At 34.3% G+C, this 60948-nt stretch overlaps 1 protein-coding gene across 6 annotated transcripts; it reads left to right on the top strand.

Moving 5' to 3' along the window:
• The first annotated feature begins 13813 nt into the window (after positions 1-13813).
• LOC131046863 (uncharacterized) lies at positions 13814-55830 on the top strand. 6 transcript variants are annotated; one of them, XM_057980660.2, is made up of 18 exons: positions 13814-14112; positions 27944-28057; positions 32834-32916; positions 33051-33135; positions 33236-33322; positions 36039-36100; positions 36283-36488; positions 36579-36639; positions 36927-37104; positions 38794-38832; positions 38947-39008; positions 39567-39603; positions 42415-42464; positions 49350-49419; positions 52278-52353; positions 54681-54760; positions 54909-54977; positions 55161-55830. In XM_057980660.2, exons 1-18 carry the CDS (start codon positions 14062-14064, stop codon positions 55218-55220), a joined length of 1470 nt encoding a protein of 489 aa, XP_057836643.2. In that variant the 5' UTR covers positions 13814-14061; the 3' UTR covers positions 55221-55830. The 6 variants fall into 6 exon arrangements, with proteins under 6 accessions (XP_057836643.2, XP_057836646.2, XP_057836640.2 ...); XM_057980663.2 differs by having other exon boundaries at positions 13815-14112; positions 27944-28045; XM_057980657.2 differs by lacking the exon at positions 13814-14112 and adding an exon at positions 27308-27690.
• The last annotated feature ends 5118 nt before the right edge of the window (positions 55831-60948 follow it).

Below are 60948 nucleotides of genomic sequence, written 5' to 3'. Positions count from 1 at the left end.
TGATGGAGATTGATCTCTCGATAGATTGCAGGAGAAAAGATTGGATGATTGCTATTGCGCATGTGATTAAGTTGAGATGCACATTTGATGGAAATGCACAGTTGATGAGGCATAACTGAACAATTGATGGAAAAGATCAGTATAGCCAGGGTGATAAGTTGATTAAGCTGATTGAGATTGATTAAGAGTGATGCTAGCGCAAGATAAGGTGATCCAATGATTGATTGATCCAAGGGATTTGAGATTGCAAGAGGCAAGTGGGTTGGTTTGATAAAGTGATTAAAGATTCAGAGACATGCATCAGTTGCATAAAGCATTTGATTGAGCACGCGACAATGAGAAGAATGAAGAAGATGATGAAAGAGAGAGATGAAAGGGGTGATGAAAAGATCAAAGTAATGAGAAGAAGAATGATACGAAAGATGATATGAAAAATGATGAGAATTCTTGTACTTATTAAGTGCTTATATCATCATCGGTCTTATTATAGCAAAAGGATAAAACTCATCTAGATATAAATAAGGTTGAAATGCATCATCATATCAATTATATGAAAGAAAACACATCAAACAAGAAAGGATTGCCTCAGTTTGCATCAGACCATTATGTCCTCAATGATCTTAGATGATCATGTCCTACGACGAGTCGTCATATTACTAAGGAACAATCCACAAGTAACAAATAGGTGAGCAAGCCCCATCCTCGCCTTTCTAGTCAAAGACATCCCGATGATAAAATCTCTAGTTAGAGACATCCCGGAAAAGCTCAAAGACATGTCACCAAAGATAAAATCAAAACAATCAGAAGACATAAGCAAACAAACAAATAGTATGTTTTAAGCCACAGTGATTCTTGTTCAGTTATCGTGTTGACTGGATATATCGATAGTGTGTTGTTATGTTTTCTCAATCGTAATCTTGTCACGTCATGACCGTGGTGAAGTTCAAAGCTGCATGTTCATCCAAAGTGTTTGTGTCTCCACAATGTTTATTACATGTTTTTGGATTTTTATGATTTTTAGGGTTTTATAAATGTTTTAATTTTTAGGGTTATTTTAGGACTTTTTATGATTTTTATGATTTCTTCAAGACTTTTTTATGATTTTTATGATTTTTTTAGGATATTTTATGATTTTTTATGATTTTTCAAGTCATTTTATGATTTTTTAATGTTTACCCCTAGTGTCTAGCAAGGCAAAAGGGATTTTAAGCGGGTGAATGAATGAATGGGATAGAAATGGATAATTGAATGATGGAATAAGCTTATGTGATTTTCAAGGACTATCTCACAATAGGTTAACATGTTAATCCAAGGACAGGGACCGAATATAGCAATATAAAGAAAGAATATGGTGTAACGAATGTCATATGGTCCAAAGAAATAGACATGTCAAGAGGTTTTTTGAAAACATGTTTTGCATTTTGTCCTTATTTTGATCAAGATCAAGAGATGGATTTGGAGAGGAGGTTGTTAGGATAAGAAAGATCAAAGGTGGTAATGAAGGATGGAAGCAAGAAATGGAAAAAATAATGGATAAGAGCTCAAGGGTGTGAATCAAGTGTAATAAATAGGACACACGGAACCTGGAAAGATCCTTAACCTTGTCAAGATCAAAGGTGGAAAAGGGATATGTATGGATATAGGGTGAATGAGGGATAGTGGAGGATGAAGGATAATGGAGGCTAAGGGATAATAGATGGATGTGGTAGATAAGATAACATGGATGGAACTTGGCCCTAGTGAATAGTGCAAGAAGATAATGAATTATGCATGACGCTTGTTTGCTAGGTTTTCATCATGGTACTTGCCCAAGGCACCTGTTTGTCAGGTTTTCATCAGTGGATGAATTTATTTTTGTTCCTTTTTTTCACTATTTTTTTTTTGTGTCACAAGGCACCTGTTTGTCAGGTTTTCACCAAAGCGATGATTTTTTCAGGTCTTTTTTTTTCATTTTTTTCTATTTTTTTCAAGATCTTTTTTTCTTTTTTTTCTCACTTTTTAGAAGATAATGAATACATGATAGGAGATGGAAAAAGGACTCAATCATCTCGCTTCTTTGGAAGGTACCCTTGAAATATGTGTTGCAATAGACCATGGCTATGAAGGTATGCTCAAAGACGTTGATAGGGTAATGGTGAAGGGGGGTGAAATGGATGATTGGATGGAACTAGAGTAAGGATTTATGCAAAGAATTGGATAAGAGGGATGAAAGGGTGAAAGGGAGGTGTTGGATAATGGATGGGATGTTGGAAGAATTGCACATGGATGAATGGAAATTGGAGCAAGATCAACATTGCCACACACCTTGAAGGATGGTGGACTGGTGGAGGAAAAGTAGATCTTAGATTTTGAGATTTGGATGGAGGAATAACTAGGGATTTTGGGACACAAGGATCCAAAATGGATGAAGGAGGTGATGGAGGAATAGATTTGGAAGGTTGGGATGGAGGAACAACAATTTTGGATGCCAATTTGGATTTTTCTTTAGATTGTTGTGCTTCAAGGAGCCGCTTAGTGATCCACTTGGTTTTTTATTTTTCATGCTTTTGTAGTTCTTTAGAACACATTTCTTCTACAAGTGCCTTAGGAACCCATATAACTTTTGACTTGTCTTTCTTTTGCTTAGTGGGCCTTCATGGCCTTTTGGATTTTTCTTTTTCTTTTTGGATCATATTTTTCTTTGTTTCAACATGTCAATTAGATGGGACATGTTGATCCTTGAATACATGTGGATTGCTTGACTTATGAATTTTATGCTTGGCATACAAATTGCTTGGAGAAGGAAAAGAACGTGTGGATGGATAGGAATGATATGGGGGTATTTTGGATGGATGGAAGGTGCTCAAAGATGTGTGGCTTTGTTGATCCTGTATAAGGGATGGAGGGATATATGGACCTAAAATGGATGGAAGGGATGAAGGGGAAGGTGTGTATTTAACCATAGATGGAAGGATCTGGGATTTAGCAGGGATACCAATGTCTTGAAAGTTAGCTTTGTTGTTGGGACCATGACCATCAAAATTTGCTTTGATATGGAGGGATTTTGATGTACCATGTTCATGGAGGCCTGATTGCTTGCCTTGATTAATCCTTTGACTAATGGCATACTCATTGCTTTTGGAAGAAGACGTTATTCCATTTTGGGTGGATATGGAATGGAAGAAATGATAGGGTCACAAAGTAGACTAGACCCAATGGAATTAGGAGAATCCATTTGACCTATAAGAGGTTAATTGACAACTTGCACATAGATATTGGGGTCATTGGGGGGACTAAGAGAAATGATGGGATCTTGAGGTGGATATGGAGGCATGATATTCTCATCTTGCGAGATGGAATTTTGTGGAGGAAATGGAGGATTATGACAGGGAAATGAAGGGATACTTTGATCTTGACATGAAAGAGGACCATTGGATAAAGTGGAAAGGGTGTTTGGCTCTTCATTTTGAATAGGATCATTTGAAAAGGTGGAAGAGGCATCATGATCTTGCTTAGGAAGTGGATTAGGAATAGTATTTGGAAGGATGCTTGTCTCTTAAGACGGAAGGGGATCATCTTGGAAGAAATGGAAAGGTATAAGAGGATCATCATTCTAGGGAGATAGGATCTTGGTCAACTATTGGATGGGATTGGGGAGTTTTGGTGTCTTGATCTTGATTTATGATAGGAATTGTTTCTTCATTCTTCAAATTATTCTCCTGACATGGAGCCACTTCTAACGAAGGGAGATAATTTTGAATATCATTCTCTCCTCTCTCCCCAATATCCAAACCTATCTCTCTCACCCTTCTACTTTGTATCCCCCTCTCTTCTCTACCTACCTCGCACACATTCTCTCCTCTCTATCTCACCTCTCTCTCCCTCTCTCTCTCTCTCTCTCTCTCTCTCTCTCTCTCTCTCTCATGCTCCCTCTCTACTTATATCACTCTCAACATTTCCCTCTATACCAACCTCTATCTCCCCTCTCCCTCTCTCTACATACCTCTAGATCCCTCCCTGCCTACCTGCTCCCTCCCTCCCTCCTTCCCTCTCTATTTCTCTTTATCTCACTTTCTTTGTCTCCCCTCTCTCTACCTCTCTCTATCTCACTCTCTTCTCCACCCCAATATATATATAGACACACACACACACAAATATGTGTGTGTGTATGTATGTATATGTATATGAATATATATGTGTGTGTATGTGTATGTGTATGTGTATGTGTATGTGTGTGTGTATGTGTATGTGTATATATGTAAATATGTGTGTGTGTATATATATATGTGTGTGTGTGTATGTATATATGTGTGTATATGCATATATATGTGTGTGTATATCTATATATATGTGTGTGTGTGTGTATGTGTATGTGTATATGTATGTATATATACCTCTCCATCCCTCCCTTGCTCCAACTCTCCCCTCCACTTTTGTCTATGTCACCTCTCTCTATCTCTCTCCTTCCCTCTCCATCTCTCTCTATCTATTTCCTCCCTCTACTCTCCCCCTCTTTCTTTCTCTATATATATCTCCCTCCCTAAAAGACCTCTATTTATGTTTTTCCCTCTATCTCTTGAACCTTCCCTTGCCACTTCTATCAATCTCACCTCTCTCCCAAATCCCCCTCTCTATTACCTCTTTCTCAACCTACATTTATCTACCTCTCTATCTTTCCTTTTTCTCTCTATGTATCTATATCTACCTACTTCTCCTACACTCCCCCCATTACTTTATTTATCTAAATACCTAGATAGATAGAGAGGGGTGGAGATGGAAGGAGAGAGATAGAGAGAGGTGAGATAGACAAAAGTGGAGGGGAGAGTTGGAGTGAGGGAGGGAGGGAAGGAGAGGTATTCAAATAGAGGGATGGTAGATAGAGACAAATAGTTAGAGAGAGAGTATGGAGAGGGAAGGAGGGAGGGAGTGAGAGAAATGGATGGAGAGGTACGGGGAGAGGGAGAGAGAGAGAGAGAGAGAGAGAGAGAGAGAGAGAGAGAGAGAGAGAGAGAGAGAGAGAGAGAGAGAGAGAGAGAGAGAGAGGTGAGATAAATAGTAGTATGGAGGGAAGGAGGTAGAGAGTTAAGGGAGATAAAAGTAGAGATGGATGGAAAGAGAGGTAGGTAGAGAGAGAGAGGGGAGATAAAGAGAAATAGAGAGGGAAGGAGGGAGGGAGGGAGTGAGAGAGAGGGAGAGTGAGATTTATGAGATGAATAGAGATAGTGAGGGAGGGAGGTAGAGGTATGTGGAGAGAGGGAGAGGGGAGATAGAAGTAAGTAGAGAGGGAAAGGGTGAGAGTGAGATAAGTATAGAGGGAGAGAGGGAGAGAGGGAGAGAGAGAGAGAGAGAGAGAGGGGTAAGGATGAAGTGAGGGGATGTATGTAGGGAGAGGGGGAGATGAGCATCCTCAAGAAGATAAAGAAAAGGTTTGAGAGGAGGATCTTTTAGAGGATGATGAGGATTGGATTGAAGGAGAAAAAAATATTTTAGAGAAAATAATAGTTAGTTTGATCAACTTTAGTATTGGAAAAATGAAGAGTTGGTGAAAAAAAGGCTTGGGGAAGGAAGCCTAATAGAGTGAGATTAGAGATTGCAGGTTGTGTTAAAGGGCAGTGCAAGCTTTTTCACGAGAAGGGAGAAACCCTTCTCAAGGAATCATGAAGTTCCAAACATGGAATGTCAGGGGCAACAACGCCCATGACAAGAAGCGTTTGATCAAGAGGTGTCTTGATCAAACACGTCTAGATCTAGTATTGCTCCAAGAAACAAAATTGGAAAGTAAGGATTTTGAGACTTTCCTTAAATGTTTGGGAAAATGGCAAGGTTGCTTTGTTAGTGCAGTTGGAGCAGTAGGTGGTTTGGTCATTTTATGGAACCCCTCTTCTATATCGGTGGTTGAAATCTCTTAGGCAATGCAGTGACAATTGGTCAAAGTTAAGGCTTACAATGTTAAGGAAGAGTTCTTTTTGTTGAACTGTTATGATCCTCCTGGCATTTCTCAAAAAAGGGATTTCCGGAATCAAGTCTCAGACATTCTCAGTCAATTGGGCATGACAACAGTAATTTTGGGAGGATATTTTAATACTACACTAGGGTTTGTAGACAAAAAAGGAGGCAAAAATTGCATGGGGGTTGTGCAAAAAGATTTTTAGAAATTCGTCGCTGAAAATGGCCTGATGGAAATCACTCAAAAAAATGGATCTCTTACGTGGACAAACAAAAGGAGAGAGAAAGATCACATTGTTGAGAAGTTGGAAATATTTATTATGGGTGACAGATGGGCTAATATGCCTCTCGATTTTGAATCTACAATAATCCCTTTCACAGGCTCGACCACTACTTAATGCTAATTCAAAATGATGCAATTCCAATTAGAAGCCCTTTTAAATTTGAGAAAATGTGGCTCCATGATCCTCAATTGGGCTTGCTTGTCCCACAATGGTGGAAGGAAGCACCATTTGTGGAGGGAAAGAATGGTTTCAGGTTTGCTAAAAATTTGCAATTCATCAAATCCAAATTAAAAGAGTGGAACATACTACATTTCAAAAATAGTTTTGAGAAGGAAGAAGTGGAAGTACAATTGGAGATTTTACATAATAGAATCATTTCTCAAGATATGGATGATGAGGATTTTAGAAGAGAGAAAGATCTAAGTAGGGTAAGTTCACCAAGATGGTGGATAGAAAAGTGGCCACATGCAAAAAAAAAAAACCAGAATTTTTCATAACCCGTGCGTGTTCTGGAAACCAAGCCTAGCAAAAAATAATTAAAAAAACAAAACGTTCCTCAAAACTATGGGTTTTGAGGAACATTATATTTTATAATAAAAAATCAAAAGTTTCTCAAAACCCATACGGTTTTTGAGGAACGTTATATTTTTTAGAAACTCGTACAGGTTTTAAGGAAGTTTTGGCTTTAGTTATGCATAACCCGTACAGGTTATGCAGAACTAGGAACCAAATAGGAAGTGGGGAGAGAGAGAGAGAGAGAGAGAGAGAGAGAGAGAGAGAGAGAGAGAGAGAGAGAGAGAGAGAGAGAGAGAGAGAGAATAGGATAAGATAACGAGAGGGGGAGGGAGAGGGGGGGAGAGAGAGAGAGAAGGGGGAGAGGGTGAGAATGAGATAGGATATAAGAGAGAGAGAGAGAGAGAGAGAGAGAGAGAGAGAGAGAGATGAGGTAGAGAGAACGAGAAGGAGAAACAGTTGAGAGACTCGGCAAAGAGAGAAGTGTGAGGGGAGAGAGATGAGATAGAACTCAATGTGGGTAATTAGGGCTCAGAATAGATAGAGATGGTGATGGGGGAAGGAAGACAAGAGAGAGAGGAAAATAAGAGAGACATGCATGTATACAAACATATATACATATATCTATATAAATATATGTATATATAACTATAGATATGCATATATACGTACATACATAAACACATATTATATATGTATGTCTATACATATGTGTAGTAAATTCTAAGTTTACAAGCATACATTATTATGTCTTCATAACCCGTACGGGTTTTGTGAAACACAAAATAATGGTTTTAGTTCTACATAACCCGTACGGGTTATGTAGAACTGTGAATAATGGCTTTAGTTCTATATAACCTGTACGGGTTATGTCAAACTTTGTATAGTAATTTTTGTTTTTCAAAACCCGTGTGGGTTTTGGCTTGGTAAGAGGGTTGGAAAATGACCCTAAGCTTGCAAGCCCATTTCCCCCCCATTTTTGTCCCTTTACACATTTTTTCGTCTTCCAACATGATTTCTCAACTTCATCATCATTCGGTTTACAAATGATCAAGTGGGTATCTCTAAAATTACCATCATAATCTCACACATCTTCTCAGTTTTCTGACCATATAAATTTTTCTATTTTTGGACAACATTAGCATAGTAAACTTTAATTTTATTTACCAGTGCATTGACAGTCCTCACAGACATATGTCTACCATTTTTTTTATTAACTTTTGATATACTTGACCAAATTCAAAATAAATTACATATTATTGTTCTAGACTAGATTTTATACACTTTTAAAAAAAATAAGTTTGCATTTTCGATTATTTTGATGCAAGTTATTCCCAGCGCACAAACATGTACCAAATTTTCAGGATGCGGTCACTTCAAAAAGTTATTAAAAAAAAATACTCAACGGAAATTTACAGAAAAATACACAAATTCTAGATCTCACTCTTACCTATCATCCTACCAAAGGGTTTTGCAAAATGCTAAATCTAACTATATATTTTGTGCAACGCACAAAAACAACTATGTTATGTTTTTCTGAAAAAATGAAGAACAGTTTTTCATGCGCGAGTGGTTTGACCCTGTTAATCTTATTCAATTTTTAAAAAAACTTTAGTAGTTTAGAAACTAGATTCAGAGTACTACAATTCTTATTCTTTTCTCAACTCCTAGTTTTGAGTGCATGACCTTCAAATATATCTTTGAAGTTCAGGTTTACCTGTTTTCAAAAAAAAAGTGGCCACTTATACCCCCCTTTTTGTTCATCATCTTGGTGCACTTACCTAGTAGCAAATATTCTAAAATATTGGTTACAGAATTCTTTTGGTGACAAAAATCTAGGGAATGCTAGCTGAAAGAGGGAGACTGAAATGCAAAAAAAATCCACAACTCTTTCAAAGCCAACAAAATTAGAAAACACGTCTCAAGCATTAAAAATATGGGTGGATTTACATTGCTAAAAAAGGGAGGAAATCAAAGACAAAGTTGTTAGACATTTTAAAGAGTTGCTAACGGGAATGGGTTGTCAAGATATGCATATTAGGGAAGAATTTCTAGAGGCCATTCCAAAACTTATTTTAGACTAGAAGAATGAATTCGTATAAAGGCCCATTCATCTCAAAGAAGTTAAAGATGTAGTTTTTTCAAAGGAAGGGGATAAAGCCTTAGGGTCAAATGGGTTTCTGGTTGTCTTTTACAAGACCTTTTGGGAGTTGTTGGAGATGGTGAAGGAATCAAGAGCACAGGCTTATATGGCAAGGGATATGAACAACACCCTCATTGCTTTGATTTCTAAAAAAGAGAATGATTAGGCCTTTGATGATTACATGCCCATCTCCCTATGTAATATGGTATACAAATTAATTACAAAATTTATGAGTCAAAGACTAAAATCAGTCTTAAAGTATGTAATATTAGATGAGCAAAGTGGATTTGTTCCTCAGAGATCAATTGTGAAAGGTATCATAATAGCTCACGAAGCCATTCATATTATCAGGAAAGCAAGAATGGAGAGAATATTAATTAAATTGGACATAAAAAACAGTGTATGATCAAGTGGACAAGAATTTTTTACTTAGTATTTTGAAGCAGTTTCGTTTTGGTGAACAATGGGTTAAATGTGTGAAAATTTGTATTTCCACGCCTAGATTTTTAGCTCTTGTAAATGGAAGCCCGCAGAACTTTTTTCAGTCCTCCAGAGGTTTACGCCAAGTAGATTATTTATCTCCTTTTCTTTTTATTATAATGGTGGAGGCGTTGGGTAGAACTATATCCAAAAGGAGACAAGAAGGCAAATGGAGGGGAGTGAAGGTAGCTCCTGGTTTGGAAGCAGTCACACATTGACAATTTGTTGATGATACAATGATATTTGGGGAAGCAATGCTAAGAGAGGCAAGATGCATCAAGCAAACTTTAGAAAACTACTGTATTGCTTTAGGTCAAAAATTAAATTGGCATAAGTCAGAAATTTTCTTTTTCAATACTGATTTGGCCAAACAAAGGGAAATTTCCAAAATCTCGAAGATTAAATCAGGGAAACTTTCGGGAAGCTTTTTAGGAACTCCATTATTCTCAAGAGCGAGTAGAGCTTCTTAATGGAAAAAATGTAGTTGATAGCTATATGGGGAAGCTTGAAGGGTGGAAAAGTAAATTGTTATCTGTTGTAGGAAGATTACTCATGCTTAGGTCTATTATTTTTGCCATTCCCCTTTTTTCCATAACGTGTATAAAAATCCCCCCCAAAATTATGAAGCTTAGCAACATTAAGATGAGGAATTTGTTTTCGAACAATAAACAAGACCAAGATAAGATACCACTAATGACATGGGATAAGGTTTGCAAGCCCAAAATGGTAGGGGGGGGGCAGAATTAAGAATTGGGACATTTTAAATGAATCCATGGGAGAAAAATTGGTGTGGAGTATGTACATTAATCCAATCATAAATGGGTCAATAGCTTGAGAAATAAATACCTTGATTCCCAAGTAAGGAATACATTTTTACAATTCAAAATCCTCCGATTAGGTCTACAATATGGAAATTTATTATTTCTTGTAGACTAGTTATTTGTGACTGTATCACGTGGCAATGAGGAGATGAAAATAAAGCAATTTAATTTTGGCATGACTCTTGGGAAGGATACAAATCTTTGGAAGAGGAACTGACTCTAAGGGAGATGAAACCAATCATGGAAGCATGATGGGAAAGAAAGGTGTGTAACTATGTGGAGAGAGTTTTTGAGGCTGGGTTTGATAGATGGAGATGGAAAGAACCTCAAGGATTGGATTTATCTGGTGACTAGGAAAATGCTTATCATAGGATTTTGGGAAACAAGAAAGTGGTGATGTCGGGTGATGAAGTCATATGTTGTGGGGCAAAAAATGGTAATTATTCTATCAAAATAGGTTACAAACTGTTCAAAAATCAAATAGAAGAGGAGGGATGGCCTTCCGAGCTTTGCTGGAGTAAAGACTACCTTCCCAAGGCAAGCACCTTTGCCTGGATTGCTTTGAAGGGTAGAGTGTTGTCGAGAGAGAAACTCAGGGAGTTTAGTTATAATGGAACTTTCAAATGTCCACTATAAAAGAGACAAAAGAAACTTTGGATCATATGTTATTACAATGTGAATATGTGAAGTTGTTGGAAGTTCCAGCTTAAAAAACTAAATTGACATATACAACTTCCTAACACAATTAGAGAACTATTTCAAGGCTAGAATTTAGACCAATGCAAATCTGTTTATTCTAGTATATGGTTCATTTACCCATCTATTGTTGTATGGGAAGTGTGGAAATAACATAACAGAAGGATCTTCCAAGGCAAAGAGGAAATTTTGCCATGTATGTTCTTAAGACTGGAATAGGCCATCTCTAAGGTAACAAATGCAGCAACCTTTGGCCACAATTTTCAAAAGCATCCTTTCACTTTGGGGGATAAAATTTTATGGGAACAATGACCTCTTTTTAAACTTAGGCTTTTTAATGGGCCTAATAGGGCTGATCCTATCTCTAATAATTGAGAGGAAATGAAATGGCAAAAACCAGAGCACGGTTGGACCAAAATCAACTTTGATGGGCCGTTGAGGAGAAACTCGGGCCCTTTAGGTGCCATATGCATAGCTAGAGATGAGTCGAGTAAGGTTTTAGTGATAAGAGCTCAAAAATTTGAAGATGGTATGAACAATGAAGCAGAAGTGCAGGCGACAATTTTGGTTGTCAATCTAGGTTTAAAAATTGAAGCTCAAAATGTGCATCTTGAAGGTGATTCCTAAATCATTGCAAATGCAATTGCGAAAGGGGAGGCACAAAATTGGAAATTGAATAAGTACATACAACTCATACTATCCAAAATCAACCATTTCCAAAATTTTAAAATCTCCCATATTAGGAGGGAAGGTAATGCGGAAGCAGATAAACTATCAAATTGGGGAGTGGAGAGAGAGAGAGAGTAGGGCTCATGTGCATGGGGGTTTAACTTCTGAGATTTAAAGTAAGAGGTGATTTCTTAGTTTGATTGATGGGATGGCTTTACATATTGACGATGCTTTGAGGTAGTTTTCAATGTTCAGGGGACATTTCCCTAGGATTGAGTGTTGGTAGATAGCGTGAAGATAAAGAATGCAATGTTGATCGAGATAGAATGTCTTGTGTGTGGATGGGAACCATATTTTATATTGCCTGCATGATATGTTATAAAGCTGAGAGGGAGAATGTTCTACATTCAAAGCAGAGGTGAGAGGGAGTAGCAATGTCAGTAGAGTAAAGGATGCCACCGATGTTGAAGACCATTGAGTTGTCTAGTGTAGAGTCAATGATGTTGGACAGTCTTTTCTTAACTGATGACTTATCTCCTTTGATATTTCCCTCTCCACTCAAAGCAATTAGTTGTGGGTAGTTTTATTTATTTCCAGGGGTGTTCGAGAGTAGACGGTGCACAAGGTGTGTCAAGATGGAGCCAAAATTTTCTCTAGACACGTCAAAGAAGCAAGGAACTTTCAAGGGAGTTATTATTGAGGAAAGAATGATAAATATCTTCAAGATAGAATCATGGTGGACTTGTTTCTTGGGGAAGCTTGCATGAAGTCTTCTTTCTTTTTGGCTTGGCATCTGGAATTAGGTTCAAAGGAAGATGCAAAGTGGGTTATGCGAGAGTGTGCTACGGAGGAATGGAAAAAGGGGTTGAACACTTTCTTTGCAATGACTCATTGTAATGAATGATTCATCACCAAGAGTGGTGAATGGGTTTATCTTACTGAGTTTGAGCCTCCTTTGAGACCATTCTTGTTATGGGGAGCAGATGATGATTGTGAGGCTCGTAGAGTAGAAGCCCAAGAGGATTGAAGCCATATTAAAGAGTATTTAAGGAACAAAGAAGTTGCACTTCAAGATCAAGAGACAAGAGAAAAGAAGAACAAAAAGGAATGGATATTCAAGAAAAAAGATTACTAGTTGAGCAGAGGAAGGCCAATGGGTGAATCTTCAAACCAGTAGAAGATTGTGTTGTCTTTTGAGTTGGTTGATGTGTTTGCTTTTGTGTCTAGGATTGGATTAGTACTCATTGTTGTAAGATGTTTTGTATGACATTATAGGAAATAGGGTTTGAATGTTATGGATAAATGATTTTGAGTAGATATGGTTATTTTAGCTTGTAAGGATTATTTTTTTAATTATCAAATTAATTTTTTTCAAATCCATACATTAACTATAACAAATATTATTTTAAAAAAATTAAAATTATAACTTTTATCATTAAGACACAAATTTATCAGCAAAAAATTAAATTGTTTACTATCAAATAACAAAATTGTCTTGCCACAATTTGGCAAGAGCTACCAGCCTAGCGAGGGCCTTCACAAAAGTATTTAAGAGCCAAGGACTGAGGGGTATCCATTCCGCCAAATTCACCCAGGGCACAGACTTGATCCCCGGTGGGTTCATTTGGAGCCATTCAACTTCACCAGTAGACCAAAGGCCCATTGACATTGTGATTTATTTTTATCAACAACTATAAATGAAAAAAAAAAATCCCACTCATCTTGACTCTTAAGAATTATTTAATAGAAAATTATGAGTTGTTGAGAAATTAATTTTGTGATATGTTTTTCCGTACAAATATAAAAGAAAGACCCCAAAAATTTGTGATATGTTTCAACAAACAAATATTAAAAAATAAAATAAAATCCCACACATCTTCACTCAATAAATCAACAACTTTTTTCATGTGAAATTCAAATGTTTGTCAAGATAGACGAACCACATCTATTCAATCACCTTACATTGATATAAACACGTTCTAATTATAAATATTCAAAGTGAGGTTGGTGAATGCCTTAAAATATCATACAACAATGAGTCATAAGCCAAATTCAATGGGGCCTAAAGAATCATTTAGGCAAGAAATAACGAGTGTTGCCCAAATTCCCACCACTAACGCGATTTTATGGCCATTACAATCACACCTAGAGTTCCATTCACGTGGTTGTTAACCAAGTATTGGACCTTACGAGATCCTAGGCCAACCACGTAATTCAATTAAGGCCAATAAAATACGCAAATATTCCCCCCTCCCCCACACACCCCATATAATACATGGAAAATAAAACGGGGAGAAAATCCCGTGGGAGTCCTTTAAAAAGCAACGTGGGTGAACCAGAAACATAAATAGCGGCATCCTATTTGCTTTCAGAAATGTACAATATTAAGATAGCTATTAAAACCCTACCTTACGCATTATCCATGGAAATTGTTTTTAGTCTACTGTGAAACTACCACAGCATTTCAAGGATGAGCAGGGAGAAGTTTGATTCAAAATAATCTTCGATTTCCTGTCAATTAAGAACGGCAATGGAGTCGAGCTTCCTTTCTGAAGTTGATGGCGTCGACGATCTTCCTGTGGTAAATTTTGCATCCTACTGTGTATTTTGTTATTTTGATTTATGATCTAAATAATGTGAATTTTGATGCTTTTAATGGCGAAATGAGGGAAAATTTATGTGGAAAACCACTTTTTTCCTTTTTTTTTTGTTCACTGTAATTGCTAGATGCGTAATTTTGTTGCGTTGGGGATATTCGCTGTTAATTGATTAATTTCTGCGATTTTCCGTGTTTGAATTATGAAAATTTATGAGTGGCGAAATGCAGGGAAATATTTTATGTACCTTTCTGATAATTTGTTTGAGCGAGACAAATTTTTCCCTGTAATGCCAAAATGCGGGGAAAATTTTGTGAACTATTTATGTTTCTGAAATAGATTTCAGTGATTTGACTTGATTTGTTTGAGTTCTACGAATCGTTGCATCTAGTGGTGAAATACAGGGAGATATTTAGTGAATATATATATATATATATATATATATATATATATATATATAGTTAGAGTTCTGCGCAAAGTAGTGAAACGTGCCGAAAATTTAGTGTAATTTTATATTTTTCTTTTAAATTGTTTTCTTGATATTTTTATTTGTCTGATGCCATCTAATTTGGCTAAAGGCAATGCTTACATAACAATATAATCTCTAGTACATATAGGGGAGAGGGACTAGTAGTTGTACAGGGTCCAATAGTCGTTATAGCAATTGTGCATATAATATCCAGTCTTGCCACATATTTATACTATATAATGTAAATAAACAATACACATGTAAATAAAAAAATTACCAAATGTTGATCAAAATGGACCGATACTTGAACATAAGAGAACCCATAAATGTTATATAAAAAAGACATAATTACATTAATTATCAAGTGAAATAGATCATTTTTTGTTTCAAATAAAATATCATAGCTATCCACTATAAGGATGTCATATATAAAATAAGATACTCACTTAAACAAGTACTGTTATCATAGTGTAAAAATATTATTCTTATGTGTATAACTATTGGGGTAGCAATGTATATGCAGTGGAATATTTCATATTAGTAATTTGTCCTATCACTAATAGGTATTTGGTCCATTTAAGTTTCATATAAGTTATATTTTACATAAAAATATGATATTATATTAATTACAAATGATGTTTTTCTATTCAACAACTAGGGATTTTAGATTAAGTTTTGATCGATTTTTTAAAAAGTCATTTTTTTGACCCTTCGCACTAGACCTATGATTTTGACGACTTGCATGATGAGTCACGCCTTCAAACCTTAGTTGTAGATAGTTAAGTGTCCATATTACATTCCTAAAAAAAAATGGAGGTTTTACGATATTCCATGTGATAGCTATATGTTGATGAAGTTAGCTCTAATGACTACTGGTCCCGCTCCCCTATTTCTTCTATTTATTATTTTGGTTTGCATTCTGTAAATTGGTGATCACATGATGAAATTTATATTTTAGTTATTTATTGGAATTTTAGATTTGTTTAATATCATGTGGAGAGATTAACAATCTCTTGATCTCTTCAAGACTTAAGAGCAATATCTTCATGTCTACAAAACTTAAGAGCAATCTCTTCATGTCTACAAGACTTATCATTGTTGTGTTGCTCGCTCCATATGACACTCATATTTGAAATTTCTAAGATGTGGCTATAATGTCAATGAAGGATGAAGAGGTAGGTGAGGGGTTAGAGTAATGTAGGAAATGTAAAAATAAAGGGTCTAAAGAGGAGTTTCATCAATACTACAAATTTTAAGATTTGGGGAAGTATTATATTAAAATAATTTACTTGTTATCCTTGCATGTTTAATAAGACTCTTCAGTACATTCATAAAGTAGTTATATTTTGGGGAGGGAAATAATGTGTGTCTAGTCATAGTCCAAAAGGAATGGATACATGTCACAAAGGAGAGTGATTATATTTTCTTGATATAGGAATTTGACACATTGATGTAATATAGAAGGGATAATCTCAAACAATGAAATCCATGTGAGTTAATGTGATTGTGAGTAGGAACATTGCAAATTAGAACTTGTTCTTCACAATTGTCAATACACAACGTAAGGATCTTGAGGAATTTTATAAGATTGTGCTAAATCATTTTAATAAGACACTAATATGAGCATAGAAGGTTGTTGCCAATGACTTTTATGAAGACACTCTTTAATGCAAATATTATACTGTAAACCTAGGTTGATTATAATATCCTTGGTGGACTTTTGTCACAAATAGTGGTTGGAATTTAAAGAAGGTCCCTAGTATCCATTCTTGGAAATTTCATTACTAGAAAAAAGTAACAGATTTAGTTTTCAAATGAGATAGTTGTACATCAAGGGCAATAATAAAGTTGGCAAAGGAAGGAGATGAGGTGGGAGTTACGTTTGGTTTGGGTGTGATAAGGGAAGGGATTAGTATAAATTTGCATGTTTGATTTCTAGGAGGGGTACTAAATTGATTCCTTCCATCATTTATACCTTACATATAAATTATATAATTCTTACTAGGTTCTTCATTTTATGTTTAAGGTCCACATACCATTTCGTTTCATGGCCTTTGACTTGCCATTAACATTAGAGACATATATATCCAAGGGTAAAATAGGGGCAATATGATCAAATTATCTCTTGATAATTATATAAGGGTGATAGGGATCTACCAAATGGATGAAATTATGTAAAAATTATAGTTTGATAGGTATGACATTAATGATAAATGTGAATCATCAAAATGGTTGGTTTTTTACATTATATTTGGCGTATAGAAAGGAGGCCCCCTACCATTGCTTAACATAAAAATTTTATGAGAACTTAAAATGGGACATGCAAGAAGATGATGCTTGAGAAGGGTTGTAACTTAAAAGATTAACATCAAGAATTGTTTTCTTGCAATCCCATCTAGGTTGGCATAAAAATAAAAAAGCTAGCATAGTAGGTGAACATAGCTTTATTCTTGATTTGTGATGACATGCCCCTACCAAGGAATCACAATCCTTGCAATATTGATCACAACCTTTTAAATAAATCTTAGCAAATGAAATTAATAAATCAAGATTTATAATTATTAGTGATTAATTAAAGAGAGGGCGAACTAAGAGAATATGATGATCAACAAATAGAAAAAATATATTTTAAGTAGCCCCTATGAAGAGAAGTGTTACTTGCAAATTGAGGGGGTGTGAATCCCTCTCATTCATAGGTATAAGGAGTACATTTTATTTATGAAGGGCATCATTCAGAATCAATTGACAACAAATTGAAGAATTGTTATTATTATATAAATCAGAGCATAAATTAAGGAGTTAATTAAAAGAATTGTAGCTCACAAAAAATAAGTAAATATAATAGAAAATAATTTGTTGTAGCCATTCAAGCATACACTTGTTAATTCATTAAGAGGTACTTAGTTAGCAATAATCTAGGAAATTGCTTGAGAAATCAAAATTGAATTTGTGTCCAAGTATCTTGCAAATAGGAAGGATGAAATTCCTTCCAAGTTCATGAGATATGAAAGGGTAATCGCCCTTTCATACTCTTATCAAGTTGAACAAGAGGTGAAAGGATGACCAACCTTCCATGCTCTTGGACTTGATCAAGGAGGACAAAAAGCCTCCAAGTTGGATTGAGAGATGGGAGGGTGGCCTATCTTCCAATCTCTCGACAAATCAAGAATGACTAACCTTGATAATTACCTTTTGCAAGTGTTTCCAAGGAATTCATGATGTATTTGGCTACAAGGAATATGCTATGATGTATTTATCTGAATAATAATGATGCTATACTATATTGATTTGAATATTATCATAATTTCTTGATCTTTAATGTTTGTAATATCAATTTTTAGTGATTAATATTGTTTGCAAGCATATAAATTAGGAATATCCCCAATAGGGACATTACACGTGAAAGGAGTTTATCAATGAAGAACTTTTTGAATATCATCATCCTGTAATTTGTAATATATTTTGATAAGAAAATGTTGAAAATGCATGACGTGATCATTGAAAAATTCATTAATGCATTGCTTGCATTGAAACAAGCAAGATAAAATAACTTTGAGGCCAATATTAACCTAAATTAGTTAGACAAAGAGTTTGCTAATTTAGTTTAAAATTGAATGGAATTCTTGGAGGGTCTTTCAATGTTTGAGAGAAGAGATTGGATAACAATTGATCAATGTGTAAGAAATTGGGATAAGTGGCATAAAAAGAATAATTGTGGGTCAGTGGGTCTACCTTACCATTATATATTTCAAATTGTGGATTCATGCTCAAACCATGGGAAAAGGATAAGCTAGAATACATCATAACAAAGGGGATTTATAGTTAAGATCCATGATATGTATTGTATGAGGTTACCTGTAATATTCAATCTAGTTTGCATGGAACCTAATTGGTGAAGGATGTGTTAGATTGTGGGGTTGATGGGAGGATTAAAGGAAGTAGGGATTATGGTTGGCAATGAGAGGAGTGTGAGTTGGATTAATGGATATAAACATTTAATAGGTTGGGTGAAGGGGGGTGGTTAGGAATATAAGAAGTAGTAGGATGAAGGTTGCATGGATAGATATGCAATATAAGAGGGGATACAAATGAGTGAGTTGTATGGGGAAATAGATAAGAGTGTATATTGAAGTACACAATAAAGAGAATGGTACAATAAATTTGGTATGATAATAGTTGGGTGAAGAAGGATAACTAATGGGTGGGATAAATGACTGGGACGAGAAGTTGGAGATATGGATGGGGTGGGATATGTGAGAGGAAAGATGAGTGCTTGAGAATGAAACGTGAGAAGTGTGAGAATGTATTTAAATATGGTGAAGAGAGTAGTAAATAATATTGACAAGGGTGAAGGGAATGAATTCCATGTGTGCTTTCAAATTTAGACAATTGGTTTGTTAGGCCACGAAGAACCTACACATATTGTAAGTGGTGGATTATATTAATATTTATAGGGAACCAACTGCAATATCCCTTTCTGGGATATTTATGAATTTTCCCTTAAAACAATAATTCTTACTCAAAATGATAATGGCTTTGTCAGAAAATATGGATTTATTATAATATTTAGATCAATAATTTTCATGACATAATTTTAAATTTTTTAAACAAATCTTGAATTCATTGGAAATGCTTTCAAATTTGTTGTATTAGAGGTTTTTATTCCTAACTCAATAGTGACAAGATAAAATGTTTTTCATCATTAACTCATCAATAGTATTTAAGGGTTTTCATCCTTAAAACTTGATAAGGAGAAACAAGGATTTTCATCTCTAAGTTTCTTAATGAAATTAAGAAGGGTTTTATCCTCATTTGAAATTCACTTCCTCAAATTCAAGATGGATTGCTTGGTGGATTGATAGATTGATTGTCGATTACTTAATTGATCTTTGATAATTGATTGCTTCCTTGTTTTCTTAATGGATTGATGAGTGATGATAACTTGATGTCCTCTTCCCAAGGAAATAATCTCCCTTTTATCTCTTATTATTGAAGGAGTCATAACCTTCAACAATCACTGCCCTTTGAAAGAGTTACAAACCTTTATCCTTAATTGTTACCAATCACAATAAGTTTTAATTTATTCTTAATTAAATGCTTTGTTTTAGGAATCACTACCCTTTTATTAAATCCTAGTCACCTAGAATAATTTTCATAAAGGTTGGGATCGTGGTATTTTATAAAGGTTGTGATTTGGCAGGGGCACGACACTACCAAAGAAGGGCAAGATTTGTTGTCCAAATTATTAAACTCTTCATGAAGGATGCATAACTTGTGTTGCTATATCTTGTTAACTTTCTTATGCTCACTTTGTTTAAAATGTGCATCATGCTCAAAGGGTTCTTCATGACGGTCTTTCATGGTCATTGAAGGGTGAAGACATGCACATCTAGGAGGAAAACAAGATTGAGAACAAACTTGGGGATTCACTTGAAAGAGAGGGGAGTATATTATGAAGACATGAGTGTTTAATATTTGGGTTCATCAAAATTAAAATTAAATAATTGTGGAATAAGCCCTTTTAAATTATTTCTTTAAATTAAATCTAAGTATAATTATAAAGCATGATAAAACAATACACACTCTTTCAAACTCTAAAGTAAAGAGAGAGAAGAGTTTGCTTGTAGAAAATAAAATTATAGGATAAATTGTAGGGAGGTTTAGTCCTTTGTAGAGGTTGTCATTATTTTGTTCTAGTTTTATTACATTGGATCAAAGGTTGGCATTAGAAATTTGAGTCATATCATTGCCTCTTTGTTAGTAGGATACAATTATGCATGTATTTCAATACCTTTTTAGTGTACTAATGTCCTTTAGCTATATCGATGTTTTATACAACCATGATAATACCTTTGCAACTCTCCATTTTTTGACATGTCTTCAACCTATGATATGTTTAGGGCATGGTTTTTAGACTATTAAACACACCTTAGGATTGAGAGGGTGGGGGGTTGAATCGGTTTGAACCAAATACTTATATTTTATTTCACAATTCACTGTCAATTTAACTTTAACCTTGTTAGCAAGAATGAAAGAAAAAACAATGAATCACCATGTACAAGAGAACTATTGATATGTGGCAACTGATCAACAAAGTACTGTACACTCAGAACGTATTCTCGTTGGGGTTCGGGGTTGGGAAAAAAAATTTTGCTGTTTTTTTGTTGATGAAAACCGACATTGTAATAAAACCCTAAAAAGGCTGATTTTGTTTATTGCCCTAAAAACGCATGTTATAAGCGGCTGGGATGCTTAAGGCATCGTAAGGTTGATGTACTATTTTTGTTGGATAATAAGAAAGATTGGACGGCTGTGTATGGTGGACGTAACCCATTCTGGGTGAACCATGTTAAATCTTTGTGTTATCTGTGTCATGTTTTATTTCTTTATCTTTTGTATTTAAATCTGCATATAATTGTTAGTTCATATTTGCTTCGGATTTGCTTGAAACCCTAACAAGAACACCAAATTTATGTGGAAAACCCAAATTGGGAAAAACCATGGTGAGGGTCAACACATTATATGAAAAGATTACAATATTATTTTAGGCTCACTCCCAAGGAAGCATATTGCTCATTGAAGGACTTGTAGGTTGAGATGCACTATCATAGGGCAAAATACAAGGACTTGCAAGATAAGATGCACTACCTCAAGGAAAGATACAAAGGACTTGCAGGCTAAGATGGACTACCTCAAGGCAAGATACAAAACTTGCTGAGAAGACACACTGTCTCCAAGCAAGGTACACAAACATATGAATCAAAATGAATAAGCCTTTAACAATACTGCCTCTAACAATCTCCAAGTATGAAGTTGTCCTTGAATCTCTGTCTCAAGCAACCAACTTCACAACAATCACCACACACTTCCTTTGTTACATCTTCACATCACTGACTTTGCAAATGATTTAATCATGTAAGCATGGTACCCACATTGATTCATACACTCATCCACTCGATCAACATCAATTTGATCTTTTATATATACCATCTTTTTTATTGCAAACATTAATTAGGTTGGCCAGAGCAAAGGACAAACATAGGTCCTATCAAGTCGGCCATAATGTGGTCCAATCCAAGAGATAGGGATTACCTAAGAACGTCATATTACTTCAATCTAAGCAGTTTAAAATAATTCACACGCTATCACACATCCTCCAAGGTTGGTAACAAGGTAATGCATGGATACACCAAGCAACACATCACTAGTCACTTATCTTCCAGATGAACATGCCTAATGCGAATCTCCACACACCAAGGTAGGACCCAAAATCAATGCACCACATTCTTCAAAGCAAGTAGAGACACCCAAGGATTCATCACAAGTAGTAAAACAACTTATATCAGTCAGACTAGAGCAGTTGCCTTGAAACACATATTTTGGTCATAATACACCATCAGCTAGACCATCTAGTATTGTGTGGAGCACATCGAGACATTTCGTGAACATCTAACAACATTTTCAAATCCTTCTTTCTTCTTTCCATTTCAAGATCATATTGGCCTATAACACAACTAATATAAAACACTTCATTCCAGAGAGCCAATCATACATAGAGAAACATAATCACTACTTACAAACCACGACAACTTTTGAAAGTTGAACTGAGACACAACACAAACATTATAATCATGTCCTCTAGGCTGCAACACTTGTAGAGAAATTTAGAGCATTTTCTAGACCAATTTTGACAGATAACCAAATTGTCAACCAGCTGCAATCACCAACCTCATTAGTTGGAACACTAAGGACATAAAAAGATATGAGTGCAATGTCCACAGAGCATAAATGTTATGTTCAAGTCTGCAAGACCATAACATCAAATATAGCTCGAAATGCAAAGAAAATTCCAAATAGACATCAATATATACTTTTGCACCAACTTACTTTATTGACCTTCCAAGAATCCAAAATATCCCAGAAACATCATCTTTTCACTTGGTACAACATCTCCATTCTATTATCATGCATCTAATCCTTATCTTAATATCTCAAGCCATCTAAACCTCATCATGCTATATTTGCCATAAGCCACATTGCTAGCATCATCAGTTGTATCAACATATCATACTAGGTGTAGACATCAAACAACAAGAAGGTGGACATCCACATACCATCTATAACCAATATCCATCTGTTCTCTATATCTACCTCTTCATACCAGTCATACAAATCATAATGACAACAACTGACAATCAGTTGCCAACAATCTCCTCACTGACAAACATGAATATACAACTTCATCAGCACTTCCTTAACAATTGCCACAATTCTATATCCAACCATATCATCAATGACAACAACAATCAAGGACAACATATATTGTCAGACATCAAGTTGACATCAATGACAACACATTGCCAAGAGAGACTTGTCGCAAGAAGGTTGAATTTCATAGTTTCTTCAATTGCAATCAAAATCCATAAAAAGTTTTAAAAGATTTAAAAGATTGGAATGAATATTTAGAAATGTGTAGAAACACTTAAGATTACTAAATGTATACACAATTATTTAAATATAATAGTAATTCTATTCTATTATTTTATGCTCATACTTATTATTACCTACTTTTTTTATTTATACAAAACTAATTATAACAAATAATTAATGACCTCCTTAACCATTTAAATATAAGATAAAATAAAATAATTTAAAGTGAAAAAAATAAATTAAAAAAATCAAATGAACACATTACTAAACTTAAAAAAAGTAAAACTAAAATGTTCGAAATTTGAATATCTTCCAATAGATATTTTTTTATGGACACATAACAAAATATCTTTCAATAGTTTCCTCGTGAAAATAAATAATTGACGCATAATCTTTATGTTATCGGGTGAGGACTATCCAAATCTTGTGTGATCTATTATAGTTTGTATGTGCTTGTTTCACACTTTACTTTTAGTTTTTTTTTCTTAATTAGGGGAAGAGCACCAATAGATAACATAGTTCCAATAACCGTCACCTTATTGTCATGTTGACCCCCCAATAGTCGTCATAGTGAAAACACCATTAATAAATTTGTTTTGTACCAATAGCCGATCATTTTTTGTAATTTTTTGTTCATAATTGGTCCATTTGTGCACCACTATTGGGGCATTTGTCAACAAGTACTAGCGATTTTGAGTTGACGGTTACTGGAACATCTTTAGTTAGGTATCAGGCGACACTTTGAAGTGTGTACTTTTTGATCTTTGTGCGCATAATTGATTCCACAATGTGCATCATTGCTACACAAAAGCTAGATCAATAGCTATAAGTAGTTAAGTCATATACGCAGACAACTAAAAATAAAAAATCAAAATCCGATGTACCATTTAGGATTTGTGGGTGTATAAAGTTAGCTATGACATTTATTAGTGTGTATTGCTTTAGGGCTTGCGATGCATTTGTAATTATCTTTCTACTTAAAATTTAGAAAAAGCATCTCCCCAGATTTGCATCTTTATAAGAACATCGCAACCAAGAAATCTCCTAGCCCACGAAGTGCCACGTCCAACATAAACTATTTTGTTTCTTGCATATATGGATCAAATTTTCCTTTCAAAAGAATGAAAATGAAACAAGAAACTTTCAAAATAATTTAGGCTAACGCAATAAATTGTACAGTGACAAGAAATTAATTATAGATCAATTAAATGTGATAGAAATTGAAATGGGAGTGTTTTGAGGTTGAAGTATGTTTTGTAATCAAATTTGATGTTGGGAGGTTTTGAAAGCCAATTTGTTATTTGCTTGGTTTTGAATTTAATTTGTAAATTTAATTTTTGTGTATATAAAAATGTTTTTTGATTTAAATTTCAATTTTAATTGTGGAAATGAATTTGTTGATTATTAATCTTTTGTACTTGCAAATAAATATTCTTTTTGATAAGTCCATTTGCAATAAAAGAGCAGTTTTGTTGATAAACATGTTTGTGAGCTTATTAAGTAATGATCTTCTTCTTATGTCAAGTCCCAATTTAAAATTAAGAGCTTTGACAATGATTGAAAACACACCAACAACTATGTAGTATGCTTATTTGTTGCTAATAATGCATATGTTGATGTGGACAACTAATGTGATAGGTGTGTTCTTATGCTTCTCAAATAATGATGTAAATAATGAATAGGAATTAACTCGTGATCAAAAGTTAGTTATATTTCTTCAATACAACACCTTAATATAAAAATCTCAATGTTGTGAACTAGTTAAAAAGCATCAAGTTAGATCTATTTTAAAAATTAATTTGAAAAAAATGAAGTTATTTCAATTTGAATCAAAATCCTTTGTCATTCACAAATTTATCTTGAATTAGCAAGCAAATATTTTTAAGGCATCACCACATCTTTATGAAGCTGTCCAAAACACCTCAAAAAATAATTAGACTAAAACATGTGTATCAAAGAATATATTACTTATCACCAATGTCTTTCTTATGATTAATTGTTTCTTTGATGTGATTTATGAAAATGAATACTTTGTCACCAATTTTTAAATACAAAGATAACAGCTCTTAATACTTAATATCACAACTAATAGGGGAAAGGACCCACTAGTTGTGCACCCTAACTTCACGCTTCTCAAAATCCTACTTGGAAATTTCAAATCACTTTGATTTTTTTACAGCAGCTTACTTGGCAAGTCCCCTGCTTATAACTAAGGTTTCAGGGCCACATCATCAAATATGATGCCACATCAGCATGCTTTTTGCCAAGGTGTCCAAAACAGCCCCCCCCAAAAGTGAGACCAATAGGCGTGCAAAAGAGACCTCAATAGTTGTGCAGCTGATATGGCATCCCCTGATTGGTTACTTTTTACAATATTAGTACATTTCTTAACAACTATTGGTACATTTCCCAACAACTGTTGGTACATTTCCTAACAAAAATTGATCTTTTTTGTTTCAAACAATAGATTTTATTTGTTCAATTTTTGGAACAAAAGGTATCAACAACCCTCACAATAATTGGTGCATGCTCAACTACTGAATCCTTTCCTATAGATAAAATTATACAAAATAAAAGAATATAATAACATCACATCATATTTATCTATGGAATCCTTTCCTCTACTTACACACTAAGTATTGCAATAAAAATAATACAAAACCAAAAGGTAGAAAGTATCAGCGGGTAATTCCTTTTATTGTTACTTTACGGTGTGTAAATCGGTCTTTAAAGGCCGGCTGAAAGTACGCGTTAGAGTTCCCCCAAGGCTCTACAACTAAAAGACTTGGATAAAATCCAAGTGTCCGCGTCCTAACGTCGTAGCTTATAACTGTATTCACAATCATAAAGAAACATGTGATACAAATTCTCGGCCTAATCAATCTATCCAAAACCATCGCAAAGTCAACCACAATCTTCCAAAAAACGGCGGCGTGCAGATACAATATAGGATTCCTTACCAATTGAAGTATAAGTATATTTTGAATGGCAATTTACAAGTTTGGAATTCCAGTGTTGTTGGAAAAGTCAAAGAGCTAAAAACACAGACATAAGCCATGAATCATGGACGGCCAACATTCCTATCATTATTTTGGGTACAGTTGTAAGTTTTGAAATGTAGTGTGATATAGTTTTTTCTAAGTTTTGTAGTGTAGTTATTTGGGTTATTCAATAAGAATTCTTTTCTAATTGGGATGAGGTTTTCTATTTGTGATTTTTTAAATGTTTAGTTGTTTTTTATTTTAATTCAATTTTTAAAAAAATTATTTAATTTTTTATTATTTTAAATATATTCTATACTATATTGGGATAAGTAATTGATGTTATATAATCTTCTTAATAGTGTATCACAACATTTTATTTAATACATGATAACGAAATTTCTATTCATCATAAAATCATAAAAAGTCATATTTATTGTGATTTATTTGTAATGTTTTTAATATTACTTTAATGTTTTGTCTTTATTTAAAACCATTGTAATATTGTAAATATGACTAAAATTAAGAAAGTTTTATTAACAAGTTTAATACATGATTATTAGAGAACTATTCATGTTTTAACTAAAATATACAATAATTATTTTTTCTCTTTTAAATTGGATCGATTTCACATATTTCAGTCTAACTATTTCAACTATAAATAGTACCTTTATTTTGATAAATATTCTATTGAATTACTTATTTCTCACACAAAGTATTGGTAATGAATTGGTTTAAAGATAATCTATTTACAAGAAACTTTAGATTTAATCTTAGGTGTGTTTTGATCATGAAAATATTAGTAGTTCAATTACTAAAAGAATGAGTGTTATTAACATGGCTCACGCTAATTGACCTTAATGGCTCATTCCATCCATACACTCTTATCATTATCTTACTATTCATTTATGGTGTTTTGACTATTTTGTAATTTCATACTATAATGGTTCTTATGTCTACTATATTACTATTTTGCTATAATATATATTTATATTATATTGTCATACTATTATCTTCTTTAAACTATTTCATTGTCATTTGATTATCACTCTTTCAATATTAGATTGGTGGAAAGTTAACATGCTATAATTTATTCTTGATTTAACATATAATATTTTTTTTGATATTTCTATAAATTTTGATACAATTAAAAAAAATCTAATTACATAAATACCAAACATATGTAAACCAAACTAATAATAAAAAATATACCAAACTTCGAGATTCTCCTCTTCCATGGTGACATGTGAGCGCTTGTCTTGTGGCTAAGATAATGAGGCAATTTAAGGCCAAATATAATCGGACCGCTTCAATCGGTTCTTCTTCCGAGGTCGTTAATCAACCACGTTATTGAATACCCCACCAATAGAAGGAAATATTTCGTCCCTAGAGAACCAACGTGGAAGTACAGGGAGCAGAACCAACACATCGGCAGATTTGCTTTGACAGGCACATGAAAGAAAACGAGTATTTATTTGGAGCCATTAAAACCCTACGGCAGCCAGTACCAATGAAATTTATTCTCAAGAATCCTCATCCTTCCCTTTTAAACAACAGCATTCTAATCATTAGGAGATCAAATTTTAAATCAAAATAAATCTCAATTCTCTGTCAAGTAACGGAGTGCCATGGCTTCGTCCAGTTCTCGTTCTGATTTTGACAGCGTCGACGAGATTCCGCGGGTGAACAATCTTTGTGCTATTACGTTTTTTTGTTGATTGGATTTTTATTTATTTGAATTCTGCAAAGTTTTGATGTGGTGAAATGCGGGGAAATCTTTGATTATATATGTAATTTGCCAATTTTTTTGTTTGAATTCTGTGAATTGGTGAAATCCATGTAGGAGTTTTGTAAGATTATGTTATGCTAATTTATTTCATTGTTTCTTCTGGGTTTGAAATTAATCTTTTTAATGCCTGTAATGGCGAAATGCAGTTCGGAGACGTGAGTTCAAGTGCAGCGTGGGAGCAGAGGGGTCAGGTTTATGAGCTCGTAGTGCAGGGCAACAGGGCTTTCCGTGACAGACAACTTGAAGATGTACCTATCATAGTCTCTTTTCTTTCTTTTCTTTTTCACTTTTTAATTGAAATTCGATTGAATTTGAAAGTTTAAGATTAATTAAAGATCTAAGGTTTCCACAGTCCACAATGTTAGAAAAAATGCTAATGGGAAAAAACTTGTGCACAGATTTTTCCCAAAAGCCTTATCTCTACGAGACAGTGATCGAATTCTACTGCAATTGTGCTCTTTATTTGTCAACCAAAATCTCATGCCTTTGTAACTGCAATAGATGAATTGGGTAATTTGAGGTGCTTTTTTTTTTTAACCTCGGGTGGGTATAGGCTCTTTTCTCGTGCAATTGTACTGACGTTTCACCGAAATACCCTGCTTTCTTAAATGCCATATGATACTAATGAATTTCGCATTTTGAAGTTGCTTTTTAACCTTATGTGGTCGTAGTTTCGTTTTTATTGTAATAGCTCATAACATGGCTTGTTTAATGCTCTATTAGATGCATGAATTTGGCAATTTAGGTTGTGTTTTTTTGCCAGGTTGTGGTAAATGTTAAGTTCTCATGCATTTGCACTTATACACTTCAAGGAAAATATTATGCCTCTTAAATACTCTGTGATACATGAATTCAGCAATTTTAGTTGTTATTTTGCAGAATAGGTTCAGGCCTTGTGCAGTTGCACTAATTTTTTAAGAAACGTATATTTTTTTTTATTGGAAGCAGAACAAATAATTTACATGAGCAGTTTACAAGCTACAACAGAAACATCTAAATTCAATTGCATCAATCCACATAACATTAGGAATAAATACCTGCTGGTTAAATTTTCAATTATAACACACAATTTATGTTTTAAGCAAATTTAGGAAAATACAGTGAATTTGTGTCCATGTCCACAAATCATCAAAGGAGGTCAACTGTATTGAAAAGACATTCATTTACATTAGAAAGAAGTTGGAGTACAAAGGACTCTATATTCTGAAAAAGGAGCAGGTTGCAGAAACCATGGGTATTGGAAGGTTACTTATCACCCAGCATCTAAGTATTGTAAAACATAAGTGAAGGAAGTGAACCTAAAGTTGTTCTGAAGATAGGTTATTATTTTAAAAGATAAATGCATGAATTTATGGCATAGGCCCTATTTTTTTCTTAGTTAAGGTAATTGGGAACATAATGAGCCCAAAATGATTCTAGGGTTGAACAGGCCCTATTCTTGGATGTGTTAGCTTAATGGATACACCATTTACCCCACAACACTTTGGACTAAGTCTAAGTTTGTTGGTTCAGCTTGGTAAGAAGAATTTTGGATTGAGTGGTGGATTAAGCCTCCTGCTAGAAATATGTAATGTTGAATGTGTGAATTGTAGAATCATGAGTTCTAAACTGAAAAATGGTGAAGAATGAGAAGTTTTATGGATCTTTAGCAGTGTTCCATGAAGATGTGTCCCTGGTGGTTTAGGTGACATCCTAGGGACACAAGGATTTGGAGGGGACATTCCTCTTTTTCAGAACTTGACAACCTGTTCCATTTGGCGCATAAAATGATAAAAAACCTTGAAAAGGTAAGAGGGGAAGGATTGTCATTGCAAATGCAGCACGTTAGATTTAATTTTTAAAAATTCAGCTGCTATAATTTTTTCAAGTTATTTAAATAGCTATCTCTCTACCATCCCAAAAATTCAACAAAATAAAAATCTTTTAGTGGCATGGTGTGATGGTTAAGTTGTGGTGTATTTGTTCTTGCCATTAAGGTTGAAACCTGTTGGGGTGGTAATTTTGATTGTTCAAATGGGGATGAAGCCCCCCGTTTTTGACCTCACCAGTTAATAGCTCTGGGTCAAAAGCGTTTATCCCTTCTTTAAAAAAAAATCAGCAAAACAAATTGCATCCAGAAAACCATTTTCCCACATCACATCTCTTGTCTTGGAAACTCAAAGAAACAATAATGTTATACATAACATAAAGAATATATAGAAAACAGCTCTTTATTGAAAAGCACATGGTTCCTTTTTTTTTTTTTAAAGAGAAATAAATAAAATCAAAATTTGAAATATTTAGAGCAAAGGGAAAGACTCGATTAATCACAAGCTAGGGCTAAGGGTCAAAAACTGTGTTGGTGTGAACTTGAATAATATACAAGGTAAATATAAAACAATCCTTTTGTGGGCTTTCAAAAGGGGAATCTCATATGCAAAATTAATGACTCACTTGGCGGTGACCTCAAAAACAACCTTTACCTTAGATGTGAAAGATGACACTTGGACACCAAACATTTTGTGCGTAGAGTGATAGAGAAATCCATTGAACTTAACAAATTTACTGCCAAAGTACACAGTTCTTGTGATTCTAATTAATTTAAGAAAATAAGGTAAAATAAGGCAATAGTGATATATAAATTAACTTGTTTCATGGAAACCTTGGTAACTATTAAACATGATGGTTAATAAACTGGTCAAACATATCGTCTATAAAGTTTTCTCTTACCTAAAATAAAACAGTATATTCTCAGTCAAGACATCTTGGACATAGAGGGTGGCATTGTGAAATTTCACAAAGCAAAGCAAATGAAAAGCTTAAATTTTCTCTCTTTACAGCAATCCTCTTTTGTGACATTTGATTGCATACAAAATTTATATTTCATGAAAAGGAGTATGCAAAAATAAAGTAGAACACACATGTTGGAAATCAGATGTCAAGAAATTTGTGACCGGTTTGATTTGCCTAAAATTTTTGTGTAACAGTAGATCTACTGGGTGACACTAATGACCATCAAAAGTTCACAGGTGGTGCATGCGTTATTTCGTTGTTATAGATGGTTATATTTGATTATCTTATTCATTCTGTTGAGTGGTGCATTTTTATTGGGATCATTGAGTAAGTTTGTTCTTACATGTGCATCTATGCAATAGTTTCGTAGACTCTAAATGCTGGGGGTGTTAGGTTTCTAGCTCCAAGGTTGAGAAGAGGCAAGCAAATCAAATTTAGCCAATGGTTTAACACAATTTTTTTTGTTACCAAGGCAAACTCAAATGAAAAAATAAAATGGTCTATAAGATACTGGCATGTAATGTGTTAACAAATCCTTGCAAATGATTGAATACTGAAACTATTGTTGCATGTTATAATGCTATATATACTTCTGTGTAGAAGACATAACAAATGATGGGTTGGTACAGAAGATAGATTGCTTAATACATAAATACTCAGTTGTTAACTGCGAGATGAAAAGAGATCGAAAGTTTTTCTCTATATAGGGAATGCAAAAACATATTAATAGTAATATCTCAATTTCGAATAACAGCTATTTGATTTACAATTTTAAATATTTCTATATCAAGAATGCTGAAACTTCTTTAAGGATGTTAAAAGAGGTGGCTCAGAGTTTCAAATAGTTACGTTTTCTCACATTCTTTAAAAGAAATTTGCAAGAGAATTAATAGTATCAAGATATTACTGTAATAATTTAATAAAATTACAAATTAATACTTTTTGAGTTTGTAATGTCTCGTTTTTTATCAAAAAATACTGAATTGGTAGGCATTTAGACAGAACTGAGTCTTGATCAAGTGCTTTTTGGCAGTTAGAAGGGGTAGCTACGTCTTTCCGATTGAAGTAGCTTTGCTGGCCTGTTAAGTAGTTGCAATTTAAAATAAGGGTTTCTGTATTTGTATTAATCTTGCAGCTGTACGCACCTGTAGCCTTCATCAGCAAATGAGGTAGCGTTTGGTCATTAACTGCCATAAATTGTGGAGAGTTGTGTGCACTTAGATACCACCAAATGTGGAATTGACTTCCAGTGATATAGGATTGTATATTGGAGAGTATGGGAAGTACTGGGCATTGTGAGAATTACAAACCAAAAACTTCATTCTTAAAATGTTGCGGCTACAGCCATTTGGCACCTGAGATGAAAATCTGCAGTACTTCTATGACAAGTTTTTGAGGATGAAAACCTTCACTAACTAACAATATTGTAGGGTGTCAGAATAGTAGAATGGGATGTTGATATCTATAGGCATTCAACTGCATGTTCTTAGAGTTTGGAAGCTTTAAGGAGTCAAATGAGCATGCTGGGTAGGGCCTGTAAGTAGCCTAAGATTTGATGTTATTTATATTGAATGTGTGTATTTACATGAATAAAAAACACACACACGCACACCCTGAAAACTCACTTTGTTTATTGAAACAAAACATTTCATGATAACAGTTTAAATGTAAATTCATTATCTTCTCATAAAAAGATTATGTTAATATATTCAGTTATCGTAAAGGAGTATAATCTTGACTGCTTTTTATGGTTCTCTTTATAATTCAGGTCCAGACATTACTTATCAACAATCCAATTAGATTTTGCTTATCCATTAGTTAGATATATCAATCTCCTAGGTTTTGTGCACAGATGCAATCATACAAATATCGTAGGATAAATATTTGTGCTCAACATGATTACTGCAGAGCAGGGTATGCATTTTAATTTCACTAATTTGAAAACATATAACGCTCTTGAAAATGTGGACAGTATTGACTCATTTTCGCATTCATGATGGTAAATTTATTTCTTCCTCATATGCTATTGCAGTAATACTAGGCCAACATACTTTGATATATGTGATATTTGAGTAAAATTCTTGATTTATCGAACAGAAGAGCATTTGAGTTGGTGTAACTTAAATGTTTGTAATGAAAGGGAGGTTCTTCACATATGAAGAAAAATTTTGGAATTTTTGAGCTGCAGTATAGAGTTAAATGAACATTGTTTCTTTGGTTATTTCCTTAAGCATATTCCTTCTTGCAACTGTTTTCTTATGCAGGCCATTAGTTTATATTCAAAAGCTCTAAGATTGCAACCTAATGATCCTATAATTCTCAACAATCGCAGTGCAGCTTTTTATTGGTAAGGAGAAATTGTTCCTGAATGATTTCTCTTAGTATAGTCTGGATTCAAAACAATTAGAATTTTAGAGGGAAATAAGATAATGTAAGTTAGACATTCGCTAAATATCAAAATGGGTGTGGTTTCTATTACAGTTATAGTCAACGACTAAGGAACCGTCCTGCTGCATTGTCAGAGATTCAAGCATTGTCAGGAATGGACCCGACAGTACATTCAGAGGTATTGCATTAGGCTTACCTTCAACTTTGATACCTTGATATCTTTATACATTAGCCAGGGTGTTCATCTATTACCTTACGTTTTTTTTGTTGTGGTTTAGCTTGCCTTGAAAGATGCAGAGAAGGCGCTGAAAAGCCAAAGTGCTTTGCCAAAATCATATTATCGGAAAGCAATGGCACTAAAGCTGGTAATGTTGAACCTCCTGAATTGTTCACATATAAAATGTGTTAATGAAGTTATCAATGATTGGATTTAATGTATCCAATTATTCTGTCACAATGTTTGCTGAGGCAATTCTTTATTTTTCTATCTATGCTTCTTACTGTATAATTGTGAAATCCTTAGAACAATACAGTGGACATGAGTGATGAGATGTATTTGACTTATGTTATTTAGTAATTTTTTTTTTTTTTTTGAAATTGTACTGGGATATGTAGAAGTTAGAACATTAGTATTGAAGGTTTAGTGGGCTTGCATCAGTGTTGGGAACAAAATAACAAATTAGCTCTCTCTGTGGTTCCAATGCATCAAAGAAGGTAATTGTGGAATGGTTCAGATTTCCTATCAGAGCCAGAAGGGAGTATAAGCACTTTGATTGAAATCTAGGGCAATATTTAGAAATCCACTTATAATTAGATAATTGAGAACACATACTATAAGGACTATGAGGGGATAGTTGGCCAGGGCTATCAGAAGATCCAAAGCAGCAGAAAAATGTAAACTTCTCTGATTTAATACCCTGAGATAGCATGGATACGTCATGGCAATATTAACAAGATCTTCCTGATATCCACAATAACTCTGAGACGTGCAGGTTCCTTTGTGTTTATTCATACTTTGTTCAGATTTCTTTATCTACCAAGAGCAAATTTAAATAACTCTTTTAAACCATTATTGTTCAGTTCACTTAATGAAGTCCAATTGTTGGTATATTAGCTTCTTTAGCAGGATGCAACGGACCAAAACTAGTCCAAGGAATGTTTTATAATATCATTGTTATAGACAAATTGGCGCTCAAATGTTTGAGAAGTTGGTAAAGTTAATCCATCTCACAGATACAGCATGTAGAGAATGGAGACAAGTAGAACATAAGAAACATAACATACCTACGAGTGGTAGCAATAGGATATCTCCATTTGCTAGAGTATTTGCAATCCATATGTCGAGGAACATGCACACCAATGAATAATATATGATTGTAACTTCCACAGTATAAGAATAAGCACGACCAAAATAAAATTTATTGCTTATGAAAGAAATTAAGCATACCAAAATTGCATTAGCTGTTTTTTATTGAAGAGTCACAATTTTCCAGTTTGTGTACAATACTACAATGTCACCTGTTAATCATTGATGTGCACCAATGTTTCCATAAAACTTCATTAATTGAAATTTCGAAGTTTAATATGTGCTAAATCCAAGATCATTTGATGGCTTACCTAAAGTAAAGAATTCTGCTCCTAAATTAATTGCATATTTATATACTTTTGGTTTATTATTTATACTTCAAACTCAAAGCAATGTTTTATCTTCAACTACTACATACCCAACTGAATTAATTGATTTGCATATTCAAATGAACAAATCTATTTCTGAACATCATGCAACGATCTGAGGCTGATGTAGTTGTTCTGGTTGACAGTTAATATTTACTCCTTAGAAATCACCTTATTTTGCACCCAGAACTGCATGATACTGAGTATCTCATATTCAAAATAATGTTTATTACTCACAGAAGGAATTGAGCATATCAAAATTGCATTAGCTGTTTTAAATTGAAGAGTCATTATTTCTCAGTTTGTCTACTAATTCTTCCCTTGAACATTGTTATTTCGAAGTTCAATATGTGCTGAATCCAAGATCATTTGACGACTTTCCTTAAGCAAATAATTCTCCTACATTTTATTGCATATTTATATTCTTTTAATTATTATTATATTATTTATACTTCAGAGCATGGTTTTTTCTTCAGCCATTATGTACCCACCCACCTAAAGTAATTGATTTTCTTCTTCAGATGAATAAATTTACTTCTGAACATCATGCAATGACCTAAGGCTGATGTAGTTATTCTGGGTAGCAATTAGTATTTACCTATGTGCTGAGAAAAGGGGGATGGCTGGCCATACCCGGGACGGTTAGGGGACGTCATAGACGTCGCCAACTATATTGGGGACAAGGGGACGTCCCCTTTGAGAATCACTGCCATCCCCAAGTTTCCGGGACGTTTCCCACAAATTTTGCAATTTTGGGGATGGCGTAGAGATGTCCCTTTGCCGTCCCCAAGTCCCCGGTACGGGGACGGGGGATTTTAGCCCGGAGACGCATCCCCAGGTAATGTAGGTATTTACTTTTTAGAATGTCCAAGTCGGCATCCAAAAATGCATGAGTTCTGATTCTATCATTGTTATGTGCCCAATCCGGGTTACTATCGTTTCGTTCCATTCTAATATTTTTAATTTGATGCAATAGATATGTGATAACATATATGCTAGTAGCAGCATTGCATGTTTAGTACTTTACGTGACCATCTTCTTCACTAATTGTAACTTAGAAAGAGATTGGATTAATATCAACTATCTCTATGAGTTTTCATTATCAGTTGTATGCATTAACCCTCTCAATTATAAATTAGCAACATACCTCTGTAAACCATATCTGGTTATAGTTAAGGACATCCTCACCATATAAACAATTTCTTCTAATTTCTTAGGATGCTTTGCTTTACAAAATGCATGTGCTGCAAAATTTAGCTGATTAAATTTAGATGTTTGAAAATAATGGATGAAAATGGAATGACCTTAGTAACAATGTCGTCAAAGTGTGACTGACAGGATCTATCTGACCTGTTTTCATTTCTATTTCTCTAATTTCTATCCAATCTAATAAGCTATTCCTTGCAGTTAGAACGCTATAGTGATGCCAGGGAAGCATTTCTATCTGGGCTTCAGGTTGATCCTTCCAGGTATTTCAATTTCTTTAACAAGAGATCAGAGAAACCATTTTTCATAAAGGATATATGTCCTTGTTGCTATTAATCAGTAAACTGAATGATGTTTGAGTTTATTAGTTTCCCGCTGTTTTCTTTTTATAATAATCTTCAACTTGGCAATTTCTGTGATTTAACCTTGCTGGGATTTACTACAGCATTCCTATGCAGGAAGCAATTTCTGATTTCGACCAACAATTTATGTTGGGACCAGAGAATTCTAGTGGTAGAACTAGTCGAGCCAGAGTGCAACGAACTGATGATTTTGACTGTACTCTGTGTCTCAAGATGCTTTATGATCCTGTGACTACTCCATGTGGACATTCATTCTGTCGTGGATGTCTCTTTCAATCCATGGACCATGGTAAGATTGGGCTTATAAGAAATCATATTGTGCCAGTTCTGGTTATATTGGTTTATTCGTCCCTGCTAATGTTAAGCTTGGCAAATGTAGGTAATAAGTGCCCGATGTGCAGAACAGTTCTACTTCTAAGTCCTAGGACATACCCTTTAAGGTAGAATATGAAGTTACTCTTCTTAGCTTTGCGACTTTTTGCTTTTATTCAATTATTACTGTATGTGTCCACCTCCCAATTTTTTTAAATAAATGGAATTTAAGATTTTATAACCTGAGATTACTTGGAATAAATACAATCTCTTGCAATAAAGAGACAATGTAAAATCACATCAAGGCTTATTTAGACAATCAAGATCATTTCTCATGTTATTTTCTTTGGATTCCTTTCCATTTTGAAATGCATAGAAAGAATTTGCTTTTAGTGTATTAATTGGCTTCTCTCAGTGTGACTCTGAACAATATCATACAGAAAAATTTTCCTGAGGAATATGCTGAGCGGAAGGCTGAGCAGGATGCTTTGACACATCCAGGAATTCATATGTTGCCTCTATTTGTTATGGACATTGTGCTTCCATGCCAGAAATTATCACTCAATATATTTGAGCCTCGATATAGACTTATGGTGAGCTATTTGATGTTTTCTTACATTGTAAAGTGCTGTCATGAGTACAATGGTGTTAAGATGAATGAAATGCTTTACAATGGAAATTTCATCACTGAAGGTATTTTTGAGCTGGGAACCTTTTTCTTTCAGTATTAATAAAATATTTTTTATTTGCTCTTGAACTCTGTCAGCACATGCTAAGATACTGCAACGTAGACATGGATGGATCTATATCATTCTGTCATATGTTGTTTGTCTTTTTGTCTTTTTCTTACAAACTATTCCACTTCCTCAGTTCATTTCGCTTCACTTTCTGGTCAACATAGTACTTAGGCTTAAGAAGTTGTTCATTAACAGTGTACCATTTGGAATGAAGGCTCGTAGATAATCTACTAAGTTTCTGCTCTCAGTTGGATGTATCTATATCATTCTGTCATATGTTGTTTGTCTTTTTGTCTTTTTCTTACAAACTATTCCACTTCCTCAGTTCATTTCGCTTCACTTTCTGGTCAACATAGTACTTAGGCTTAAGAAGTTGTTCATTAACAGTGTACCATTTGGAATGAAGGCTCATAGATAATCTACTAAGTTTCTGCTCTCAGAATTTTTTATTGTGACGAACAATTCATGATTTTTGTACCATGTTTATATAATCTGATTTCTTCTTTCATTTTTCTTTAATGCAGCTCTATATAATTATTTGAGTTCTTCCATTTCGTTAAAATACAGCTCTATATTATATTTTATAGTAATGTCTTATTTTTTCTACTTTGTTGCATACATGTCAATGTATCCCATAGAATCATCTTTTTGTCATTATGGTTGTTACATACTTCATGGGAGAAATTTCTCAAATAGGTCTTTGTTTTCTTTTGAATCCAGCCTCCCACTATCTATTAATGGTAATTCAGTTCTTGTGAAGGGTCGCCAAGCATATTGATAATCACATTCTATCTGAAAGTTGGGATGCCATATATGTATATAGGTATTCTTGCATGCACGCACGCATGCATACACATGTACATGCTTGGCAATTCATATTAGGGTATTTAATCAACATAAGCATGGACTTTTGGGAAGCAAATTTTTTTGAGCTACTTTTACAAATTAGCAGATCCTTCAATAAGTTCATCAACAGAGAAGATGACAAGTGGAGAGCTGTAAATGTTTGTAATTGCCTAAATGTGGTTATAATAGACATTTCAAGCATAGTTTAGAAATATTTTTGCTCCTTTGAGAACTTTGCAGTGTACTTAGGTTGAAATAATATTCTTTTCATGCCTCATTTACATTTAATCCATTTTTTCCCCTGCATGCGTCATGTTTGAGGGTCAGAATATTTAAGTTTTTGTATTCTCTTGACTTGCAGCTTTTACCTAATGTGTCTTCATGCCTCTGCTGCTCATGCTGTTGACATGGCATCTCTCCCACTCTTACACTGCAATTCCTATGGCTTTATATGGCTTTGTTTTCTTGAAATTGCATGAATGTCCAATTCATGCTCCTGTAGAGAAATGCCAACCTTCTTCATTTGTTTAATTGCTTGTGTTTCATTCAGATGCTTGATTTCTGGTTTCTCTTTCTATTTGTTTTCTGTTGAAGTTATGCCTGATTAGGACTGTGTTTTCTAGTGGAAGTTTCCTTTAGTCTGAAACTGATTGACACATCAATGAAAATCAACTAATCATTGGCTTTATGCTTGAGCAGACAAGAAGGATAATGGAAGGTAGTCATCGTATGGGAATGGTAAGTCATCAATTCTCATCTGATTAGTGGAGATATTGTTGGAGTTGATGATTAAGTCTTTATGTTTCTACTCTGCTAAGATGTTATTAAGTTTTGATGGTATTGTGTATGCAGGTTGGAATGGATTCAACAAGAAGCTCTGTTGCAGATGTTGGTTGTGAAGTAGAAATATGCGAGTAAGTTCTAAAAGTCGTAAATCTTCCTTGGAAGCCTTTTTCACTTACATCTACAATGGATAGGAATGACATGATGAAATATAGTAAGAAAGATAAACCTGAAAATTCTATTTCTTGGATGACCATAAAAGCATAATATTGGCAACAAAAAGTATATCATGAGGTGAACGTGAATTTGATTCCAAACTAAAAACACTTTTCAAAAAGTAGCAAGGCCACCAACTTTTATGTATTTTCTTGATAGTTTTCCATTCTGTACGTTTAATATTTTGTTCATCTTTTTCAGTACAAATTACAACATCATCATTTTTGTCTCTCTTTTGTTTTAGGTGTCTGTTGAAGAGATGCTAACTTCCTTTATATCCTGATAGTATTTGATTGTTTGGCATAGTCATTGAACCACTTCCAAATGTCCTTTTTAAGTTTTTAAATGATAATCTTTATTGTGTCTCCTGTTTTATTGAATTTGTTATATTTCACTTTTTCCTCTCAAGTAACTGGTTGAAGGTGTGTTAAAATGTTTGCACCCTCAAGTAATTTCTTTATTCTTCTTAACAGGTGCGAGCCACTTCCAGATGGACGTTTCCTTTTGCAGGTTAGTCATTTGAGCGTGCTTATTTTTATGGGGGGTGGATTTTAGATATCCTTTTAAGAAGTTCACTTTGAAGTCTGACAGACTGACTGGTTTTTCATGGCCACGAATATCTTCTTTCTGTTCTCATTTTTTAGAAGTTTGGTATGAGTTCCTTTCACAAAATCCATTATTCCATTAATTGTTGTTGTTACGTTAGCTTGTCCAAGTCTGAGGAAGCATTTTAGGGTAGAGAGAACACAGACAAGCACAATGACACATTGCCAAGGATGCCTCAAGTCTAAATTCACGAATCTAGTTATACTTAGCAATTAGCAACTTTGGTGACAGTTTTGTGGATGGCTAACATAAGTAGGGGAGTGGTTTTACTATGATTGAAGATATTATTGTACTGTGGTAGAAGATATTTACAATTATTTGTTTGACAGGCCATTATTATCTTAACTTTCTCTATAACTTCAGAAACTTTCGTCTTAAAAACAAATGAATTTTTATGTGATTTATATTAAATGGCACATGTTAAGAAGATTGTTGGCATTTAGCAGCTTTGGTGATAGTTTTTGGAAGCACATGATTATGATTTTTGAATTTTAAATAGTGCTCCTCCCTAATCTTTAAACATTGTTTTTTAAAATATGTGGTGCAAATGCCAAATACCTATGGGCTTCTACGTTGGCTTTGATGTCAGCTCTTTTCTTGCAGTGTTTTTGTCTTCCTTGCGGCTTGTTTTCTTTCCTGACAACATATTTTCTTTCCCGACAACGTGTTTTCTTTCCCTTTTATCATGTTTTAACTTAGGTTTTGTTAATGCAAGAGAGATGTTTTGTTTCTAACGAGAGACGTGGGGAGATGTCAGAGACTGTGGCAGGATGTCCCCTACATATAGGGACATATTTGACGACATCCTCTGTTTTAGACCGAGACATGGCCCAGGGGGTTGAAGATGCATCCCCCTATAACACTGGCATTTTGAGCTATTAAAACCAGCCACTTCACTCTGGGATTCTCATGCCCCTCTCACAGACACAACTAGCATATTTTATGGCTTACAAACTCATCCAATTTTCGTCTTAAACATTGTACAGCTTGGAAAGATATCACTAATAGCAGCTACAATGAAGGAAAAATGTAGTAAAAACTATAATTATGAAATTAACTTGGAAAGAGGGGTATGACTAGCATAGAGGAAATGGTACTACCAGCAACAAAATATTTCCAAAACCTTTCAAACATGTCATCAAATCTCTTCACAATCAACACCCAAAACATTAGGCAATCAAAATACATCAAATTGATCCATCTTCAACAATCAACTGAAAATTCCACTGTGCAACTCAATGGTGATTCTTGAATGAAATCATTCTAACCAGCTAGGGGGGCTTTTGTCCTCAAAGCCAGCAATCTGAAGAGGGTTTTTGTCCTGAAGAAATTTTTAGAAGACCACAAGTTTTCTCCTTATGCAAAAGTAAATAACTTTTCACGGCTAACCTTTCAAATAAGCTCTCAACTTCCTTTTGTAACTTTTAGGAGGGAAAATAACAATAATAAAATATAAAATTCCTTTTTCCTCCACAAAGTTCTTTTTTTTTCAAAACAAATATTAATCCAATGGGCAAAAAAACACCCCTTTGCCTAGGCATCCCATTTGAAGCACAACTTATAACACATTTTTAATAAATAATTACATTAAGTTTCCTTTACAATATTTTCATCATTAGACCTAAGTAATAATTATTTAGTAACTAAATTATTTATCCAAGTTGCGGAGAGTATCAAAATGACAGAACTATGCAATTCTGACCATATCAAGGTGATCCCGAAGTCTTAGGAGGTTGAATTGAAACAACTGGGTGACTTTTTAAAAATAGCAAACTTCTCCAAGAAGTTTGGAGGGCCTCAAAAGGTTTGAAATCAATTTTGAAAGGAACAAAAAGATCACCAAAACCAACTGAACTCACTGCCATGTGCAACACCTTTGCTAGATTCATCCTGTGCTCTCCAAGAGCTTTGGAGTTCTCCCTTACTCACCAGTTAGCCTCCGCTAAAACTTGGAAAATAGGCTAGTTGTCCACAAACTGATCATTCTTGAGAAGGGGACATTACACAAATATTTGCTAGACCCTATATTTGAATTTCCTTTAAAATGAACCACAAACATCTTAGACAAGGAGAAGTTCAGTATTTGATACAGATTTCCTCAAAGAAGAGAGCTGATAGTGAAGCAATTACACATTTTCCGTCTTGATGGTTATAAGTAGAAGTTAGGGATTCCTTAACATTGTTGACAATTATATTTAAGACTTCTAACTTGAAACCACGTTCTTAACTTTCTGAAGTGAAGAATCTGAGGTGTTTTTTCAAGATTTTGACCATCTTTGGGAAGGATTTCTGTAAAGGATTTCATGGCCACTTACATTACAGCTAATTAATTGCTTAGAAGGACAATCATTGCTAGCTCTTGGAGATAAATCTTCTTGATGAGTCTCAGATTTAGGTCTAAGATTCTCTTAAAAGTAAAATAAGCCAGCGACACTTTACTCTTTTAAAAGGTATAACACTTTTGACTGTATGCCACAGATGTCATTTTTTATGCAAACTTATTTATTAGTTGTTTTATTTATTGGTTAGTCTCTGACTCTTTGTTGGGAAAATGTCATGAATCAGGCTAATGTTTTTTTTGTTAGACAGCTGTTTGTTATGAATTATACCTGTTTTACATGTGCACATGATTTGTCTTATAAATCTCCTAGTAATAATGGGACACTTTCAATTAATACTGTATTTTGACAATTAGAATTGGCTAATCTGCAACAGGTTGAAGGCCGCCGCCGTTTCCGTATTATTAGGTCGTGGGATCAAGATGGGTAAGTTTAACAGTCTAGTGGCAGTTAATAGATATTTAGCTTGATTTAAATTCAAAATTCTTTTGAAAACTGTGATATACGCTTGAAGTTTTGTTGCCTAGTTGCTTCTTGTTGATTCTGAACGATTACAGTCTAGAGAGTCCTGGTAACAATTGTGAGAAAGAAGTGGGGTATAAGGTGTTTCTGGTGCCAGTAGCTTTGCCAATCCCAAAGCATGATTTTGGGGAAGCCCTGGATTGATGGGTTAGCATCCTTCTGCAATCTGGTACTAACATCATTAGTGGTTCCAAGTTATGGCTGCTTGACCTTTTCTAGCTTGTACTCGTTATCATGTGATATAATACAAGTTTTTAATTACATGTAGTTTTAAAAAGCTAAATGGTATATCTCATTATTTAAGGATTTTGTTCTATAATACTCTGTGCCAATCCAATCAATGATATGGTTCTAATTAGCACATCCTTTTTGATTGGGTCATTTCCATATATTTCGAGTGTATGGTAGTATTAGTATCAGTTTACCATTAATCTTTGAAGGCTTTCAGTTTCTCTAAAAATGAAATACAAATAATTCACCTCAGATAATTCTTTTAATTTCTTTTCATTCTTATGCAAATTAAATTGCATGGAACGAAGTTGCTTATGGTTACACATGACAATTAAATAGAAAAACACACATACTTTGACAAGCTAAGACAGAAAAAATAATCGAAGCTCTTGTGTATTGTACCTTTCTTTTTTCAAATATGCCAAAATATGATTTTTTATTATAATAAAAAACTTGTTGATCTTTCCTGTAAACCATTCAATGGAAACAATCATTTAGTTGGTATGCATTAGGTGACTGTATTAGATATCCCCACAGCACTTCTAATCTGCATCATGTATATGCTGCAATGTAGAAAGACTTGGATATGATAGAAACCGAAGTGAGAATATTTGAAAGAGCATGTATAATGAGCAAATTTCCCTTTAATAATATATCTAAATAATTACACAAATTTATATGTAGCTTTAACTGAAATAAACTAAATTGTACAGGAAAACATATACATAATTTTATTCATCAAGAGTTGAAATACACATCTGTTCTTTTTGTTAGGGTGGTTACTCTATTCTCTTGCTGTTTTGAAACAATTTATCAAGTTGTGGAACACACTAGGAGGATTATGTGTATTCTGACACAACATGTGCCCATGCATAATGCTTATGCACTAGAAGTTCTGGCTAGGATAGTCACAGCCCACAGGTGTATACTGTACCCCAAATTGTACACACACTGCACATCCATTCTCGTATGCCCACCATTTGATATTGGTCAATCAAACAAGAGAAGTATCACAATATCCAACACATTCAGATTATACATATTTTTAATAATTTTGGGTAGTTATTAACAAACATATCTGTACATTCAACAAAAACCATTTATAATAAATAGGGTACTACATTTTTTAATCAAACTATTTACATTTCTAATATTTTATTTTGCATTTGCACCCATAAAGTAGAAAATTTATATTACTTTCACTATTGGGATTTCAATAAGGATTACACCCTATTTATATTTTCACCCAATATGATAGTACATATGTTATTTTCACGTTTGGGTACAAAGTTTTATAACACCATGCTTGAGGGCAGCTTGGGACATTCTTTTGTTTTTTATATTATGTATGGACTTGGCAGTTGGCACTTATGATGGATTCCATGTTTACAGACTAGGTCTTCTAGCCCTTAAATTACTTTATTTAGAAGAATAAAATGGTAGAGATTGCTAACCATTTTGGTCATGTCTGCTGCCTTGTTCCCAAGTTTATAACCAGATTTGCCCTTCAATCCCTGTATAAGGTGTTACCATTTCATTCATTTTGAACTTCATACTGACACCCTCTGCATAACAGTCATAAAGAAAAACCATACAAGTATATTATCTGCTGAAAGATGGAATAAGTTTAAGATGTCACCTGCTTCATAATAGCTATTGGACATGCAAAATTGATTTTCCTACATACATATATCCCTTTCCATGTCAATTAGAGGATAAGCGAAGTTGAACCTCTAAGGCACTAGTTTTCTTCCATAAGATAAACTTACAGGTCTTTGGAATATTCTCTGTTGTTATTGGCACTCATAGAGAGAAAAGTAGTTAAGGTTTTGATGTTTTTTCGCAGAGCTGCAGCAATGTAGAGTTTCTCTGGAAAATATCCGTGTAAAGAATTTTGTTCTGACATATTGAGTCGACTATTCCTTGATGATGAGTCAACAAGTGGGCTTGAAATGTCGTAGTGAAAATCTTTACAGTTATTTCCAGAAGAACTCTACAAGTATTTAGTTCTTTAATAATTTCTGGGAGCTAACATAAGCTATAACAATCCACATTATTTTATCTTGTGAGGAATACATCTTGACCTCCAAAAATTCCGTCGATTGCTTTGTGTAATGTATTCTACAAAACCATGTATAAGAATCATCCATTCATATCAACTAAAATGCAAGTTCATTGATTGTAATTGCTCAACTTGTACATAGAATGAACTTCCTCAGGGGCTTGTTGTGACATTTTCACACATCACCCCATTGCAAATGGGGACCCCCACTTTTTTGCTCGTAGGTTAGATCTTTTGCTTAGTTTGCTTAGCTTGGTAGTAGCTTCTTTAGTCATTAACCTTTTGCTTGTGAGAAGATGCAGTGCCTTGATTGTTAGGAGGTGGTCAAGTTAGGGAGTCATGTTTCATGTCTGGAGTACATGGTGGAGCGATGGAACTGAGTTTTAGAGACGAGGTAGTGGAGAAGTGCAAAATGTTGTTGTCAAGTTAGGAAAGTTGTCGACGGTGTCAATGTTTCAAGGTTGTCAAAGAATGAACTCAATGAAGTCATGATCATATAGAGCTTAAGTGGAGCAATCAATCAAGGAATGTGAAGTATTCTTAGAGGTGGATTTCAAGAAAAAGATAAGTGTGGATGAAACTGAAAATTTCATGAAGTGGTGGAATCCACAACTTGCTCAAATCCACGACCTCATGAAATCCATGATTTGGTGGAATCCTTGACCTTGAGGTGACAGCGAGTTTGTCCACCACCTCAATAAATCTATGCCCAAGTAGAGTCCACGACTTGGTGACCTTGAGGTGATGGTGAGCAAAGGTTGTACTTAATTGAATTTAGCCTTAGAATCCTCCAAGTTTGCAAGAAAAAGCATTGAAATGATCAACTTAGACAAACAATGAAGCAATCGACTTGAAGTGGAGGTCAATGAGTTTGTCCTTGAGTCACCAAAATCCACAACTCATGGAAATCCACAACCTAAGGAAATCCACAACTTAGGGGTCATGGGAAGTAGTGATGAAGGTAAGTTGCAAGGTCCCAATGTCTTGATGAGCGATAACGAATATGCCTTGGAGTGGATTGGATGGATATATCAACATGATGAAGGTGAGTGATGAAGATCAACCCATGACTTGAGCACATCCATGACTTGCTAAAATCCACGCTTCAAGCATGAGAATAGCAAGGTTGATCCATGAAGTGAAGAAGAAACGATGAACTTAATCAATCCTTGACTTGGAGAATGAAGATCAACAACATGATGAAAGTGAATTGATGACTAAGTGTTGGAATTGGCAAGCTTGAATGATGATGATGACTATCCATGGACTCAAGAAATACACGACTCTCCAAAATCCACAACCAGCAAAAATCCACGCCCAAAGCAAATCCATGACTTTGGCAAATCAGACCTGAAATGTGTGAAATCAGTATATATCAGGTATATTTGATGGTATCTTGTTTGTTTTTGTAGGTGATTAAGGAAGAAAGTGAAGGAGCTGGCTGCAAGTAACGTCAAGGCAGGGATGCACTTCGAGGGAAAGACTTCACCAAAGTTCTCTCTATGGCACTTCTGCAAGAGAGAATGCATCTTAAAGCCAGGCCGCATGAGGACTCAACACCAACCTGAAAGTGGATATGAAGAAGATAACAAGGCGGAGGTGGATTACATTTATCCTTCAAAGAAGAAAGATCTGCCCGTTGTCAAGGCATTCAAGAATACAAGAGATGGTTGCAAGAATCAAGTCATACAAAGAGGATCAGGCATTCACGATGAGGAGGAAGTTGTATAATCGTGAGGAAATCCAAGAATCGTTGCCAGTTAACAAGAGAGTAATCCAAGATGAAGGCTTCAAGTGAAAGGATTCGGGATCAAGGGTAGGTGAAGGTGATCAAATTAAATAAGATGATGCAATTTGGGAATATCTACCACCATCATCACTTCGGTCGCTTGGAAATGTTGAGTATCAAAAGGATATTGCCCGAATCACAAACTCTTTTTTGTGATGATCTACAAATGGATCAAGCTGAGGTGGCGTTGACTCATCTTCATGCATCAATCAAGTTCAACATGTCCAAGTTCAACGAACCTAGCTCATTCAAGGATGGAGCAAGTGACACGTGTCACTTCATCAAATATTGTTTATCTTACCTAACCTCGATTCCTATTGGTTAGAATTCAATGAAGGACATGTGTCCTAAAATGTAATTTTATCATTGGTCAAGCATTAAATGCTATCTAATGGGTGTAACTAACCCTAATTAGAGTTTCTATCTTTCAATCTTGGCCATTGATTTGGATTTGATCCAAGCCATTCATTTGTAATGAGCTCTCTATAAAAGGCTCAGGCTTCTCATTTGTAAAGGTTAAAAGGTTGTAGAAAGTAACATAAGCAATTAACAAGTAGAGTAGAGTAGGAGAAGGCAAAAATTGTTGCTAAGACATGTAAATGAACATTCTTTTCATTGAAGATATGGTGGAATGTGTTGTTTCTTCCACATATTGCGTGATTTCTTGTTATATCCTCATGTTAAATGAAGTTCATTGATTGTGATGGACTAATGTGTGGATGTTGATAATTCCTCGGTTCATACTATTTGTGGTTGGATGATTTTTAATTGCAATGCATAGTTAGCCTAAACCTTAAAATGTGTAAAGTTCAATTGTGGATATGTTTATTCAAGTTGCGCCAGTGTATTGGGTATTTGGATGAACATCCATGATATGAAAACCTTTCATTTACCTTCGATGATTGCATCGGTTTTGTGTAGTTGTTGGCAATATGGCAAAGCAAAGCTCGGTTTAAGGAGTGTGTCCATCCAAGCATGATCCAGTGCTATCATTGATCTTAGGAGTAGATTAGATTTCTCTAAACCCTTAAATCCCATTGTTCTTTTTTTTCAAATCAAGTAAATTGCCATGTTCCAGCCACATTCAAGCAAACTTCAAGTATCAACTTAAGTCCCCCCAATGATTCCACCAATATCACATAAAACCATTGATCTTATCCACACATCAAGACCTGACATTTGGAACCTTGGAGTCACCTCAAGTGATAACTTAGTTCAGCATTTGAGGAGATTTTGTTCAAGAGAGGATAAGATACCTTGGTATTTTATTGTGTGTATGAAGTGCATAAAAAACACATCAACCGGGCTTACCTTCTTCAATTTGGAAAACTCCAATTTTCATTTTCTAATTAGCAGTCAAATATGAGAAGAGGGCAAGTGGAATGTGCTTCACTTCTAGTATTTACTGTTTGGAATACATTTTGAGATATGGAATCAATTGACAATATACTAGAAAGGTCTTCTTAAATCAAGTTTTCTGTTTTTGGTGCTGAAGTATTTACTACTTTTGCTGCTAAGTTGTAAAACTCTGGCCCTTGTTTTATTATGCCAAGATATTGCCACCAAAGTTTGTAATATTCTTCCCAAAGCATTATAAGATAAATGCATAATTCACAGTTACTGAATTCTGACAATTACCTTGAATCCAGTAAAATAACTAGACATCTGCTGGCTAGATATATCTGATTCAAAACTTAGGATAATCTGACAGACAACAAAAAATATGAGAAATTGTACTCCTGTGGATGTAATTCAAGGACTATACTTAGTGAAAGAAGAAACACACAAAATAAGCATTTTATTTAGTATTTTACTAAATTACATTCTGTACACTAAGAAAACCCAACTAGTATTGCTAGGGGTCTGGTCTGCTATTCAGCCAGGGTCAGGCACGTTCTGCAACTGGTTCTATGATCTTTCTAGTCCTTCGTTTGATGCTAAGAATATCAAATAGAGAATTAGGACCTGTAGACATGGTTTGTATGAATTTAGATTTGCAGAAAGAAAAGGAGTACAACTTAGGCATTTCAAAAAGTGTAAAGCTGCTTTCATGATGCTCGATTCCATCTTATAGAATTTTGATAATGATGCTGAATAGCATATTGCTGGATCTGGTGTTTAACATGTCTGGCAAGTGAGGCTATGAAATATAGTTTGCTATCTAGTTTCTTTAAATGCAACAGAAACATTGTTGAGAATTTAACTACAAAATGGTAGATTGCATCAAGCAGCAGATGCCAAAAAACAACAACAATATCTAACCCATAGTTTTTAGCAGATTAAAAAATGGCAAAGACAGATTTTCTTGGGAAAATTTTCTAAGTAAGAAGCAATCAAGCATTGAAAGTACAAAAAGCTAGGACAAATATCAATGTCTCAAACTGTTAATTTTGGGAACAATAAACAGGATCTCCAATGTAGAAATTTTAATAGTTGGAAGTAAAGTGCACAGTGAGCTAAAGGTATTGCTTGTATGTTGCACCTAACGAAATACCATTACGTACAGTCAAAAGAAATATGTATACATGCAGCAAAAGAGATTGTACTTTTTGAACCAATTTAAAAATCTCCAAGGTAATCATTCTTCCTTACTTTAGTATCTGGTGGCTGCTTTTATATTGTGTGACTGTTTTGCCACTGCATCTCTTTTATAAAATGGAAAAGAAAATCAAAATCTTGATTGATTCTGCTTCATATTGAACTGCAGGTATCGAGTTGCAGAAGTTGATTGGTTTAGTGACGCATGTCTTCCAAATGGAACCAGAGAAAGAGAAGATGTAAGATATTTTTTCCATATAACTTATTGGGGACTCTCTCTCCCTCTGCTTGTGTAGTAGATGAGAAAAGCGTGCTTGAGAAAAGTGCCTGGTTTTGGGGGAATTCAATCCTTTGTATGGAGCTCTGGCACTTTGGTTTCAACATCATCGTATAGTTATATATTTAAATTATGATCCGAGTATAACTTCTAACCCTTATTTTTAAGATTTTTAAATTCTGGAAGAAACTAGGAACCATTAAGTCAGTTTTAATGGATGTTAGACTGCCCATGGGAAGTGTGGTCGCTTGTGATTATTTTTGTGATAAATTAAAAATGCATGAGTTTTAGAATAGCTTGTGGTAGAAGGTTTTATGTGAATAAAGCAAAGAAGACAAGGAGAGAAGTTAAGATAACTGCATTTTTGAAGTTGGTAAGGGCAACAATAAAGATTTTGAGATGGTTTAACCTATCTCAATTCTAGAACCAAAGGAAGAAAAACAAAGTCGTGGAACTACTCAGCAGGGAGTAATAGGAAATGAACAAGAAAAAATCATGGGAGCCTTGGAAGAAAAGCAACAGAGAAATTTAAACCAAGAAAAGTACTAGACTTCATTTTTTATATCATAGTTCCAAATCTTACCACTTGGCAAAGCTCAGCAGATCCAAATTTGACTCAGACTCAATGACTTGGCAAAAACTCAGCAAAACTCGGAAAATTTCAAAAAAACTTATATTCATTAGCTTGGCAAAACTTGGGAGTGCTCACCAAAACCTCCCAAGACTCACCAATACTTGGCAAAATTCGCCAAAAATTTGCTAGGCAAGGTACTTGGCTTACAAAATAACTTGCGAGTACTTGGAAGAGCTTTGAAACCATTCTATAAAATAGAAGATAGAAAAAGAAAATACATCCATTTTTGGAGATTTTGCAAATTGTACAATTTTTTTAACCTCTTTGTATGAGCTATAGGGTTTTAGGTTCCATTCAACAATTTCTAGTATTAATGATTCACAAGCTCTGCAGCCACAATCATGATACTCTTTCTGAGTGATCAAGTGTTTGAGTTTGACTATTGTCTCAGAGAAAAGGAACATTATTTTTTTTATTTGATGTGCAAAGCATACTATTACTCTTCAGTTTTGTAACTAGTTCTTGAGTCATTGTTGCATAACCATTCTTCATAGACATCAAGATAAACATAATCATATGAATAAAATATGCAGAGGCCTTGACAATGATGATACACATTACATTACACTAATGTTTTCCTATTCGACATGATTTTTAGAGTGAAATTTATTTAGTTTTCTACTACAACTCGGATTCTTTCTCTTCAACTTCATTAACACATTTCCATCTGAGCTACGTGCCTCTGCCTACTCCAAAAATCTGAACTTTCCCTTTCTATAGTATCCCATATCTCTTTAGGAACATTAAGGAATAATATATAACATTAAAATTGATTTGTAAGGTCAAAGAAGTTACAACAAATTCAACAACAATAAATATGGGAGGAAGTAAAAAGTTAATGGAGAATTCTTAGTCCCAGGCAAGCTGGCAGACCAGATATGGTAAATAGGACATCCCTTGCCTTAACACAAGTGCGCCTTAACTTTACTAGTATATTGTTTTTAATTTTGAACCCCATCAGGTTTCAACCTTGTGGGAATGTTTGGGACTTTATTCATGCATATCATGAAACCACAGACCAAAAGGTTAAATCAGGGACTAGAGTACATATGCACCCCCAAAGTTGCATTAAGAAAGATTGAGGCCAGTCACACCATCATTTCAGTTGGTAGATTTAAGAATGTTTTTTGGAAGAAATTTTTGTTGTAAAGTGAGATTGTACATCTCTCTCACAAGTCAATAATTCTTTGAATGCACACATTTACATGATCTATACATCACATGCCTTTGCAAACTTGCTCTGTGCACGATCCATCACATTGTAGTATAAATACATCCTCTAGTTCCTCATTTTGGAAAAGTTGGAAATATTTAGTTTGGTGGTTTACAGCCACTCAAAATCAATTCCAAAACCAACACTCCATACATGCGTGTATAAATTATGATATTATCAGTCTTCAAGCATTTTGTGTTTCCCTTATTTTTCCTTGAGGTTATTTTTTGTTCATAGCGTACATGGTTCCTTTACCATATAGGAATGAATCTTCACCTTGGCAATGGCAAGTAGTTACTCCAACAAATGAGAACCTCCATTACAATTATTTTATTATATGGGTCAGTAACATTTCCCCTGATTAGGCACCATTGCAGTATGCATTCTATGCTTTTTAAAATAATTATGGCACAATATTAGGTTCAAATTCATTTCTATTATAATATTTTTTTGTTTCTTTTAATATTATATAAACTACTTTCCTCATATTTTCTTAAGTTCAATCATTGATTATTACTGTAAAAAGTTCAGAGAGGGAAGAGGTTTACATGCTCACTATTCACATCCAATGTAACAAATGTTTCATTTTCCTTCAACTATTTGCAAAATGAACCTATAGGAAATTTGGTTGGTACTGAATAGAAACCTAGATTTTTTCCTACAAAATTTATTGGATTGCTTCTACTGGATGGCATATTTGTTTCTTCTTATGCTGTTGGGTGAAAACTAATTAAATTTAATGATTATGACAAACTTATGGCACTTTTAACAATTTTGAAAGATTTTACAGTAGTTTGCAGTTGGATATGATGTAAGGTGTTTATAATTAATTTCAAGTTTCAAACTGAACTTTCTAGCACATCTGACAATGAAATTTGTTATAATATACTGAAGGACCATATTATTGAGTTTGGATTTTTTAAACAGAGCCTTCTCTAACCTAAAAATGTCTTCTTAATGTCATGACTCTTAGCTACAAGAAATGGCAAGAGGAGCAGCAGATTTAGCACGCTCTTGGATGAGGCGTGCAGGAGATGCAGCACGGACAGGTATTGTGGTAGTATTTATTATCATTAGCTTCTTTATTGGCCTAAGTCTCTCAGAAATCATGTTTTGATAACTTTTGGTACATAGTAGTCTATCAAAAATCTCGTTTGTACTAAATATCAGTTTTACAGCTATCTGCAACATAGACAATGTGCCATCTTCTGTAGATATTTTTCTGATTAATGTAAAATGCCTTCTTCGAAACTGTCAACATGTTGATAGAAATACCTTTTCATATTGATTTCTTTCTTTAATACAACTCTAAGAAGTGGCCAGTGTATATCCTGTTTTACAGTTGACAAGATCATTTCTTTTAAGATATTAAAAGATTGCAGAAGAGGACAATGTGTATATGCCATTTTTCAATTGATAAGACCAACTATTGAGGAGTTAAGAATATTTTAGAAGAGTACATATAAATATTATCGATTAAGTTGATAATTACAAAAGGAGATGATAGGCTCCTTAAATAGAGAATACAAGACAATCTTTCCATAACGGAAACGATTGAGAATAGAAACACAAAAGACAAAAACAGAAGTTACTAACTAACCAAACTATTAAAAATACTTAAATGACCATTAAATATAGCAATATTACTTTAATAGTATAACCTCCTCAAATTTGAGACATTATACTAGTCCATACAACATAACAGTTGCAGAGCTCAAATGACTTTTCGTATCAATTGCTGCTACTGAACTATTTAAAGTTCAGAAAGAGGTTGTGAAAACAACTACAGACCTGGAATTAGGGAATGCCTGATAAATCTATTTTTTGGTATGCTTTCAAACTGAAATTGGCCTCTCAATCTTCACTTTTAGAAATGTTCCTACCTCACAATCATTTATGCCTTTTTAATGCATATCTGGCGCCTTTCTGAATTTGAGTGTTCTGCTAAATTTCACTTTCAACATTGTTGAGTCAGATGTCAGCTAAGTGTTATTTGATTGTGGTTTTAATTGATCTTCCAATAAAACAATCACAGTGTCCCGCAAGAGCAACTAAGAAAATAGATTCCACTTTTCAATTTAGGCTCCATCCTGGCTTTGGCTGATTTGAGGATCAACTTGATCTGGTTCTGCAAGGTCCATTGGAATGCAAGGCTAAGTGAACTTATACAATCTATCTTGCAAAATATAGTCAAGAAAATGTGTTTGGTTCACCACTGTAAGCTGTTAAAAACTTAAAAAGAATCAACAATCGGACAAATGAGGATCTGTGGAATAGAGATCTTCCCACCCATCGTAGTTGCGTACACTATATCCAAAATTTATAAGTATCAACAAGGATGTCTACAAAGACATGTTTGCTAAATGTAAGATACCCACTTAAAAGGCCAATATTTCTGTATCTTAAAATGAGTTAAAAATTCCACATGGTTGATGATCAATGTGCAAAATAATCTCCTTCCTGCGATCATCCCTACTGTTGAAATCTTGGAATCATTGATAATGAGAATGAGCACATGATTCAAAGTGTTGAAATCGGAAACATAAAATTTTGCATCTCTAGATGGTCAGCCTGCTAAGCGAAAGGATCTCTGCCTTTATCAATTTCAACACAACAATCAATGCTAGAATCTGCAGTGTGCTTGTCGTGAACGCAATAGCTCTTCCCATTTCCAGATAAAGGAGGTGGAGCCTTTCAGTGAAGGATAGCAATTCTATGTTCTGCTGTGTCCTGTCAGGGAGAGAAGATGAATACTTGCATGCTGTCATCATTTCTGCATGAGTTTGAGATGTTGGTGGGTTATACGGGTGGGCATTAGGAATTAATTTTTTCGTATGTTCAATTTTCTTCTCAATGCACCTTGTATAGGAATCTCTTTGTCTACTCCTAAGTGCTTTAGTATTCTTTGTTGATGCGTATCGCTTGGCTCCTAGTGTAGAGTACCTGTACACATTCTTAATGATTCTTGTCAAAATTTGTTAGAAAGCTATTCTTCTCATGTTTTGGTCCTTTTGAAAAATTAAGTTATATTTTCTTTAGCTGGCATGCAACCATCTTAAAATACACTATTAGTCCTGTGAACGTGTTGCAAACATATTTGAGTATTATATCAAGGCAGATTCATGTTATGTGATTATGTGTTGAACAATTTCTCATCCACATTCTGATGTTTTTTTTAACTCCTCTATTATGTTATAAAATTATCATGATTAGAGCAATGAAGTAATGGTATGATACAACAATCTATTCATGCGCTTATGCTTCAGCACTTTTATCTTATGATTTGAAGTTATGCAACTTTAAAATGAGAGTTAAGGTTTGGTGTTTTTTTTAAATAATTCCCTTTTCTAAACAATGTATTTATTGGCTGTTCTAGATCGGCGTCGTGCTGCTGAGATTCTAAGTCAGGCCGAAGGAATGCCAGGCCCACACAATACAGAGAATTTTAGCTTCTGGGTACATACAGTAATGCAATATTATTCTGCTTAATGCCGGAAAATGACAATCAATAAATGCATTTTTTTTCTGCTTAGTATGGGAAAATAACAATTTACTTTTGTTTATCTGTTTATCTCATTTTATGCTTTTATTGTTTTCCCTCTAGTTTGCTAATCTCTTAAACATGAGGCCCACTGAGAGACTAGATCTGTTACGATTAACTGATACTCGAGAGGTAAGCTTTTATAGTTTAGAATCTTTAGATTATTGCCTCTAATTATTTTTTTGATGTGATTAGTAAATGAACTTGACTGCTCAATGCTACAGAATCAAGTTGGCATTGTTTATATTTCTTTCTATTTACTTGTTAATTTTCTATATAATAATTCATAATTGTCTCTAATTATTTTGAACCCAGCAGAGGATCTCCCGGGGCCTTGACCATTTAAGAGCTGATCAAGGATGTCGTGTACAGTAAATCAATTTGAAGGGGGTGATTCTTTAATTTTTTATATGTTAAGTTATTCATTATGATATTTGTCATATTGTATCAAATATCAAACATGGGCCGATTGGCAGATTGCAATTTGTATTCCATCGAGGTACAAAATTGAGATGTTATTTAGACAGAAACGCTACTCTCTCCAGGTGGCCTGTGATCAATTTTGTTTATAAGGAGGTATAAGACAGTCAATCAAGAAATATGGTACAGTTTTATATCAGGGAAACGTACATCTTCACTCTTCAATGAGTATCTTTATTCTTCTAAGGTTCAACGTGTACCCTCTCTTTTGCTACAGGGTAATTTTGTAATAAGAGGGATAAATTGCCTCTATGATGTAAGAGAAGCCTTCTGAGGATGAAGAATACTTGTCTACAATGAGGAGTTGGGGCTTAATTCTAACAAGTCCTGAAAGGAGATCTCGGTCCGTACACATTTTAAAACATTGATTTATGGCATTTACCCATATCAATGATATAATTAAAGATTATACGATGTTTTTCCTAGTTTCCTGAAAGGAAATCTCACTTAACATTGATGTATGTATCACTCATCAATTATAGAATTAAAGAATACATTTGACTAATCTTCTATAGACTTTATGTGGGTTTCTGATTGTCTTTTATTTGGTAAAATGGTTTTTAAGGGACCGTATACCTTGCAGAATAGTTGAGCAGCTCAACGCATACACAACAAACCCAGAAGGTAGGACACCACAGTTGCAGCTAAGCTACCGAACGAGAATCAATACAACTGCAACCAAGTTGCTTAACCCAAAAGAGTACCCAAGAATCTAGCCTAAATAATGCCAAGCCCAACTCTATTCAATCCCACACCTTTCACTTTGGTGTGAGAGTTTCAATCTCACACCATTCACTCTAGTGAGAGATTGTGAGGTAGATTTGGAAAGTCCTTTCTTCCACCTTTGAACAACTGTCTAGGATAAGCTAAGAATCAAGTCCTTAGACCTAATGAAAAGTTGGGGGGATTTCCCTGTAGACAGCCACAGTAGAAGCAAAGGAGCATTTAGCCAATGAATCCAATCATTGATTAATTGCCTCAAGAGTAGGTGGATGCAACATTGAAGTAAATTGCAAAACAACAATAGTGGAAATGGGCAATTGAGTAGTTAAATTAGACAGAGGGTGAGCTTCACCAATAGGAATTGATAGAATTGAAGGACTCACCGGAGTTTTGCCAATTGCATGAGAAAACCCCTCATGAACATAACTTGCCATAGGGGGAACAAGAAGAGAAGATCCATCATCTAGAGAAGACTTGTCATTCAAAGAGGAAGTGTTTATAATCAAGTGATTTTTGCAGGCATTCCTCCACCACATGGCCACCTCCTTATGCTGAGAGAGTGGACAATTAGAAGGCAGGGGGCCAATTAAAAAACATCATCTGTATTTGAAGGAGATATCTTCATAGTCAAGTAGTTGAATCCAAGACGTATCCCCCACTATCAAAATAATATAAGATATTTATCTTGATGATACAAGATATTTATATCCATCAAGATACAAACAAACATAGAGTGATCCGTGTAGGCAATAGTAGAGTCAACTTTCAAAAAATGATCAATAGCATTACCAATGGCTTCGTGATAGGAATTTTCCCTTGAATTGGAGAGGAAGATTCAGAAGGTGAACCCAAATAGGTTGAACGTTGAGAGGTTAAGAGAGTGGGTTTAGGGAGCTAAACCAAGGCTTGATTGAGAGAGATTGCTCTCTCCACATCCATAATCGGTGGCCAAGGAGCAAATATCTATATCTTGTATTTAAGATAACAATTTCTTTAACATGCAAATATTAGAATTATAATACGAGGTTAAGCATTGCAAATTTACTACTTATAGCACACTTAAATTATGAAATGTTTATTTATGGACACAACAATGAATACCTTGAAGGCAATCAATTTAACTTTTTCTAGTTTTTCAAATATCAAAATTTATTTAGAGCTTATATCTATGTTTTTAAGTTACACTCCTTTGACTTTTTTGGGAAGTGATGGCCATGCTTAATACAGTTGGATGCCAATTATTAGGATTTTAGTTCTTTAGATATGATTATAGTCCATGGTCAATTGGATGGTTGTGTTGTGATTGGTTGGTTGCATGACACAAGCCCCTTAGTTTAAAGGCCCTTATCTCTTATAAATGTTGATTTATATATAGACCTAATCTTGATCTATTTTCTTTCTCGATTTAATACATACAACATGTCAAATACATAAACATAATCTGCATATTTTTTGTTCTTTTGAGCTTAATTGCTTAATTCATAGCTTCTAACAATAAAACTACACATAATTTTCCATTAGAAATGAGTAAACCAACTTAATTTGGTTTGGCATGTGGAAAACATGTTTCATTTTGCTTAACCTTAACATTTGATAAAGTACATAGGAATTGCTTGAAGGCCCCCAAGTAAATGATGATAAAAGTGATAGGAAACACCTCAATAAATATGCCAAACCTTGTAAGATGAGATGTCCACTATTATTGTGAAGAATTTACATTGTTATTGCCCAAAAAATTTAATATTAAATAAGTGTAAATCATTTCCACTTAGAGCATACATTAATACAATATCCAATAGTTAAGTGTGGTCCAATACTTGTGATAGTTCTTGGAAATATCAATGTGATGGTAAACATTACATAACTTGAACTTTTCCTATTTATTTTAGGCTATCTTCGATAGGGTTGTACTAATGCATTGAGTAGTGCATAATAATTATGTCTCGTCGTAAAAGTTGGCAAATAACTTGAACCTAAGTCGATTCAATTTGCACGTGTCCCCAAGGATTAGTCTTGATCCTTAATTGATCCATTCACTATCCCAAGCCAAATCCATAGGCACAAAGCTACCTAGATTAGGTTTTTGGGCACATAAATAACCCTAAAAGTTGTCAATTCAAATTTAAATTTGGGTTGGGGCAACTCCCTCTTACCAGCTATTATGGGCCAACTTGAGATAAAAAATGTGTTAACATAGGTGCTAGTGTATGTTGTATATAAGGGCAAAGCCTAATTCACTTTTATACATTTGACATTTGGATCTATTTGAGCATCATGAAATTATCATTCAAGCACATAATAAAGTACCAACAATCTATAATCACCTTACATTACGATCATAGGCATTAGTGCATGTTTTCCTATTGTCTTCAATCAGTTTAACCTAGTTGTTGAATTGGTTACATAGGTTTTAACCAAAGGAGGACAGTGTTTGTCTAGCAAGCTCCTAAGCAATGTCTATGGACACTACCCCTTGTTAGATATTGGTTGCAAACATCAAGGCAAATTAGTTATAGATGTCAATTTATTAGCGATTCATTTCTACATGTATGGTTTAGATCTATGGGCACAAAAATTATTTCCCTATATGTAAAAGTAAACTAGAGTTGCAAGCACAAAGAATTCATTGATACAAAGGTGCTTATCTAATCATGTTTCTAGAGTATTAATGGTTTTGACAATTAATTTGAAACATTTATCACAAGAAATCCTTAAGAAGTTAAGAAACCCTCATGTTAATCCTACAATGGCTAAAAATTCATATTAGCATGAGATATTTAATGGTATAATGGATAATAATAATGATAAGAAAATTAATTTTAATAAGAAGGTACACTTGGAATAGATAGATAGGCAAGATTTTTTTTTGTATGCATGATTACTTTCTCATGCATACAAAAAAAAATCTTGCCTATCTATCTATTCCAAGTGTACCTTCTTATTAAAATTAATATTCGCGTTATTGATTGTTAGGCTCTTTGGTTAAGAGATCATTGAAGGCATTGGTATTAATTTTATCTCTTCAAGCTCTTTACATGGTGTATCTTTCTTCTCCTACCTTAAGATTATTCCTCCATTGACTCCTAATTTTAATGCTTCTCATGCTATCCATACTAGTGTGGCACCTAGTCCTTATGTTCTTTTGTCTACTACCATGACTAGTCCTTGCCCTACTATTATTCCATACTACATACCATTATTGTCTCACCTACTTCTCACATTTACCCATCTAGTGCTAGGTTATCATTTGACCATGTAAACAATTGAATTTGTATTGCACCTCCCATATGTTTTTTGCATTACATACTTTTGTATGCGGATTTGGCTTTATGCCTGTGGATTGGATCTCTTGCAGTTTGGATGTGGATCTTTTTGTGGTGCTTGATCTTTCTATGAGCTCTTCATTGTTGCAGTGTACGTGATTTTGAATGTTTATCTTATGTCCTATTTTGATATATGTTCATGATCGTTCTAGACTAGTAATGATTGGATTGCTTCATGGTGATTTTGGTTATGTTGTTGCATTGAGATGCACGTTGGCTTCCTTGTGCTTGGTTGTGGGAACCTTTGCATGATTGATTTGGGTAATTGACTCATTGGATTGTTGCTATGGCATGATCTAGACCTATTGTGTTTTGATGATTAAGATAGACTTATCTCATGATTTGGTATTATCATATGTGAAATGTTGATTTTAATAATGATTAGAATGAGATAAGTGATGTTAGTTGGATTAGTTGATTAGAAGTAATGAATCATATTTTATGTTATTTTTATTTGATGAGATATCATGTCACTGATGATGTTATGATGTTGACCCCGTTTGGGGAATATAGTTATATGTTTAGTGTTATATATGCATGAGCATGTACACTTGACATGTGAATTTTTTAGTGAATATAGGTACAAGGCATCAACTCCAGCTGGCTCCACAGGTCTGAGTGTGCTTGCATCCCCGATGATGATTAACTGGATAGAGCACACTGACCAAATACCCTGAGCCAAAACCTGTGCCCCTTGAATTCACTATTTTAATTATTTTATTATTTTGAGCCTTGACTACCACACTCGGTATCTTCCAAAGACCCAGTCATCATTTTGAGTTGTCCCATAATGATTGTTTATGCATATTCAATCAATTTAGATATGTTGTCATTTTATTGTATGTGTTAATAGTAATTCAACATTTAAATGTGAAATGTGTCTTATATGTATTTGGTTTAATGAGATTTGAATGATTATTTATGGGGTTCTTTAGGGAGCTTATTTGACAATTGCATTTTAATTTGAGTTTTAGTATTATTATATTCTCACTTCTAAAAATGAGTTTTTATTTGGTTATTGAGTTCATTTTTTAACACTTAAGAGTATTTTTCATGTTCTTCTCTCAAAACCCTCTCCATGGCCATTTTGTAATTGTTGAGATCTTGAGTTCCTTATAGTAGAATTTTGTGGTGTGCTCTTGAAAGATTTAGATCGGGGAATCCTTCACAATGTCTAAATCTTGTGGCCATTGGTGGTGTGTGGATTTTGTTGTGCATTTGAAGGTTTCACTCCAAGTTTAAGGTAGGGGCCTTCATTCCTCCTTTGATTTTCAAATTGAACCCTTTTAGTAGTTTGAATAAACATTGTAGAGTGACTTGGACCATATTATGCCATATATTTGGTCTCCATGTTATTGTTTGGTTATTTTGATTGTGGGTGTGGGAAATCAATGTGAAAATGGTGTGTTCTTGGGTAAATGTTTCCCAATTGTCTTTGGAAATCTTGTATGGTTGTTATTGTGTTGTTGAGGTATTATGATGTAGTTCTCAAATGGGTTGGTATCCATTTTAGCCCCCCTTATTTTATTTTTGCCCAACTTGATGCCCTATGTATTTTTTTGGAGCAGAATCCAACA

The sequence above is a fragment of the Cryptomeria japonica genome, chromosome 4 (assembly GCF_030272615.1).
Source record: "Cryptomeria japonica chromosome 4, Sugi_1.0, whole genome shotgun sequence".
NCBI lineage: Eukaryota > Viridiplantae > Streptophyta > Pinopsida > Cupressales > Cupressaceae > Cryptomeria > Cryptomeria japonica.
Note: the sequence above shows the minus strand (reverse complement) of the source record. Positions and strands in the feature narration are given on the sequence as shown.

Excerpts from the sequence above, each read along its gene's own strand:
- LOC131046863 (XM_057980657.2), top strand. The coding sequence starts at position 27,637 with ATGGCTTCGTCCAGTTCTCGTTCTGATTTTGACAGCGTCGACGAGATT. Across the intron at positions 32,917-33,050 it reads CGCAGTGCAGCTTTTTATTG|TTATAGTCAACGACTAAGGA; the intron begins GTAAGGAGAAAT and ends TTTCTATTACAG. Across the intron at positions 39,009-39,566 it reads TGTGAAGTAGAAATATGCGA|GTGCGAGCCACTTCCAGATG; the intron begins GTAAGTTCTAAA and ends TCTTCTTAACAG.